Source organism: Staurois parvus, unplaced genomic scaffold (assembly GCF_062004578.1).
Source record: "Staurois parvus isolate SC_StPar_1 unplaced genomic scaffold, SC_StPar_1.0 ptg000018l, whole genome shotgun sequence".
Lineage (NCBI taxonomy): Eukaryota > Metazoa > Chordata > Amphibia > Anura > Ranidae > Staurois > Staurois parvus.
This window is the reverse complement of record NW_028317814.1, coordinates 11,713,285-11,785,373: the sequence shown is the minus strand read 5'-3', so window position 1 is coordinate 11,785,373 and position 72,089 is coordinate 11,713,285. Positions and strand designations below refer to the sequence as shown.

Genomic DNA, 72,089 nt, shown 5'->3' with positions numbered 1-72,089 from the left:
TATTCTGAAAAAAGATCAAACACTGAGTAATGTGTTACCGACGCAACCCCAGTTTGTTTATAGAAAAAGTGCTAATCTTAGAACCCTACTAGTTAAGGGGGTTATTTCACCCCCTAAAAAAAATACAAGGATGTTTGATCTACAGGGGTTTTATCCTTGTAAAAAATGCAAAATGTGTAGAGTGACAGGTATTAAGCAGAGAAAAATCTTGAGTTGCAAATCGGTTCACACAGGAGAAGAATTCAATATAAAAAAATGTATTACATGTAACACAAAGTATGTAACGTATGTGTTAGAATGTCCTTGTCCATTACAATATGTAGGAAGAACTAAAAGGAATTTAGGTACCAGATTAAAAGAACATGTGGTTAATATAATAAAAGGAAAAAAGGACCATAATGTATCACGACATTTTAAGGAATTTCATAACTCTGACCCTAGGGGAATAAAGTTTTGTGGTATAGATACGGTGGACTCCCATTGGAGGGGAAGTAATAGGGTAAAAGGCATTTCACAAAATGAGACCTATTGGATTTTTAAATTAAACACTTTGAAGCCTAATGGTTTAAATATCGAATTGGATTTGAACTGTTTTATTTCGGATTTTTAATTTTAATATATATTTTAATAATATTTTAGATTTAATATTTTAGATTCATTTGGTATTATATTTATCTTATAGGAAATTATTATATAAAAAATTCTTTAAGTACTGAGAGGAGTTTGTATGGATTCACGAATAACATGTGGATATATGAAGGTAATATAATATAAGATTATAATTTTATAATTTTTTAATTATGATGGTAATATAATGAATGATTTTATATTTATTTTAGAGTATTATTATAGATTTAAAAAATTATTAAGTGTTAAGATATGTGTCTGGATGTATGGGTAAAGATGGTAGAGGTATATACATTTTGATGATGTATTCAAATATTGGTAGTATAATCACATTGGGATTTGATAGAAAATATGAGAGATGTAAGGTATTTTAATCAGTATAGGGGTTGTTCTATTTATTGGCCAGTAGAGGGAGTATTGTGTATCCGTTAGGGGGATGTTATATATGGATATGTATATACACATAGGGAGATATATACACTGAATTTTAATGATATTTATAGGAATGTTCTAGACTGGAAGGTAGGGAGAATATATGAGTAAGGAGTATATATATGTATATCGGTATAGTATGTTAAGATGGAGTTATTTGTATGCTGATATTTTAAATTTTATTTTATTTTATTTTATATATGGGACATTGTATAGTATGCTTTGTATTGTGGATGATAATACAGAGGTACAGGATTTGGATGAGAACGATAAACGGCTATGAGATGAAGTAAGGTGCAATGTGGACAGGTATGGGCGGCGTTTTCCAGCTTCCAAGATGGCGGTTTTGCAGTGCCTTCAGTGGAGGAAGGGCGGTATATAAGGAGTCGATGCACAGACGTCCTTACCCTTCTGAAAAAGTCATAGGAAGTGACAAAACGCGTCAGGACACGTGACGTCAGACGCATCGACGTTAACCGGAAGTGCGATCGCGGCCATCTTGGAAGTGGGAACATGTGGCCAGTGTTCCCTAACTTGCCTACACTTGTATTCCTGTGAGGAGGAGCTGCTTCATCCAAATTTATATGTAAGTTGCTACAATAAAGGATGTTATCTTTGGATTCACTGTTGTAATGGCTGATTTTGTTATGAGGAAAATGGAAGATAAACCCTGAGACTGGATGTGACCCTAATAACAAGAAGTCAACCCGGATTTGTGTTATGCCCTGTCATTTTTCTTATAGGGTAATTATCCATCAGTACACGAGTTGGAGAGTGTTGGTTTGGGTTTAAAGGTGTTCACTGAGGAATATAGAGTGTGGTGATACACTCCTGCATTATTATATGTTGTTTTTTCACAGTTTGTGCAATAGACACGTTGTGAGGGTTTTTACTTATATATTTTGGTACACAAAGGAATATTTGTTTGTGTGTAGAGATTAGTACACGGAGTGAACACATATATATATATATACATATATATATATATATATATATATTTTTTTTTTTTTTTTTTTTGCATGTTGCACATTGAGTGGCACGTGTGTATTTATTATTTGAGGTATGACACTATGTTAAGTTTTTGTTTTTTGAGGTATATTGCCATCAGGATTTGCGTGTATTGAGAAAAAGACTTGTTGGAAAAGAAAAGAAAGAAAAAAGACGATTTTGGACAATTGTTTACACCTGTGTGGGTTTATTTGTTTTGGACATTTGTTGGTTCAATTTTTGATTGTGATGTTTGATTGTTAGATAAAGAGAAAAGTTTATAATTTTTATTTGTTTAGCCTTCAAGGGTGGAGGTGGATCACTTTTCTGGGATATTACACGGGATTTTGTGCTGTGTATTTTAATATATGGTCTATGGAATTAAGCCCCATTCTCATCCCTGCACATTACACAGGTAAGCCAGAGATTTTGTCACATGACTTCATGGGAAAAAAAGGAAAATAGGTATTTAAAATGTGATTTATGCTCAAATGTATGAAGACCAATGGGAGGCAATGGGGAAGCAGCATTTAAAGGTGTTGTATGGTATAGCCTAAACTTGTACTGTAAATAAACCGCCACCTTCCATTTTGTCCCAAACATGTACAGGCACCATATTTATCTATATGTTTTACCAGAAGAATCCAATTTCCTTTTAGCTTTCAGATAACTGCCCTGTCAGGAGGTTAGAAATCAGGAAACAATTCAGCTGTTGAAAAAGAACATTAATTACCAAAAATCTTTCAGATAACTGCTCTGTCACAGGAGGATAGAAATCAGGAAACAATTCAGCTGTTGAAAAAGAACATTAATTACCAAAAATATTTTTCTTTCCTATTTCAAGGTATGGCAGGAGTCACAAATGCACCCTGACAAGTGTAAGAAAGCCAGTGATGAGCCAAAGACATACTGTAGGTAAGGCTGGCCACACAATATACATTTTTTGTTCAGCCAGGGGGTTGAACAAAATAAAAAAGTGCCAATTTCCCCATCCACACATTTGAGGTAGATGGGGGGAATCCCTTCCACTGTGCTTTTGTGTTCTGCCGGCAGGGAGCCTTCCCCGACATTCGAATACAATGATCAGTGTTGTTGGCTATACAATGATCAGTGTTGTTGGCTATTATTAATTGTTGGGGAAAAACCCAACAAGCTGGTTGTACACCAGTTGATTGACTTGCGTACAGCCAGCTAGCCCATACATGGTTCAAAATTTGCCTAGTCCCTGACTAATTTCAATCCTTGTATCACCAGCTTAAGGGGTGAGAAAGGTAAAGTGTGAGGACTGATAATGCTAAAGTCTGTCCTACTGTGATCAATGTATAAATATTATGTGACAGTCTCTGCATGTGGGGGCTTTAATGTAGGCAAGTCTGTACAATATTGAATAGGGGATTTATTTTCCAGCGTGCCAGAAGAAAGATAATCTAAAGCTTTATTTATTTGTTACTTTATTAATTTACTCATTCACTGTAAGGAATAGAGATTGCCATTTAAAAAAGACTGGATTATCAAAAATGTCCTTTTATTTGGGTATGGAGGAGCATGTGACTTGCTTTATGTGACAATGGTACTTGGTGATTGGCCCAGTGTTGTCACATGGGTGATGGTAACATGAACCCCTTGCTTTGCTCTGCACAGGTTCACTTTCAGCCAATTTGTTACAGTACTTGTAGGAACCCTGCTGTTTTTTCCAGGATTCCTCACAGGACCTCTTGCCGGGTCTTCCAGGATCCCTCTTGATAAGTCCAGGAATCCTATGAACACTAGCTCCAGGGTTACCAGTAAAGATGCCGAGCATGTCCTCTGACCAAAAGAGTATTTGAGCACCAGCCCTTGGAATGGCTAGTTCTGTGGCTTATCACCAGCTACCTTAGAGCTAAAAGTGCTAAAATACCTGCCAGTTGCCTGTTTGTTGCTGAACTTTTTTTTTCCGTACTTACCAAACTAGTATGCCAAATCACTTCCAATAATGCATTTATAATGGACCTTCTACCTTTGTGGCAAAGCCCGCTTATTCTTATTGTACCCCCTCCCCAAAACACTTTCGGGGAATTGGATAATATACTTACCTTTCTCTGTCTTCCTCCTGCAGCGCCTACTTAAGTGTGACCTCATCCTGCTTCCAGTCAAGAAGATGACCCTGCACCGTGCTGTGCTCAACATTCCCCAAGTTCTTGTCGACAGGAGGATGATGTCACCCCTGCACTGTGGAAGTTAGGGAAAGGTGAGATCTCTAGCTCCCTCCAGAGGTACTTTTATGCAATGGGTAGGGGAGGGGGCAACTTGAATAAGTGGTCGTTGCCACTGAGGTAGAAGGTTCACTATATCAGACCAGGGAGCAAGTAAAGAAGTTCATAGTTGAGGATAACATACACTTTAACATGAACTCTCTGATAATCACTAATCCAAACCCTTTTCCACAGGTTGGGATTTGATGACTGCTCCAATGAAGCTGCTCTGTATGCCGGTTTCCAGACTGACCCTCTCACTGGTACAGGAGTAGCATCCACATGATCCAGATGGAACATGTCTGAGATACCTGGCAATATTCCAGGGCTGATGATCAGAGGACTGGGACATTGGCCGTCATGGGTTAATGTGAGTGTTACTGGGGGAGTTAAGAGCTCTTACTGTGGAAAGTGGAGCTCTGTTTTTGTTACATGGCTAGAGCAGGGGCGGACTGATCATTCGAGCACTCGGGCACTGCCAGAGGGCCCGGGGTCAGAAGGGGGCCCCATAAAATGCCCCTGGTACCTTTTATAGGCTTTTTTGGGTGTGTTTTGAGTGTGGGCAAGGACACAGGGGCCCCATGATCCCCAATTGCCTGAGGGCCCCATGAGTTGTCAGTCCGTCCCTGGGCTAGAGTTGCCATTTTTCCTTTGTTATATTGGAAATCAGACAACTAAACCAGCACTGACCAACACAGACACCCTTTTCTTCCAGTGTTCTAAATTGGACATCTTGAGAATTACATTTACAACTGTAATGAATGGGTTAATGCTAACGTGTTAGTGCTGTCTGCATCAAAGCTGATATAAAAGATACAAAATAATGCAACAAGGTGTGAATAAATCAATAATTGCATTTTATGATGCAATTTAATGTAGGTACTTGCATTTGATTTAGTATCAGCTTCTTGTAATCCTTTATACAAAAACTAGGGACCATCAGGGCTGGGACCCAGCGAGGTGTGCTGCATGAAAATGTGTTGGAAAGGAGCATGGTGACAGGTAAACTCCCAGGATGTTGCTAAGTGAGGCCAAGTTATTACTGTTCACCTTCACCATCACAGTGATGAGCTCTCAAACTGTGAGCTCAGAGATACTGCATCGGGGGGGAGAGCGCAGGTGAAGGGGGTGTGAATCGGAGAAAGAGCTCACTTCTGTGAAAGTGAAGGTGAACAGTAATAGCTGAGCCATGCTTAGCAACATCCTGGACAGCTTCAGGCCAGGCTTCTTAAGGTATGTAAATGGCCTATCCCTATAGCAAGGGCATTATTCAGTTTTGGTCAAAGCTGCTTTTTCTTATCTGCAGACATCCCTTATCTGTATAGGCTTTTTTTTCATAAAGGTGAACTGTTCCTTTAAATATGAGCTGCATCTTCTTCTTCAAAATTTAGAAAATCTGTACACGTTTATGCTCGCACAACTCTTTAATTCCCTCCAATATTTACACAATTTTGAACCCTTTTTTTATGAAATCCAATTTAAAAAACATTTATAAATAGATCCCATAGTGTCAATACGGTAAAAATATTGATTATTTGAAATGATATTAGGTGATTTTGCGATATTTGAGGTTTTCCAAAAAAATGTGATGCCTGTCAGTTTTCCAGGTTTTGTTAGTAAAAAAAGTTATTTGGTAATTGTAGTGATTTATTGTTTTTTCATGATATGCTGTGCTGTTTTTGAGGTTTTTATTTCTTTTGTTTGTTCTTTAGTTATGTTCATGGGGCCTTTCATTAGTGAAGGGTGCTCAAAGTGGAGTCTACACTTGTAATTGAACATTTGCTCTTGAAGCTGCTTTTTTGTTTGCAGCATATTACTGCATTATTGAAATAAAAAAAAAAAAAAAGAAGTGCAAGAACAGTGTACAAGTAAACTACCACCCAATAAATCACTTACTTTTCACTGCGCTTCAAAACCCCCATAGAAAAAATAAAAGTCAGGCATACATTAGTTCTTTATCCCCCTGAATAAAATGGTTTTGCTGCTGGCCAATTTACACTGTTGTAACCTGTGCAGTATCTTAACCCCTTGACGCCGACGTCACACAAATATGCGACCTCACGGAACTGCGCTTTTTTCTGTGGGGCTGCATATTTGCGTACCTGTCTTTGTGCTGGGAGCGCGCCACACTGCATACTCCCAGCACAAAGACCGCGGTGTCACTGAGAGCACCGGGTCCCGTTCTAACGATCGGGACCTGGGAATCCCGATTTCGGGTCACAAGATCGCTGTGATAGCCTCTAATTGGCTATCACAGTGATCAGTCGCTGTGCAGCCCGGCCTCCTTGTTTTATACATTGATACATTGTATCTCTCTAACTCCTGGCATAGAGAGAAAAAAATTTGTAAAAAAAAAAGATAAATAAATATTCAAAAATAAAATAACAAATAAAAAAAAAATACCTAGATCAAGGTTTGATCTAGTTCAGTGCCAGGGTTATTGTATGGGTCAAGGACAGGGCCAAAGTTCAAGGTCAAAAGTCAGGATTTAAAAAAAAAATTGGTATCAGTGTCAGTGTTTTTTAGGTAAAAAAAAAAAGACAAAAACAAAATGCACACTATTGTTTCTGGGCTGTAGTACGGGTACAAACAACGCTGCGATCGTCAAGAGCTGGAAAAGTTATTTTGGGTTGTTTTTTGGTGGTAGGTTATGGTAGTAACAAGAAACACACAGCTAAAAAATATTTTTACTATTTTGGGCCAGTTTTCCTTTGATAACAAAAAAAAATCAGGAGATATCCATTACCATTTACCACCAAATGAAAGCCCAATTTGTCCTGAAAAAAATGTGGTATAATTCACCTGGATGTACAAAGTAGCTGTGATGATATGTACGGTTTTACTAACACATGTCATTGTTGCAAAATTGTGCTTAGGCATTTAGATTTGTTTTACCCTTAAGCGAGAAGGGGTTAAAACAGTTGTAAAGGTTTGCTTTTTTTTATTAACATACATGTTAGAGTTACCTGCTGTGTGCAGTGGATTTGCATAGAACAGCCCTGCACCCCCCCTTCTGTGGTCCCCCACTAGCACTGTAGGCTCCTCCTCCCTTCTGAGTGCCCCCATAGGAAACTGCTTCCTATGAGGGCACAAATGCATGCATGATCCAAAACTTGGCTGTGCGTGTTTATTGAACAGCGCAAAGCATACTCGTCCCCACCCACCCACTTCTGCATCTTAGGTCTTTGGTGAGAGAGAGCAGCACTGCTCTTATTGTACACAGTCCTGGTTCGAAGTCTGGCTCAGGTAAGTATCAAAGATAGAAAAAACCTTTAAACGTTACAACCCCTTTAATACTTATAATAATGCCCCAGCCCTTGTCTTTGGGTCTAGCCTTGCTATTCCTAATATTCCTGCTACTTGTCAATTTTACACTTCTGTGTCATCTGCTGTAAATAATTCTTGTTATAGAAAGCATGCCTGTGGTTTTTTTAATACATTTTGGCCGATTTGCACTCCATTAAAAATATTCTGCTGCTGGCCAATTTTAATCTGATCATCTGCAGTCTCTTGTTTCCTTATGAAACTTGATGGAACATTGTCCTGTCGTTGGCCAATTTCTATCAGCTAGAACAGGGACAGCCACAGAGAACTACTGGCCAATTCTATCTGCCGGTCCAAGTGGGCCTTATTGCCGTTTGATGTAAAAGCATGTATCACTGTAAAGCTACTTAAAGTTTTTTTTTTAACTTAAAGGTAAACTTCAGCAATTTAGTCACTTTTTAAAATGTGCTAGCTTATATGGGATAAGGCCAACAAAGTGCATGACACTTCACAGACTTTCCTTTAATTCTGGTGCTCCAATGCTGCACCTTCAGTTCCTGCAGATTCAGATTCATATGCAGCCTCTCTGTCAACCCCTCCGCTCTGCTGGAGCGCTATGTATTATGTGAACCCATTCAGAAAATACAAAGCCTCCTGTGAATGGACAGAAGAGCAGAGGGATGAGCAGAGAGCTATATGAGAAAGCAGGATTACTCCTGGATCTGGTAGACCCCTGATGCATTCTGTGCTTGCAGTACCTGTAGATGGAAAGGACAAAGTCCCTGAATTGAAGTTTGCCAAGCTGCTGCCTCTGGGATTCTGAGGCCCTGAGCCCAAAAGTGCTCAGAGCTAAGCGCTTCCAGGTTTCAATCTAAGCGGAAGAGATTAGCCAGCACTCTTTCCATGTGGAACTCACCTGCAGGGATGCCAGGCACACAAAAAAGCTTCATGACTACATGTCGGTAGGAGTGATCAGGTAGCTTTACATCTACATGTAAAGATATAAAAATCATCTGTATTTTCTATGTTTAGCCAATCAGATTCTGTTGGCTGTAAAGCCACAAAATCACTTCTATCTGCTGGCCCATATTTACCCTGCACTTGTGTGCACTTGGGATGAGTTTTAGCAACAGTGGAGATGTTTGGAAGTGGGGCTGTGTACATATGACATTGGTCACAAGACAGTTAAACAGTAAAACAAATATAAAAAAAGAAAACAAATCAACTAATATGCATTTTTATAACTTTATTGAGATGTTATGCTCTTGAAACAGTCTGATTAATTTGTGCTCCATCAGCTTTAAAAGAAGGTAAGTGAGATGTGTCCCATTAGAAAGAAAGAATAAAAATATTTCTATCTTCTATTGGATGATTTTCCCTATAAGATATGAATAAAGTTTTAGTAAAAGTAAAACAACTTCAAAATATAAAGTTTCATCTAAGCTAAATATCTCCCCTAAAAATGTTTGAGCCTATGCTGCCCCCAAATACACACAGGAATGTCATTGCACCCATTAGGGGCACCTATGTATGAAAACTAAAAATTCTGAATGAACCCTCTACACACTGCTAAACACCCTTTCTAGCAAACGTTGCATAAAAATAGGGATTTTTAGTTCACATAGATTGCAATACATGTTTAGGCTGGTCCACTGCATCACCATAACCCCTCTCTGGCCAGTCTCTTCTCTACTCAAAATGCAAAATACTTGCTTATAGAAAACTTTAGTTGATATTGTGCCAATATGGGGCAAATAGACACAAGATGTAGAAGAGCTATAGGTTGAAGTCTGGTCACTGACCTGCACTATGCAATATAAATTAAATATACCTGTGCTCAAATCCCAACAGCTATACATTTACATGCAGCGGGCAAAATAACTATTGAACACGTCACCATTTTTTTAGGTAAATGTATTTCTAAAGTTGCAATTGACATGAACTTTTCACCACATGTCGATAAAAACCCATGCAATCAATACATACAAAGAGACCAAAACAAATATGTTCAGGAGATAAGGTATGTGTAATAAAATGGAATGACACAGGGAAGAAGTATTGAACACATGGAGAAGGGGACATGCACAAAGGCATGGAAAGTCAAGACACCAACTGACATCTTTCAGTAATTAGAAAGCAATCCTGTCCATTGTCAGTGCAAATGAATATCAGCTGGTTCAGTCTCAACTGATGGCCTATAAAAAGGTGTCTCATTACCAAGGTGTCACACAAGAAACATCTCATGATGAGTAAAATCAATGAGCTCTCTCAAGACCTTTGCAACTTTACAGTTGCAAAACATACTAATGGCAGTGGTTACAGAAGGATTTTTAAACTTCTGAATGTTTCTGTGAGCACTGTTGGGGCCATAATCCAGAAGTAGAACATCATTTCACCATAAACTAGCCACAGCCAGGTGGTGCTCACAAGATTTCTGATAGAAGAGTGAAAAGTATTTTCAAAAAGGTTGTCCAAGAGCCAAAGACCACTTGTGGAGAGCTTCAGACAGAAAGAGACATTTAAAGTTTGCTGCACAACATTTAGACAAGCCTGTGAAATACTGGGAGAATATAGTCTGGTCAGATGAGACCAAATTTGAACTCTTTGGATGCCATAATACACACCATGTTTGGAGGTCAAATGGCACTGCACGTCACTCCAAAAACACTATACCGACAGTGAAATTTGGAGGCGGGAACATCATGGTGTGGGGCTGTTTTTCAGCATACGGTACTGGCAAACTTCATGTCATTGAAGGAAGGATGAATGGAAAAATGTATCAAGACATTCCTGATAAGAATCTGCTGCCATCTACCAGGATCATGAAGATGAAACGAGGGTGGACATTTCAGCAAGACATTGTTCCCAAACACAAAGCCAAGGAAACTCTCATTTGGTTTCAAAGAAAGAAGATAAAGCTGCTAGAATGGCCCAGTCAATCACCTGACTTGAATCCAATAGAAAATCTATGGAAAGAACTAAAGACCAGATTTCCTAGAAGGGGCCCACGGAACCTTCAAGGTATGAAGACTGTGTGGAAGAGTGGGCCAAAATCACATCTGAGGAGTACATGTGACTAGTTTCTTCATACAAGAGGTGTCTTGAAGCTGTCATTACAAAGTAAGGATTTTGAACAAAGAATTAAACTTCAGTTAATGTGTTCAATACTTTTTCCCTGTGTCATTTCATTTTATTACACATAACTTAATCTCTGAGAGAGAGAGATACACACACACACACACACACACACATTAGGTGTCTAAGGACTATATGTTACCAGTAAAAATACTAAATGAACCCTCTGCATGGTGCTATAGCCCCCTTCTAGTAATCTTTGCATGAACACAGCAATTTTTAGTTCACATGCATTGCAATACATGTTTAAGCTGGCCAACTGCGTCAAAGTAATCCCTCTCTGGCCAGCCCTACTCTACTCTAACTCTAGTCTACTCTAACTCTAGTCTACTCAAACTAATTTTTTTTTTTTTTATATATATATGTATATGTATTTTATATATATATATTTGTTTATATTTGTATATGTTTTATAGTTTTTAATTTTATTACCATACTCCTAATCTTCTCTACTGTAGTTTACTCTAGTTTACATTAGTAGTAGTGGTAGTAGTAGTAGTTTACATTATTGTACTCCAACTCTACTCCACCTCTTCTCTAATTCCTGCTACTCTTCTCCTACTCTAGTCCTCTCCTGCTCCTTCTCTACTCCTCCTCCACTTTTTACATTTTTACTAGTTTACATTAGTAGTAGTAGTAGTAGTTTACATTAGTGTACTCCAACTCTACTCCACCTCTTCTCTAATTCCTGCTACTCTTCTCCTACTCTACTCCTCTCCTGCTCCTTCTCTACTCCTCCTCCACTTTTTACATTTTTACTAGTTTACATTAGTAGTAGTAGTAGTTTACATTTGTGTACTCCAACTCTACTCCAATTCCTGCTACTCTTCTACTCTACTCCTCTCCTGCTCCTTCTCTACTCCTCCTCCACTTTACTCCTCCCATATCCTGCTTCTACTCTACTCCTCTTCCTATGCTACTCCTCTCCTTCTCCTCCTCTTTCTCTACTGTACTGTATCTCTAGCCTGCTGCTGTACTCAATACTTACCTCCTCATATTTGGTATATGATTTGTTGCATAGTGAATATGAAAAATCAGTTGTTAGAAATTGGATGGTCCAACCAAAATTATGCCTATGTGGGTTTGGGTGGTTTTGGTGGTGGACGCTTGCGTTTCCTGGGAAATCGGGTAAATTTTTGATTTTCCAGGCATTGAATAAAATGTGGTCTTAGGAGCTTTATATTGTACTTACACTCTGGATTACCTCCAGGAGTCAAAAGCTCAACCATATTTGCAGCTGAATACATGACACAACTGGGATCATTTGCTGGCTGCTGCTGCACTTTTAATAATGTAATGTGTTTTAGTCGGTCTTTCAGAAGAACTCTATAGCATTGTTCAGTCTGTTTAAAGGCAGCTGATGTATAATCGATCACCAGTTGACTGTCGGCCATCACCACCCGATTACCATTATAGGCCGTTACAAAAACATGTCCTGGCAGTAGGTGTAACTGAATGGTTGGTTTTAACACTGGTATTACAATTGAGCCAACCATTCTTATGTGCATGTTCTGTGTGTGTTGAAATTGATTTTTCATTATTTTGACTACAGCCTGGACAACAGCAAAGCTGACAGACTGATCATTTTCAATGTTAGCCTTGTCCTGCATGCGGAGTCCCAATTGTGGGATCCAGGCTGCAGTAGGGTCAAGTTTTAAAACCTTCGCCTGTGGCTCGCTGTCTTTACATGGTGGCCTCTTTCTTTTCCTCTTTCCACGATCCTGCTGGCGTTCCAACGTAGGTGGGTCCTCTGTAGAGCGGCTTGTTGAAGCTGAAGAAGATAAATCATCTAACATATTATTATATGCCGTGCTACTTTGCTATATATTTATATACAGTATATATATGTGTTTTTGCGTTTTTTGCACACGTTTAAAAAATCATTTAGGGCCTAAAGATGACACAAAACTCCAAAACATTATATATATTTTCTGAAATCAGAGACCTTAGAGCAGGGGTCCTCAAACTTTTTAAACAGGTGGCCAGTTCACTGACCTTCACACTGTTGGGGGGTCGGACTATAGTTTGAAAAAATATGAACAAATTCCTTTGCACACCGCACATATCTTATTTGTAGTGCAAAAAAAACAGGAAAAAACAATACAATATTAAAAATGCACTGCACACGGTAACGCACTGGACACCGCAATGCACTGTAACTCACTGGACACCAAAATGCACTGTACACTGTAATTCACTGGACACCAAAATGCACTGCACACTGTAATGCACTGTACACTGTAATTCACTGTACACCACAATACACTGTACACTGTAACGCACTAGACACCAACATGCACTGTACACTGTAACGCACTGGACACCAACATGCACTGTACACTGTAACGCACTGGACACCAACATGCACTGTACACTGTAACCCACTTGACACCGCAATGCACTGTACACTGTAATGCACTGGACCTGGTGCATTGTATGCTCTCCTCCTCCTCTCCTGTTGCTCCTCTGGCTGCAGAGAAATCAGCCTTAAGTCAGGGGGTGATTCTTCACCAGGCTGCCGCATGCTTGGTCCTCACAGCCGAGAACCCAGCAAGCAGCCTAGCTATTTGCTGGCGCCATATTTTTTTTTTTTTTTTTGGGTCAGGTAGATTACTTTGGCGAGCCGTATCTGGCCCACAGGCCATAGTTTGAGGACCCATTGCCCTAGAGAATAAAATAGTGGTAGTTCCAGTTTTTTTTATGTCACACGATATTATCGCAAAGGTCTATGAAATGCAAAATTTCAGTAAAAAATACACTTAAGTTAATTTTAGGGCACAAAAAGCAAAAAATTATCTATTTTTTTAGTAAAATATAAAAGACGAGGTTGCATCGAGTAAATAGATATCCAACATGTCGAACCTTAAATTTGCGCACACTTGTGTAATGGTAACAAACTTTAGTAACCCTATATTTTCTATAGGTGACACTTTTAAAGCCCCTTATAGGTCATCAGTTTAGCGTTACAGAGGATATCTCGTGCTAGAATTATTGCTCTCATTCTGGCGTGTGTTGCGATATGTAACGTGTATCGCAATCATCGCTTTCATGCGTAGACGCCCCTGCGCACGCTTTTATGTTTGTACGTGCGTACATATGTGGGGGTGGGGAGTCCTTGAAAAATTTGTTGGGGTTATATATTTGGATGTAACTTTTAATTTTTTAAAAATTAAACTTTTTTTTTTTTTTTACTTAACTTTTTTTTTCATCACACATGGGACAAAAAGTGATGATTTTTGGTGACAGATTCTCTTTTTTTAAAAACATACAGAGTCTAAAAGACCCTGCATGTCCCTCCTGTGCTCCACTGAATTTAATGCTGTGCATATCGCAACGCATTACATTTTATTCCAGCCTTGATGTCCGGTAATCTGCCGACGGGGACCCGGAAGTGACGTCACATCACTTCCAGGTCAGGACAAGAAGGGGAAGGGAACAGATGTGTTCGCTCTCCTCCCTCTGCTATACACGTTGGCAGTCACTGAAATGGTCCTGAGCCCGCAGATGGGCAAGCGGAGCCGGGGCAGAGGCTGGCAACATAGTAGGCTGTGTGGAAGCAATCGGGCGGCAGCGTTGCCACCTGAATGCTTCCACCTGACAGGTGAGCCCTGCTGCTTGCCCGCAGCAGGGCTACAGGTAACAAAAAACTACCTGACCGACGCCCGGAACTACATGTCCTCGGCGTCGGCCCATATGAATTGCACATCCCTGAGAGAGATATACAGTCATATATATAAAAGCAAAGTGAAAACCATAGATATATGTAAACCTTAACTTATAGCAGATATTCAAAGCCCAGTTCTATCCACATAAAAACACTTGTGATTGGTGCTGCTTCTCCTTTAAAATGCTCACTCATCAGACTGTATGGACCCCTTAATAATAATCAGGTCTGAATGCATGTTGGATGTAATCTCCACACTCTCCTGCTGTTATACTCCACCTTGCTCTTCTCCAACCTTGGAAGGTAAAAATATCTGTACCGCCAGTTAGCTCCTTTCCTTTAACCATCAGACTCCCAGAGTCGGTCACCAAACTGTCACTTCATAAAGCTCATGTGATGACACAGACCAGAAAGAACCCTCATCATTTTCCATCTGTATTATTTTTAACACACATATAAAAACATAAGCATATGTATTGACGTTGCCCTGTGCCTGATCCTGCACCCGGAATGACAAGCCTGCATAAGCTGTAAGGGAACCCCGCTGCTCCACTACTCACCTGGAGCCAGAGTGTGTCACAACTTAAGCAGAGGTGAGGTCACCAACTGAAGTCACAACCAGGGGCGGACTGACCCTTTGGAAACTCGGGCACTGCCCAAGGGCCCGGGGTCAGTAGGGGGCCCCATGAGATGCCCCTGGTACCTTTTTCATAGACTTTTCTGAGTTTGGGCAAGGACACAGGGGCCCCATGATCTCCTATTGCCCGGGGGACCCATGAGTTGTCAGTCCGCCCCTGGTCACAACCTACACATTTTGCAACATCCGAACGTCATCAAGCAGAGGTACGGCTGCGACATCCTCCACTCGCTAAGAACTATTTTACAATGAACCATCTGCATGTAAGTTAGCCAGCTGGGCCATGATATATTATTATAAGCAATTATTTTTTTACAAATATCATGTGGAAGAGCAGGATTACAATTAAGAACCAATAAGATCAACCAATTTGTACCCAGTAATAATAAAAATCCATAAACCGTTATCTAAGAAAATTGCCATTTAGTGATGTTGTAATACATAACCATCATCATCAAAAATGCATATACAATCTAATGTCATCTAGTGGCCATTTATGAAAAATAGTAAAATGAAAATAAAAATGAAAAAATGTGTGCTCCCCATTTATAAAATCGCTATCAACACCTATCTAGCTTAGTTTGAATGATAAAATCTCAGAAGTATGAAATATCTCCTCCTTGATACTGGAGATAAAACAATTGAGATCTTTCTCTATCTTCAAATCCTGTGGGCTCAGGGCTTCCAATTTGTAAATCCCCTGGGTTTTCTTTCTAGAATTATTCCCCAGTTGTGTTTTCTTCACTATTTTTGTTTGCATATTAGGGTCACCTACACACATATATACAGTGGGGATCGAAAGTTTGGGCACCCCAGCTAAAAATTTGTATTAATGTGCATAAAGAAGCCAAGGAAAGATGGAAAAATCTCCTAAAGACATCAAATTACAGATTAGACATTCTTATAATATGTCAACAAAAGTTAGATTTTATTTCCATCATTTACACTTTCAAAATAACAGAAAACAAAAAAATGGCGTCTGCAAAAGTTTGGGCACCCTGCAGATTTTATAGCATGCACTGCCCCCTTTGCAAAGCTGGGACCTGCCAGTGTCATGGATTGTTCTCAATCATCGTCTGGGAAGACCAGGTGATGTCAATCTCAAAGGTTTTAAATGCCCAGACTCATCTGACCTTGCCCCAACAATCAGCACCATGGGTTCTTCTAAGCAGTTGTCTAGAAAACTGAAACTGAAAATAGTTGACGCTCACAAAGCTGGAGAAGGCTATAAGAAGATAGCAAAGCGTTTTCAGATGTCAATATCCTCTGTTCGGAATGTAATTAAGAAATGGCAGTCATCAGGAACAGTGGAAGTTAAAGCAACATCTGGAAGACCAAGAAAAATATCAGACAGAACAGCTTGCAGGATTGTGAGAAAAACAATTCAAAACCCACGTTTGACTGCACGATCCCTCCAGAAAGATCTGGCAGACACTGGAGCTGTGGTACACTATTCCACTATAAAGAGATACTTGTACAAATATGGTCTTCATGGAAGAGTCATCAGAAGAAAACCTCTTCTACGTCCTCACCACAAAAATCATCGTTTGAACTTTGCAAATGAACATATAGACAAGCCTGATGCATTTTGGAAACAAGTTCTGTGGACCAATGAGGTTAAAATTGAACTTTTGGCCGGAATGAGCAAAGGTACGTTTGGAGAAGAAGGGGCACAGAATTTAATGAAAAGAACCTCTGTCCAACTGTTAAGCATGGGGTTGGATCAATCATGCTTTGGGGTTGTGTTGCAGCCAGTGGCACAGGGAACATCTCACGAGTAGAAGGAAAAATGGATTCAATAAAATTTCAGCAAATTGTGGATGGTAACTTGATGCCATCTGTGAAAAAGCTGAACTTAAAGAGAGGATGGCTTCTACAAATGGATAATGATCCTAAACACACCTCGAAATCCATGGGGGATTACATCAAGAGGCGTAAACTGAAGGTTTTGCCATGGCCTTCACAATCTCCTGACCTCAACATAATTGAAAATCTATGGATAGACCTTAAAAGAGCCGTACGTGACAGACAGCCCAGAAATCTCAAAGAACTGGAAGACTTTTGTAAGGAAGAATGGGCAAAGATACCTCAAACAAGAATTGAAAGACTCTTGGCTGGCTACAAAAAGCGTTTACAAGCTGTGATACTTGCCAAAGGGGGCAGTACAAGATATTAACTCTGCAGGGTGCCCAAACTTTTGCAGACGCCATTTTTTGGTTTTCTGTTATTTTGAAAGTGTAAATGATGGAAATAAGATCTAACTTTTGTTGACATTTATAAGAATGTATAATCTGTAATTTGATGCCTTTTGGAGATTTTTCCATCTTTCCTTGGCTTCTTTATGCACATTAATACAATTTTTTAGCTGGGGTGCCCAAACTTTCGATCCCCACTGTATATATATATATATATATATATATATACTGTATATGGCTTGTTCTTTATTCTAGGAAACTATATTCTAAAGTTGAGTGATAATTCACAGACTTATAGGTAGAGCTGCCTAGCGGGTACATCTGAAAGCAGCGGCTGGGTTCATTTGCTAGTAGCACACTAAAAAAATTAGAGCTTTCAAAAATAGACGTGTTAATAGTTTATGTAATTTCCATTTTGCTCATAAAAATAAACAGCAGAGAATCCCAAATCAAATCAATATTTGGTGTGACCACCCTGTGCCTTCAAAACAGCATGAATTCTTTAAATCTTCTAGGTACACTTGCACACAGTTTTGAAGGCACTTGACAGGTAAGTTGTTCCTAAACATCTTGGAAATAACAACAGATCTTTAGATGTAGGCTGCCTCAAATCCTTCTTTCTCCTTATGTAATCACATACAGACTGGATGATGTTGAAATCAGGGCTCTGTGGGGGCCAAGCCATTATTTTCTGGACTCCTTTTTCTTGTGTACACTGAAGATAGTTCTTAATGACATTGGCTGCATGTTTGAGTGTCGTTGTTCTGCTGCGGAATAAATTAGGGGCCAATCACACACCACAATGATGGTATGGCATGATGGATAAGTATCTGCCTGTATTTCTCAGCTTTGAGAACATCATTGATCCTGACCAAATCTCCAACTCCAAATCTTCAGCTCCATTTGCAGAAATACAGCCCCAAACTTGCAAGGAACCTCCACCATGCTTCTGTTACCTGCAGACACTCATTATTGTACTGCTCCCAAGCCCTTTGCAAACAAACTGCCTTCTACTACAACCAAATAGTTCAAATTTTGACTCATCGGCCCAGAACACCTGCTGCCATTTTTCTGCACCCCGGTTCCTATGTTTTCATGCATAAGATATGGAAACAAGGCCTAGGCGACTCAACTATGCATGAAAACTGGCGTGCAAAAAAATGACAGCAGATGCTGTGGTCCAATGAGTCAAAATATGAAATATTTGGCTGTGGCAAAAGGCAGGTAGTTTGCCAAAGGGCTGGAGTGCGGTACAATAATGAGTGTCTGCAGGCAATAATGAAGCATAGTGGAGATTCCATGCAAGTTTGGGGCTGCATTTCTGGAAGTGGAGTTGGAGATTTGCTTAAGATCAATGGAGTCCTCAATGCTGAGAGATACAGGCAGATAATTATCCATCATGCCATACCATCAGAGAGGCGTGTGATTGGCCCAAATGTATTCCTCAGCAGGAGAATGACCCCAAACATACAGCCAATGTCATTAAGAACTATCTCCAGTGTAAACAAGAACGAGAGTCTTGGTAGTGATGGTTTGGCCCCCATAGAGCCCTGATCTCAACATTATCATGTCTGTCTGTGACTACATGAAAAAACAGAAAGAGTTGCGGCAGCCTACAGCCATAGAAGATATTTGGTTAGTTCTCCAAGATGTTTGGAACAACCTACCTGCCGGGTTCCTTCAGAAACTGTATGCAGGTGTACCTGGAAGAATTTATGCTGTTTTGAAGGCAGAGGGTGGTCACACCAAATATTGATTTGATTTGGATTCCTCTTCTGTTCAATTACTTTCCATTTTGTTCATTAATAAAAATAAATGATTAACACTTCTATTTCTGAAAGCATTCCTTATTGACAGCAATATATATATAAAATCTGTCTAAAGTTCCTCAAAGTATAGGTGGAAGAACTACTCACCCCCCTGCCTCTAGGTCAGGCTGTTCTCCACCTCCTACCCACTCCTAGCACAACCCCTTGTCTGAGCCGCCCCCTCCTTCTAGCATTGCTCTACATCTGCCTGAGCTACATGCAAACAGCCTATAGAAGTAGATGCATGTCACAATCTGGATCATCTGCACGGCCCTGTGTGCACACAATCTGCATTTGGGGCTGCGCAGCTATCACATTTTGACATGTGGCTGTGTCATTGCAGCTGCTGCATCTGCATCCGCTTCTGTAGTTTGTTTCTGCATCCACCCTGAGCTGCATGCAGGCAAAGGCAGCCTGCACACAGGACGGGGTCCAATGCCCATCTGAATGAGGCTTTAATTGCGATATTTGGCATGGATGCGCTTCATATTGTTGCGCTCTACTACTCCGTGCCTGGTGGGTGACAGAGAAGTTGAGGGCTCATGCACATAGGCCCTCTGAGCCATATAGTGTAATACCAGGCATATCTTTGCCATAGGTCTTATGTATAGTTGGCTGCCAACAGCCTGTAGAAATCAATACCAGAATGATATACGCAGCAGCTGTATTCATATTTACACATCCCAGCAGTAATTCCATACAGGGACAAATACCTACAGGGATGCAGAGCATATGTCCCTATACACATCAATCACAAAACTCCAGTACCACGGGGGATGGGCATTAATAAATGGGAACTGCTGCTGTGTGTTGCACCTTGGCATTGATTTCTACTAGCTGAATGCAAGACCTGTTATTTGCTAGCACAGGAACATGCCCAGTTTTTATACAGTACAGCTCTCAGTTCCCATGTGCATGAGCCATTAGAACACATCTTTGCATGAACGATAACCCCCACTGACTACGGGAATTATAGGCCCCTTCTAGCAACAATAGTTACCCCAGCAGGAAGAATATATACCCCAATAACAACAGTAGATGTATGAGCAACAATAAATAGCAAGAATAGTTACCCCAGCAGGAAGAATATATACCCCAACAACAACAGTAGATGTATGAGCAACAATAGATAGCAGTAATAGTTACCCCAGCAGCAAGAATATATACCCCAACAACAACAGTAGATGTATGAGCAACAATAGATAGCAAGAATAGTTACCCCAGCAGCAAGAATATATACCCCAACAACAACAGTAGATGTATGAGCAACAATAGATAGCAAGAATAGTTACCCCAGCAGCAAGAATATATACCCCAACAACAACAGTAGATGTATGAGCAACAATAGATAGCAATAATAGTTACCCCAGCAGCAAGAATTTATACCCCAACAACAACAGTAGATGTATGAGCAACAATAGATAGCAATAATAGTTACCCCAGCAGCAAGAATATATACCCCAACAACAACAGTAGGTGTATGAGCAACAATAGATAGCAAGAATAGTTACCCCAGCAGCAACAATAATTAGCCAAGCATCAAGAAAAGATAGCCCAGCAGTAACAATAGATACCCCAGCAGCAATAATGTGCCTCTTAGCAGCAACAATAGATGCCTATACTGTTCCTCAGCAGCAACAATAGATCCACATTCTCTATGTAACATGAACAATTAGTTATGGGGAAACTGTGCACTCAGCCAGGAGGAGCGAGGACACTAGGAGTGGGCACAGGCAGCAAACCTACAGGCAGCAGATCTCTCTCAGTCCCTGCAGCCTGTTCCTGGCTCCCCTGTCAAGGCATATCCCCTACCCTATACAGGGAGAGGGCAGCTTCACATAGATCTCTGTTGGAGACTGTCAGAACTGCTGCAGCCGCCGGCCAGCACTATAGAGGCAGCGTTGGCAAATGCATCCGCCTGCTTACTCTGTGGCCGGCACAGCTGCAGAGAGCTGAGAAAGTCCCACTCGTTCCCCGCGTACATCAGTGGGGGTGTCAGACCCTAGTTCAGCCAGAAGGAAAGCCCTGTGTATATATCTATCTATCTCACACATGGACATGTTTTCTGTTCAGCATTAGGGACTCAAGCCTCCACATCACAAGGCCCCAATGATGAAGAGAACTGAATGACATGTCACTTGGGACACTTCAATAACATTCTAGCAAAATGTAAACAACCCCATCCACCAAAATGTGATCTAGTGAATGAATTCTACAAATTCTACATAATTAGGGGATTAAAAATGCATTGTATGACAAGTGTATTATAAGGAAAAATCTATTGTTGCTATTAGCAACCAGTCAGAATTCATTTCACAGCCTGGTGCAGCACTGACAGCTAGAGGCTGACTGGTTGCTAGGGGCAACAAGAGATTTCTGTCACAGCACACTTCTCCTACATCATCCCCAGACAGGGCTTTCAGTGATTGCTGCATAGGGATGATGGCAGGCTGTGCATAACACACAGCCCTGATACCCAAAGGGATGCTGGGACTTGTAGTCTGCACAGACTCCAGCCTCAGGCTCATCACTACATCCTATATCATGGCATATGGGAGGGGCCTGGAAACCACAGGGCAGGCCTACCACACCAAACCCCACCCACAGGGAGAATAACTAGTCCTCTAGAGGAGGGGTAGGCCTTGTAGGTGGGGCTAGCACTGTAATTGGGATTACTGGTGGGCCATTCAGATTCCTAGGGACACTGCTGGGGACAGGCCCATCAAAACAGAGAAACGGTAACCATAGCAACGGTTTAAAAAATTTATTTAATAACACTCACTTATTGTCTCTGGGCGTTCAGACGTCATCTCCGGTCTTCTCTGAAACGAAATCACTGTAAAATCGCTGTGGATGTGACTAGAAATTACCAAAGTCTCCCTGCTTCCCTCCTCTCCAATCTCTCAAAGCAGAGTGAGCTGTTAGTGTCAGAAGTGACAGGTGGAGGTCACCTGACCCTGACCGACCAATCACTGGAGACTTTCTTCATTTTCTTGCACTCCGGCTAAACTGCACGATTTGTGGCTCACAATGACTTTATATTCCTAATAAATTATATATTTTCCGAAAGCAGAGACTCTGGAGAACACATTGATGCTAGTTTCAAATTTTTATCTTACAGCATACTAGCACAGCGGTTTAATAAACCCCCTATTGTTAGTAAAAAAATGTATATAAGTTAGTTTTGATGTATACAAACACTAAAAAATTCTCATTGTTTGATGAAATATAAAAGATAAGGTTGAGCCAAGTACAAACCCAACATGTCAAGCCATAAAATTGAAATGGCAACAAACTTTGATACCCCAAATTATCCATAGGTGATGCTTTAAAGGGCTCTTTGCAGGTCATCAGTTTTGTCTTTTTAGATCTGTCCTAATAAAGAAATGGTTTTATCGGATGGCAGTCATTCCTCCATGCTTAGATCTAAGCTAGACTAGCACTTGATAGTCCTGGCAGACAAGGGTGGACCAGCCTGGAGCAGTAGTTTTGGTGTTCTTCAGTTCACAGTTAACCATGAATGATGGCCCTAGAATTGTTCTCTCATTCATATTTAATATGTGTGATACAATCAGTTTTTCTTTGGCACACTCTACATACGTGTTTACATTTGTATGTGCATGCACTTATGTAGACGGTGGGGGGCATTACCCCTTGGTGACCAAAGGTAAAACAAATGTTAATGCCTGAACACCATTTTGCAACTTTGGCAAGTGTTAGTACAACTGTACATATCGGTGCGACTACTTATTGTATCCAGGTCCATTATACCATGGTGTATTTCAGGACAAATGGGGCTTTCTTATAGTGGTAAATGGTAATGGATAGCTCCTGATTTTTATTTTTATTATCAAAGGGAAACTGATTCAAATTATTTAAAAAGAAAAGCAAAAACTTATTTTTAAAAATTTAGCTTTTGTATTTTTTGCTATTACCATGCTTTACCACCAAGAAACAACCCAAAATAATATCTCCTACTCCTGATGATCGCAGCGATACCACATATGTGTACATTATTTGTTTGTACCCGTAGTACAGCCCATAGACAACAGTGTGTATTTTGCTTTTTTTATCCTACCTAAACAGTACTAATTAATAATTTAAAAAAAAAATTTATTTTTTAAATCCTACTTAAAATATACTGTCCTTGACCTTTTACCTTTACCTTAACCCTAATGCTGACCCTGGCATTGATTTAGATCGTACCATGGTATAGCTAATTTTTTCTTTGTTTTCATTTTTTCTAATATATTTTCTTTACACACATTTGTTTATTTACTTCTTCCTCTCGTGCAAGAAGAGAAAGATACAATGTATCCTCCTCCCACCTAGAGTAGGAAACACATGATCCACAATAATATAAAAATCCTGGGCACATGCTACATACGTGTTTACTTTTAAATATGCGTGGGGGTGGCGGCTTAAAACAATTTTTTTAATTCATTTTTTTCACAGGAACAGGTGTCTCCACTACGCCATTTCATTTCACTTCTTGCTCTAGTGGAAATGCTAACATTCTGCATTTTGTCGCACTTTCTGTCCCAGTGGCAGTGGTCTGCAGGATGCATAGAGAGGGTGAAGGGTGAATCTCCCCAGATGGGGACACCAATAGAAAAAAAGAAAAAGACAAAAATCGAACCCTTCCCCCAGACTATTTCAGTTTCATTCAGTAACAATGGTTGCTAAAACCAATGAAATGCAAAAAAAAAAAAAAATCCTTGCCCAGAGTAGTACAATATTACTATGGTAACATTGTATTGCTTTGGGCACCATGTGTTGAAAATGGTAATAAAATAAAAAAGTAATAAAAAAACTGAAAAAAATAATTAAATTATTATTTATTTTTACATACTGTCACCAGGTCAGTGTCCCTAATCACCACCACACCACTTATATGATAATACTGGACTGGACTGGTGACAATATGTTAAAAAAAAAAAAATATATATATATATATTTATTTACAACTTCAAAAAACTTGCCGTGCCTCTTACTAAATAACTTTGGCTGTCTATTTTCCAAAAATGGGTCATTTGGGGGGTATTGGTACTGTCCTGGCATTTTTGGGCCTCAAGAATTGAGATTGGCCATCAGTACATTAGAATTGATTGATTGGTAGATATACAGTGGGGATCAAAAGTTTGGGCACCCCAGCTAAAAATTTGTATTAATGTGCATAAAGAAGCCAAGGAAAGATGGAAAAATCTCCAAAAGGCATCAAATTACAGATTAGACATTATTATAATATGTCAACAAAAGTTAGATTTTATTTCCATCATTTACACTTTCAAAATAACAGAAAACAAAAAAATGGCATCTGCAAAAGTTTGGGCACCCTGCAGAATTTATAGCATGCACTGCCCCCTTTGCAAATCTGAGACCTGCCATTGTCATGGATTGTTCTCAATCATCGTCTGGGAAGACCAGGTGATGTCAAGCTCAAAGGTTTTAAATGCCCAGACTCATCTGACCTTGCCCCAACAATCAGCACCATGGGTTCTTCTAAGCAGTTGTCTAGAAAACTGAAACTGAAAATCGTTGACGCTCACAAAGCTGGAGAAAGCTATAAGAAGATAGCAAAGCATTTTCAGATGTCAATATCCTCTGTTCGAAATGTAATTAAGAAATGGCAATCATCAGGAACAGTGGAAGTTAAAGCAACATCTGGAAGACCAAGAAAAATATCAGACAGAACAGCTCACAGGATTGTGAGAAAAACAATTCAAAACCCACGTTTGACTGCACAATCCCTCCAGAAAGATCTGGCAGACACTGGAGCTGTGGTACACTATTCCACTATAAAGAGATACTTGTACAAATATGGTCTTCATGGAAGAGTCATCAGAAGAAAACCTCTTCTACGTCCTCACCACAAAAATCATCGTTTGAACTTTGCAAATGAACATATAGACAAGCCTGATGCATTTTGGAAACAAGTTCTGTGGACCGATGAGGTTAAAATTGAACTTTTTGGCCGGAATGAGCAAAGGTACGTTTGGAGAAGAAGGGGCACAGAATTTAATGAAAAGAACCTCTGTCCAACTGTTAAGCATGGGGTTGGATCAATCATGCTTTGGGGTTGTGTTGCAGCCAGTGGCACAGGGAACATCTCACGAGTAGAAGGAAAAATGGATTCAATAAAATTTCAGCAAATTTTGGATGGTAACTTGATGCCATCTGTGAAAAAGCTGAAGTTAAAGAGAGGATGGCTTCTACAAATGGATAATGATCCTAAACACACCTCAAAATCCATGGGGGATTACATCAAGAGGCGTAAACGGAAGGTTTTGCCATGGCCTTCACAATCTCCTGACCTCAACATAATTGAAAATCTATGGATAGACCTTAAAAGAGCAGTGCGTGACAGACAGCCCAGAAATCTCAAAGAACTGGAAGACTTTTGTAAGGAAGAATGGGCAAAGATACCTCAAACAAGAATTGAAAGACTCTTGGCTGGCTACTGAAGGAATCAGCCTTTCAGCATTACCATACCGCCATTTTGTCTCTTAGCCTAAGCTCTGCCATTTTAAGATAAGTATCCATTTTAAAACTTAGTACTTAAAGATGAATTTGTGTTTTAAGACTGTTTTTTACTTTCGATAAGAGCCTAAGGTTCCTCTTTTCCCTTCAGGTATAACTTCCCTTTTTCTTTTAGCTAGCACAAGACTGAAAGTCTGCGGTTGGATATATCCTGTTGCAAGATTATTAATAATTATAGCCAATGTTAAATAGGGAAATTGTCTACTTTCTATACTGAACAAAAGGTCATGTTTGACGCACTTAATAATAATTTACATAAATGCCAAATGATTGGGCATGACTGACGTATGTAATATTCTGATTGGTTTATGCATATCTGACAATTGATTGGTTCTTCTATTTCCATGCATTGTTTTAAGTTTCATATATAGGTTTAAACACGGAAGAATAAATTCAGTTCCTTCTGAGATACCACCTTGTGTCTGTGTGCATTTCCTGTGTCTCAGAGGGGGCTCCAGGCCTGAGGACAGACACTGATCAAGGCCAGGGACTGACGGGGGTCAGTGGCTCGAGAGGAACGACAGTCAATTCCTTTCAATTGGGGGCTCGTGTCCGGGATGAGATAATCACCCTTCGGTAAGTAAGATTTTTTGTCATTCTGCCAAATAAGTCTCTTGCCGTTAAGGCTCTGATAAAAATTTCATGCCCTATTGTAGCACTGGACCTCACGTCATAAGACGCCAGTGGCCAGGCGCAGAGTGCTGTGGGAAGCACTCTGGAAAGACCGGAGCAGTTTTGGGAACTGCAAGTCTCTTAAGAGAAGGGACTGAAAAGAGTTTCTTTGAGAAGAAACCAGAAAAAGTCCGGGGTTGATCAGTTCTGTCCTGCAACTCTTTGCTTTTCTTCCTATCGCATAGAAGTATAAGATAATTTGTTTGTGTGACACAAGTGTCCAGGTGGTAAGTGTATGTACCAGCGGTTACTGAAGGTATTGTCAATTTCAGTGTGACATGCCCCATCCCTTCAGCTAAACCTTATTGGTTGATGATCTGGATGGGGTGATTGCGTGGCAACACTGAGTTGGGTGCCTATGTAAATGTCTTGTTCAAATTGTGTTGTAGGCTTATTGTTAGAAAAAGTGGGAGGTAGTCAGAGTCAGGATATTATTAGAAGTATTGTATATCCAGGTTATAATCTCCACTTTTGGTCAACCACTAGAGAAAGACCCAATCAATATCTTAAGTCCAGACATTTTTATAAAGTAAATTGTCATTTGGAAGTTGACCCCTGTCTTTTGGGACAGCCTATAGGACAGATTTGTAACACAGACCTTTGTAAGTGTAAAAAATGGGAAGTGGTCGAAGTAAGGATAAACTCCCCCCCCCAAATGTTGGTGAGATATGTAAAGATTATGTAGCCCGTATCTGTGGGACAGATTACTATCTAGTTAACCCCTGGGTGGATAAATTAGCAGACTGGAGTGAATTCATGGGAAGTGTTGACCCGTTTCCCCGTGATGGGAGTAATGATACTTTTCATATGGATATGATTAGGGGTCTCTGTCTGGGGGATAAACAGGCTTTTCCATGGTATGAGGGAGATCCTGCGTGGGATCAGAAATATATGGCCAGAGGAGGACAAAATTGGTTAGAATTTGCCCCTCTCTGGTTTCATAGACAAACTGGGAAACAAAATAAAGCCAAAGCTAGAAATGTAGATGCCACTAAAAGACATGCATTAGAGTCAGAAATAGACAGACCCACACACCCTCTCATGCCATTCCCTCCCCCATATGTCCCACCTGTCCCACAGCCCACAAAACTTTATCCATCTCTAAGAAGATATTGATTTTTTAGCCAGACATTATGCAGTCCAGCACCCCACTGCACCTCCAGCACCAACACTTCCACAGACCCCTCAAATACCTAGTGCTGTTTACATTTGTACCACACAGCCTAGTACAGTTCAAACTCCCGCGCACTCCCAGGGTGTGGTTCAAATTCCTACCACACAGGGAGTGACAGGGGGAATAGCTGTTTCTTCAACTACTGAAGCAGATGACTCACTTGTTGATGATTCCGCTAGTTCAGGCTCTCTGCTGTTCAGAGCAGCTAATAGTCTAGGTATAGTGGACATGCTAAGTCCATCACACACACGCCATAATACCCAATATGGTATTGATTCCAATACACAACAGATGCCCTTCATGACAATAGGAGACAATCTATTAAAGATCCATTGAGATAGAAGACATAAATAGGATTGTCAAACATTGTCCAAGACCCACTGTTTCTTCAACGGCTACTGTGAGCTATTTGAAGAAAGCATGTAAAGGTAGAAATTACACACAAGAGGATATGCGCCTTATCCTCGATGGAATATTGGGACAAACATCCCCTTGGAATTGGGGTAATGTTGGGACCATATCCATCTTAGAAGCAGGCAACATTACTGCCACAAATTATAAATTAAACACAGAAGATGATAGGGACAATATGTGGAGAGAGGTCTCAGAAGAAATGGAATGAGCTTTCCAATCTAGATCCTCCCTCCCTACCGCAGTAGCCTGCAAGCAAAAGTCAGGAGAAACTGTGTTAGATTTTTGGAAAAGATTTAATGAGACATGGACACAAGAGGCAGGATTGACATTGCAAGACACCATGCATAGTCTACTGATTCAGACTTTCCTGTCCAATCTAAAACCCAGTGTCATGTTAACTGTAAAACAGATGATTTCTGAATGGCCCACTTGTACCAGAGAACAATTTCAATTAAAATTGACTGAGAAAGATGCTGCCGGATGTCTAGAGATACCCAAGGCGGTGGCCACTCATTTTCAGGAAGATCCTTTTCCCCACACAAACCCGCCGTACAAGAGAAGGGGGGGTTTCAATAACCGAGGCAGAGGCCGGTTTAGGGGAAGAGGGAGGAATAATAGGGGACGGGACACGGGTTGTTTCAACTGTGGGGCTGAGGATCATTGGAGAAATCAATGTCCATATGAAACTCAGGACCACGCCCAGCATAGCCCCTCCCCAGGCCAACCACAAAGGGACCTCCCACAGCAGAATGTGAGGTTTCCTATCTCTTGGCAGACACAATCACAAAATAAATGAAGGTGCCCAGAAGGTGGTATCCCAGCATTCCCGCTTGTCTCTCATTCTTATAAGGAACAACCCCTTGTATCCTTACATATACAGGGCAAATTAATCCCATTTTTGTTGGACTCCGGGGCCACTCGTTCGAGTCTGAGTGAGGATTATTATAAGGGAGAGGTAATGAATGCTGAACCTTCCATGGGAATAAATGGGATACTGACCAAGACTTATAAAACACCGCCTCTTCCAATTTTTGACCCCATACAGGGAATCACTCTGCTAGATCACTCATTCAGAATCATACCCAATTGTACAGTTAATTTGTTAGGGAGAGACCTCCTGGGAGAGTTGAACATCAACTTGAAATCCACAAAGAGAGGTGGTATTGTGGCTCACTCTGCCAAAATGCCAATCATCCCTGCCATGACAATGATTACTAAAGAAGACCCCTCATTTCCTGCTGGAATAATTAATGACAAAGTTTGGGCAAAAAGTGCCTTGGATGTGGGATCCATTTCCTGCACTCCATATAAGGCCACACTGAAACCATGGGCTCAACCTGTGTTTCACAAACAATACCCTTTGTCAAAAGAAAAGGAGGAAGGAATAACGCCCATGGTGGAACACTTTCTCAAGGAAGGAGTTCTTGAAGAGGTGATTTCACCATACAACAGCCCAATAAATCCAGTTAAGAAGCCGGACGGCTCTTACAGATTTGTGCAGGACCTGAGGGCCATTAATGATCTTGTGATTCCCATTGCCCCAATAGTGCCTGATGTACCAACACTCATTTCCTCCATCCCAGCTGATGCTGAGTTTTTCACAGTGATTGATCTGACAAATGCATTTTTTTCAATCCCTGTTGCCAAGGAGACACGCCCAATTTTTGCGTTTCATTACAGGAGAAAGACCCTTGCTTGGTGTAAGTTACCGCAAGGGTATGTAGATTTGCCTGTGGTCTACTCTGTCGTCCTCCAGGCTACCTTAAAGCCATGGACTCCTCGCCATGGTTCAGTTTTGGTTCAATACGCAGATGATTTGCTTCTCTGTAGTGTTAATCGGGCAGCCAGCCAGGGGGATAGTGTAGATCTCATGAACTGGTTATATGAATGTGGTCATAAAGTGTCTAAGAAAAAGCTACAATGGTGTCAGAAAACTGTTGAATACCTTGGTTTTGTTCTCACAAAAGGTGAAAGGAAAGTCAGCCACAAAAGAGCTGCGGCTCTTATGGGTCTGCCCCTCCCATTGACCAAGAAAGACATGCTCACCTTTCTTGGTATGATTGGTTACTGCCGCCAATGGATACCTGACTGTTCCTACTATGACAACATTTTGAGACAAGCCACAGGTTCAGAAATGTCCGATCTTGTGAAATGGTCAGATGATATGTGCAATGCTTTTGTGTATCTGAAAAATGCTATGGTAATAGCCCCTGGTCTTGGTCTGCCCGCATATGATCAAATGTTTCATCTGTATGCTAGGGAAAATTGTAAAACTATGGCAGGGATCCTGGCCCAGGAGCATGGAGGAAAACTCCGCCCTGTTGCTTTTTTCTCAAAAATGGTTCCAGTACAGGTCCAAGGCATGCCTGTGTGTCTCAGAGCACTAGCATCATGCGCTATGGTGGTCCAAATGGCTACGTCACTCACTCTGGGACATGAGACCACCTTACATACCACCCACAATGTGTCTATTCTACTCAAGAATATACATACCCAACACATGTCAGCCCAGAGACTTAGTGGATATGAGGTTATACTGTTGTCAAACCCTAAGTTGAGAATAAAATATACCTCTCCCACTTCAGGTCCAGCTCCAATTTTGAATGCCTTATTAGGCTTAAAGGGAGAGCAGGATGAAGTTGTTCCACAGCATGATTGCCTGGAATTGATTCATCAGGACACCTCCCCAAGACAGGATATGTCTTCTGTGGCTCTTCCAGAGGCACAGAATGTTTTTGTAGATGGCTCTTGCTCGAGACCCACTAATACTGTTTACCATGCAGGATATGCGGTGGTGCAGTTGCCAGATAAAGTACTTGAAGCAAAACCCATCCCATACCAGTCAGCTCAGGCCGCTGAGCTGATAGCCCTTACAAGAGCATGTCAGCTTTTTGAGGGACAGGATGTAAATATTTACACAGATTCCAGATATGCGTTTGGCGTGTGCCACGATTTTGGAATAATTTGGGAAAAGAGAGGAAAATCCATCTCACATTCATCTCTGGTGAAGGCTTTACTCAAAGCCATACAACTGCCAAGATCCCTTGCTATCCTACACTGTAGGGCACACACAAATGAACAAACTGATATTGCAAAGGGAAATGCTCTAGCTGACAAAGTAGCAAAAGAGGCGGCCCTTACCCAGCCTGCCATGATCCAGATGCCAATGCTCACCCCTGAAATGCCACTGTTGGATCAAACATTGCAGGATTTACAGACATATGCTACCTCAGAAGATATTAAGCAGTGGAATGCAGCTGGTGTGACCAAAGATCCATAAACTGGACTTTGTGTCAGAGGGGAGACCATGCATTCCAAAGGCTAGTGCACCTCTGTTCATCTCACAGTATCATGGAGTAGGTCACAGGGGATGGCAGGTTACATGTGAACTGCTGGATAATGATTTTTTCATTCCTGGCCTTCCCTCTTTGGTAAAATCTTATGTGTCTAGATGCATTACATGCATAAGGAATAACCCAAACAATCCTCACAAGGCAAGACATGAACACCTGACATACCCATCAACACCTTTTACCCACCTACAAGTAGACTTTACACACATGCCAAAGGTAGGAAAAAGACAAGAATATCTTTTGGTAATTGTGGACATGTTTAGCCGCTGGGTAGAAAACTTTGTAACCACAAAAGAAGATGCCCAAACTGTAGTGAGGATCCTCACACTGGAAATTATTCCCAGGTGGGGATGTCCACTCCAGATTAATTCTGACAACGGTCCAGCATTTGTGGCCAAGGTATGTCAGGAATGTCCCACTCCCTGGGCCAGACAGCCACTCATGGTAGAAAGAGGGGATTTGGAATTGATTCAGGAGGAATATGTGAGAAAACGTATTGAAACTTTGGACAAGGTTGAAAGAAATGTTGCTCGCACCTTTCCTCTTTCTTCACAGGAACCAACTCACTCTTTCCAAGTCGGGGACCGTGTGGTGATACAAGCCCTCCATAGGAATCGGAAGCAAGAGTATCCCTTTGGGCCCCCTACTTCTGTGATCGCTGTCACCAGGACCGCTGTCCTGACTGAGGATTCCAAGGCCTGGATCCATGCCAGTCGTGTAAAAAGGGTGAACCAAGCCCCTAAGAAGCAAGACAAAGACACAGATAGAGAAGAAGAAAAAGGAAGTGAAGCCGGTGTAAAAGTCTTTGAAGAAGATGACCTTTCTGATGCTCTCACAGAACTCTGGGCAGACATTTTGCTTCCTCATACTAGCAACCCTGACTGTGTTCCTCCCAGTATGGACAATAACTAACTGTATTTATCACCCAGATGATTATGGAGTGATTAAGAGTATATGTAATACCCCCATCCAAGCTAATGACCCAGATAATGCAGAACCAGTGCACACACAAAACCATAGTACACAACATTCTAGTGTCAGAAAGAAACGAGGTCTAACCCGCACTAAGAGAAGGATGAGAAGAATGTCAATACAAGATAAGGGATGGGGGTTACAGGAAACACCAGTCTTGACTACTGAGGATGTAAATCAGACCATAGTGTTTACTCTGACTAAAAACCAGGTGTTTGACCCGACTAAAGTTACTTATGATATTGGACCTTATAATGTGTACATGTGTGGGAGGAATAAGCCCTGTGGTTACTGGGAGAATATATGGTGGACAACAGACCCTCATAAATGGGAGACCCAATCAGCTAGAATTCCCCTAGAGGACATAGGCACCTATCAAAGAATCTCTATAGCAAAAGGCCAAGGGAATATCATTTTCACAATAAGGAACCCACAGGTCAGAGATAGTGGGGAATATAGGTTGGGAATAACTGTGTCAGGAACAGACCCCTGGGCCAACCTCATATTACAGGTAAAACCCTCCCCAAGAGTCCATGTCAATACCATAGACAATTCATTCCCCAAAGTTAGGGATCGACTGGATAATGAGGTGACAGGAGTAGTGATGCAATCAGAAGACAGATTAAGCATTGAAACTGGTTACTCTGACAAAAATGAATGGATTGAATGGGTGAGATGGACCACTAAGAGCAAGGGACAGGGAGACTGTGTTTCATGTGCCAATCCCCGCCCCCTACTTGCCACAGTTCCTTTGTTAGAAGAAGAAACTAATATGTCCTGCCTAATTAGAATGTATAAAGATAACATCACTGAGAAGGAATGTTCTGATTTTGTTAAGAAGTTCCCTGTTACCGGATTACGAAATTTACCTTTGGCCTCTAAACCGGTACCAGGAAATTTCACCTGCTTTGAACATGATGATGCTAAGGGTAAAGATTTAGGTACATTTCCACCTAATTACTGTATTAAGACCAACCGCACCTCCGCAGAAGGCTACCGGAAGGAATGGTTTCAGGACCACCGGCAGCAACTGTCAGATGTGTGGTGGCTGTGTGGAGATATGAGACTCAGAGCCAGACTCCCCAGCAGATGGAAGGGAAGCTGCGCTCTGACCCATCTTCTCATGCCTTTCTTATGATCAAAGTAGAAGATGGGATAAGAAGCTTGCCCATCTTGGAAAAATCCAGATCTAGACGGTATAAAAGAAATGCACCCAGTGGTTCCTTTGACAATAGAGTTTACATAGATGCTATAGGTGTACCAAGAGGAGTCCCTGATGAATTTAAAGCTCAGGACCAGATTGCTGCAGGGTTTGCCTCTATTGCTATATGGGTACAGCCTAACAAAAATGTGGATTGGATTATTTACATTTATTATAATCAACAAAGGTTTGTTAACTATACTAGAGATGCTCTAAAGGGGGTCTCTGCCCAACTTGATGCAACATCCCTTACTGCTTGGCAAAACCGCATTGCTCTTGATATGTTATTAGCTGAGAAAGGAGGGGTATGTAAAATGTTTGGTTCCTACTGCTGTACTTTTATCCCCAATAACACCGCTCCTGATGGAAGCATTACTAGAGCCCTTCAAGGTCTCCAAATGTTGTCTGAAGAATTGGCTGAAAACTCAGGAGTAGAAAATCCACTAGCTGGTTTATTTGAAAATCGGTTTGGTAAATGGGGAACCCTGATGAAAACTATGCTGATTTCCATAGTAATGGCTGCTGCAGTATTAACTCTGTGTGGTTGCTATTGTATCCCCTGCATCCGAGGTTTAATGCAGAAACTTATTGACGCCACCATTACTAGAACCATGTGGAATCAGTATCTTGATAAAGGACCTACTAAGGGCCCCAGGTACCAACCTGTAAAAAAGGTGTAAGGTCACGTGCGTGACCTAAGAGGGGGTTTGAAGGAATCAGCCTCTCAGCATTACCATACCGCCATTTTGTCTCTTAGCCTAAGCTCTGCCATTTTAAGATAAGTATCCATTTTAAAACTTAGTCAGTACTTAAAGATGAATTTGTGTTTTAAGACTGTTTTTTACTTTCGATAAGAGCCTAAGGTTCCTCTTTTCCCTTCAGGTGTAACTTCCCTTTTTCTTTTAGCTAGCACAAGACTGAAAGTCTGCGGTTGGATATATCCTGTTGCAAGATTATTAATAATTATAGCCAATGTTAAATAGGGAAATTGTCTACTTTCTATACTGAGCAAAATTTCATGTTTGACGCACTTAATAATAATTTACATAAATGCCAAATGATTGGGCATGACTGACGTATGTAATATTCTGATTGGTTTATGCATATCTGACAATTGATTGGTTCTTCTATTTCCATGCATTGTTTTAAGTTTCATATATAAGTTTAAACACGGAAGAATAAATTCAGTTCCTTCTGAGATACCACCTTGTGTCTGTGTGCATTTCCTGTGTCTCAGAGGGGGCTCCGGGCCTGAGGACAGACACTGATCAAGGCCAGGGACTGACGGGGGTCAGTGGCTCGAGAGGAACGAGAGTCAATTCCTTTCAGCTACAAAAAGCGTTTACAAGCTGTGATACTTGCCAAAGGGGGCAGTACAAGATATTAACTCTGCAGGGTGCCCAAACTTTTGCAGATGCCATTTTTTTGTTTTCTGTTATTTTGAAAGTGTAAATGATGGAAATAAAATCTAACTTTTGTTGACATATTATAAGAATGTCTAATCTGTAATTTGATGCCTTTTGGAGATTTTTCCATCTTTCCTTGGCTTCTTTATGCACATTAATACAAATATTTAGCTGGGGTGCCCAAACTTTCGATCCCCACTGTATATACCATGGTTTGTGGACTCTATAACTTTCCTACAGACTAATAATATACAATAATTTGGGTTATTTTCATAACAGAAACAAAGAAAAATGCGTGGTTTTTTTTTCAAAAGTTTGTGTTTTTTTGTTTATTTAGCAAAAAAAAACTCAGTGGTGAATAAATACCACCATAAAAAGCACCTTACAGCATCTGTCTCCATCCTGGGGATAATGGGATCCTGCCGACATTGGGGATCCCTGTAGACCTGCTCCGCTGCCTGGAGCGGGGAATCGGGTTCTGTTTGACCCCCATCCGTAGAGCTGGAGGTTCACGGCCTACGTGGCTTCCGAGAGGGGCCACACTATATGCCACGGCTCATATATCCCCTCCCCTCGATGTGCTAGTGTCCTGCGATACCATGGGCAGAGTTGCTTCCCTCTGATGTGGGTTCAGTTTCCACCTAGTTTAAACTTATTCAGTAATATTCAAGAAAATATTTTTCCTAACAAATTCATTCAAGACCATATTGCAAAAATGAATACACCTCAATGAAAGTCTTAGACGCAAAGCTAAGTTTTAGACAATAAAATCCTAATTAACAAGAATTCAACTACAGGTGAGTCTAAATATTCATTAAACAGGTGTACAGCAGTTGATTATAAAAGGGCATTACTTAACAAAGAAAACCCCTCCCATTTCATGCTGTCAGCAATGGCACCACATGGAAGAGAAATGTCACAAGGCCTGAGAAAGAAAATAATTTCTTTACACAAGAAAGGTGAAGGCTACAAGAAGATCAGCAACACTTTACTTATCAGTCAGAATTCTGTATCAAAAGTGATACAAAAATTTAAAAAATATGGAACTGCAACCATCTCACAGAGACTTCCAGGCTGTCCACGGAAGTTGACACCTCGACAAGAGCGTCTTCTGATGAGAGGGGTTAAAGAAAATCTCCATGCAAGTTCATTGCAGTTGTCTAAAATAGAAAGCAAAAACTGGGGCAATTGTTTCCTATGACGCAATATGGCGTATACTGCAATGGCATGCATAGGAATGGCATGCATGGGTGTCATCCACATAGGAAACCTCTCCCATGCACAAAAAATCCTGCCTAGAATTTGCCAGGGAGCATACTCAAAAAGAAGACTACTGGGACTCTGTACTCTGGAGTGATGAGACCAAGATAAATGTTTTTGGAACTGATGGCTTCAAAACTGTACGGTGTTGCAAAGGTGAGGAGTACAAAGAAAAATGCATGGTGCCTACAGTGAAACATAGTGGTGGCAATGTCCTTCTGTGCTGCCGCATGAGTGCTGCTGGTGTCGGGGAGCTGAATTTAATTCATGGTATCATGAATTCACTGATGTACTGCTCTGTATTGAAAGAGAAGTTGTGCACTTTTCCAACATGACAATGATCCAAAACACACATCTAAGGCCACTGTTGCATTTCTGAAGAACAAGGTGAAAGTGATTCAGTGGCCAAGTATGTCTCCTGATCTGAACCCAATCGAACACCTATGGGGAAATCTTAAAAGACAAGTTGAGCATCACTTTCCATCCAGCATCCAGGCTCTAAGAGGTTGTTCTCGAAGAATGGAAAAATGTAGATGTTGCAATGTTGCCAACTTGTTCATTCCAAGCTTAGAAGACTTGGTGCTGTCCTTACAAATCATGGAGGTCATACAAAATACTAGATATAGTAGTTTTTGTTGTGGGGTGTATTCATTTTTGCATCAACTAATTGGAGTAAAACTGAAGATTTTGTAATCTACGTTATACTATTAACCTTACTTTCATGTAATGAGCAAAACAAATGTTACATAAAACTCAGTTTTGCCAACATTTTGGAAATTGTTCTTGTGTTGAGATGTTGAATAAAATCTTACTTTTCAAAAGGGGTGTACTCATTTATGCTGAGCACTGCATATATGGAATGCCTTTAAATTCTCAGTAGCACATAATGGTGTGATTTTATATAAAGTTTTATAACAGCCCAGTAAACATCAAATAGGAAAGTCCAACAGTTACTTATGGTGTCATTGAGTAAAAATGACAATTTTCAATTACGGAAGGTGTTGTGTAGTCTTTACTCAGTATGGTCTATAACTGAAAACAACCCTCAACAAAGAGCAGAGCCCACAACCCCAATTACCATGGCACTTTGTTGCCATTTTGGTTTGAAGGTCACGCTGCTGACAATAAACTGTACATGAATCCATGTTTCTAGGAAGTAGCAGAAGTCCATGGCCTTATCACACTGGTGTCCCTGTTTTGGCTCTCCTCACTTTAAGCTCCTTTTGGAGCTCATGATCAGATTCCCGTAATCTCCCAATGTCCAGCATGGGCTCTGTTAAAGGCTTTCCTTCTTTCTGCAACTGAGCCAGAGCAATAGCCCTCAGTAGTGGTGGGTATGGCACATAGCGGACAGGTTCTGGCTCCGGCAGAGGGATAAATTGCTTGAAGTTCTCTTCTTCATGCCGTGGTATAAGACGCCAGTCATGGTACATGACTTTGCTGATCTCCTGCTCTTCAGGCACGGTTTTACCTGGGTGAATGAAGAAGATGACCATCAATATAAGATCATCAAGTCACTCTACCTAAGATAGGCTCTGCTTATGATCCTGGATGAGAAATACGCTATATGGCTAAAGCTACAAGGACCCCACTCCAAATAATTGAGTGAATGTGTTTTAGTGAAGGGTACTGTTCATTCTACAATTCTCTAGCATACAAAGACATTTAGATTTGGATGTCAAGCCTACTACACACGGGCCAAATGTCGAGCGGTATTTTGGCATCTTCCAATTTTTATTGCATATTTGGCCCGATGTGGTAGCCGGTCTGTCAGAAGCCAGACGTTCGGTCGGCTTCTGTCAAAGAGGCATGATTGAAGAAGGTCTGCTGATCAGCTCCTGATCAGTGCTCTCAGCCAATGGCTGACAGTGTTGACCGAAGTGTTCTGTCCGGGATGGGGGGCATCCCTGTCAGAACCCAATAGCACAGCAGGGGAGCTCGCTGTACCAATATCGGATCATTAGTATACTATGACATACAAAGCCATCTACAACACTGCCCCAATTTACATATCTGATCTTATCTCTATCACCCAAACCGTACTCCTTGCTCCTCGCAAGACCTCCTACTCTCTAGCTCCCTTATCTCCTCCTCCCATGCTCATCTCCAAGACTTCTCCAAGGCATCACCCATTCTCTGGAACTCCCTACCCAAATCTATCAGACTATCACCTACTCTACTTACCTTTAGGCTATCATTAAAATCTCTCTCTTCAGGGAAGCCTATCCCGCCCTCTGCTAATACTGGAATCCTCTATGCTTCCAACCACTCCATCCCCCACAGTTTTACCTATTGTACCACTCACCCCTCCCTCTTAGATTGTAAGCTCCAAGGATCAGGGCCCTCAATTCCCTCTTGTATTGAACTGTATTGTTACTGTATTGTCTCCCACTATAATGTAAAGCGCTGAGCAAACCATTGGCGCTATAAAAATCCTATATAACAATAATAATTAGTACAGTGGCTCCTCCTGAGCTGTCCGTTTTTTTTCTCATTCAGTGTGTACCAGGCTTTAGTGCAAATAAAAAAAGTATCATGGACAATACTCGATTGTTCCTAAAGACATTCAGACAATTACAATCTGGTGGCAATTGTTCAATACGAATACCCTTAATTAACCTGAGATGTCCAACAAACTCATATGGGTTTGATGGTCAATAAATGTCCGCAAATCGTTAACCATATAGTGTACTTCACTCTCTTTCTTAACTACCTGCCGACCGCAGATAGCCGAATGACGGCTTCACTGCGGCCGGCCAGTTCTGAGTGGACGTCATATGACGTCCCCCCAGAACGCGCTCTCCTGCGCGCCCCAGGGGGCGCGCACCCGGCGATCTCCGTGATCGCTGTGTCCTACAGACACAGCTGATCACGTGATGTGGTAAAAGGCCAATCACAGCGCCTTTTACCACCTGATCAGCGGTGTCCAATGACACGCTGATCAGAGGGAAATGCAAGTGCCGGTTCTCGGCTGCACTTTCCTCACGCTGTCAGATCGTGAGGAAAGTACTGCCGAGAACCTGCAGTTGTCAGAGCGGGGATCGGCACCGATCATCAGGGCACTGATGATCAGTGCCCTGATGATCGGTGCCCAGCAGTGCCACCCGCAAGTTCCGCCCACCTGTGCCCAGCAGTGCGCCCACTAGCTCCGCCCACCTGTGCCCAGCAGATCACCCACCTGTGCCCAGCAGTGCATCCACCTGTGCCACTCTGCAGTGCCACCTACCTGTGCCCAGAAGTGCCACCTACATGTGCCCAACAGTGCCACCCACCTGTGCCCACCCACCTGTGCCCACCAGTGCCACCCACCTGTGCCCACCCACCAGTGCTGCCCACCAGTGCCACCCACCAGTGCAGCCCAGCAGTGCTGCCAGTCAGTGCCACCAGTCAGTGCCCAGGGGTTGTGCCAGTCAGTGCTGCCAGTCAGTGCCCAGCAGTGATGCCAGTCAGTGCCGTCTATCAGTACCCATCATCAGTGTCACCTATCAGTGCCACCTATCAGTGCTTCATATTAGTGCCGCCTATCCGTGACACCTCATTAGTGCTGTCTATCAGTGCCGCCTATCCGTGCCACCTCATTAGTACTGCCTATCAGTGCCCTTTAGTGCTGCCTATCAGTGCCCATCAGGGCCGCCTATCAGTGCCCATCAGTGCTGCCTCATTAACGCACATCAGTGAAGGAGAAAAAAATGCCTGTTTGAAAAATGTTATAATAGAAACAAAGAAACTTTTTTTTTTTCAAATTTTTTGCACTTTTTTATTTATAGCGCAAAAAGTAAAGCGCCCAGTGGCGATTAAATACCACCAAAAGAAAGCTCTATTTGTGAGAAAAAAATTATCAAAATTTCATATGGGTACAATGTTGCATGACCGTGCAATTGTCAATCAAAGTGCGGCAGCGCTGAAAGCTGAAAATTGGCCTGGTAAATAAGGGGGTATAAGTGCCTGGTAGGCAAGTGGTTAAACAGCTTAGTTCATCAATTACTTTTCTACACTGTTTACCAAACTATTCACTGCAAACTCTACAAAGAATTAAAAGGAAACAATAGGGGTTATCTACTTAAACTGGAGGGTGCAAAAGCTGGTGCAGCTCTGCATAGAAACCAATCAGCTTCCAGGTTTTGTCAAAGCTTAATTGAACAAGCTGAAGTTAGAAGCTGATTGGCTACCATGCACAGCTGCACCAGATCCTGAACGCTCCAGTTTTAGTAAATCTATTCCTATGTATATGTGTAAGAATGTATACTAGAATTTGGAAAATTAATATAATGAGTTAGTTTGGCCAATTATTTTTTTTTTTCACATTTCATAACCCCTCATTTGCTGTGGCTTCAGTTTGTGTTGCTTGCCTATGAGTAAAAGGTCGGATGTTGCAATCAAATTTTATGGCATACTCCCTTTCAGATGCTATCATTTGAAGGCTGCACTGGGTTCTAAGCAGTCCTGCCAGAAAGACTTGCTTTTTTTTTTTTTCTTCAATAAAGTCATCTGCAGACAACAGGATCTATGAAAACAGAATTATATAACAAAATGCATCCACAAGATTTCTCTACGTTGATATGTTCCCTCAAGACTAGCTGGACGGGATCATCAGAGAGCATGTACGCACGGTTTTAAGCAAACTCCCACACCCCTTCCTTTATAGAAAACAGTATTTTAGATGTCATCCAGACATTTTTACCACCAACCTTAATTATTAAACTAATTGTAAAGGATTGCTTTTTATTTTTTTTTAACCACTTCCTGTCCAGCTGTTGTATATAAACGGCCAGACGGTGGCAGTACAGGGTCGGGTAAACATTTATAAACAACCTCCCCGCCCCCTGCTTGTGCGCACTCCCTGGGAGCACTGTGATCTAGTGCCCGCTGTGTCCTCCGGACACAGTGGAACACCGATCGTCGTATGGGACCTCTGTGCAAGGTACCGATCATGTAATCACTGATTGGCCAATCAGTGATCACATGCAGAGTATTAAGCAAGATGTTACTTCTGACATCATTGCTTACTACGTGTGAAATCTGTGAATGATCACAGAGGTCACATGGTACAAAGCTATTCACAACAGCCTTGTACCATGTGACAAGCTGTGACCAATCACAGCTCACACAGTAGTTCTCAATGGCTACAAGAATGCAGCCAGAGAGAAGGAGCAATGATTGCTTTTATAGCCTTTATGGGTGTAAAAGCAATCAGTGTAAAAAAAAAAAAAAAAAAAAAAATCTTCATCACCCCCCACAAGTAGTAGTGTCACCATGGTGACACTGTACTGCTAGGGCGACAGTATGTTAAAATAATAATAATAATAATAAAAAAATAAAATAAAAATGTACAAACAAATGTTTAAAAATTATAATTTTGGTTATAAACTAATTTGGGTTATTTATTTATTTTTTTTACTAAAAAGATAAACGGAATAAATTTTGGCCAAGATTTACGATGAAATATTATTTGCCAAATATTAATTGTCATTCAAAGTGTGATAGCACTGAAAGCTGAAAATTGGCCTGGACAGGAAGGGGGTAAAAGTGTCCGGACTTGAAGTGGTTAAATAACAAACATGTTATACTTAACTGCTGTGTGCAATGGTTTTGCACAGAGCAGCCCCAATTCTCCTCTCCGTGAGTTCCCCTGCTGGCACTCCTGGCTCTTTGCCCCCACCGAGTGCCCTCATAGCAAGCATGCTTGCTTCCGAGCTGGCTCTGTGTGTCCATAGACGCACAGAGCGCGGCTCCTCCCTGGCTCTGATTGACAGCAGTGGGAACCAATGAGGAGGGAGAGAGCCAAGAGAACGGCTGCTCCTGTGCACACTGCTGGATTGAGATTGGGCTCAGGTGAGTACAAGGGGAAGCTACATGCAGAAGGTTTTTTTTACCTTAATACACATTAACTTTCCCTTAATAATTTCGTTGAACTAAAATATTAACATGGATTTCTATTAAACTTTTTACAGTATGTTTTTGGTCTGTTGCTTTTTTTTAAAATTTGTAATGACATTTAATGTACCAGGACCTACCGCGATATGTTAAATAACCCCAGGCTTGCCCATGGTCCATGTTCTGGAAGACACAAACACAAGTTAAAATATGTAAATTAAGATTAAAGAATGAGCACACTGTTAACAAAACCTAGCTAGTTTCATATATTATTTAGGAAAATCAAGCAAGTTGGCAAACATAACCTTTCAAATTTATCCATCCTCCTTCGGTCACCTTAGGTCTTCAGAGTTCTTCAGTGGTATTCTAGAATCCTGCAGCTATCTTCACTGGAGTACATCAAAGAAAACACCCCTTAAACCTCTTTATGTGTGCGTGCTCTTAGCTGACAGTCTTTCAATAACAACTCTAAATTATAATCTGTCCCTATCATAAGTATACACTGGAGGTTTAACTAAAGTTCTGCAAGATGTAGCTGGTACATCTATCATGAAATCAACAGCTCTCAGTTTGTGCTATCTAAACATACACTATATTGCCAAAAGTATTGGGACACCTGCCTTTACACACACATGAACTTTAATAGCATCTCAGTCTTAGTCCGTAGGGTTCAATATTGAGTTGGCCCCGCCCTTTGCAGCTATAACAGCTTCAACTCTTCTGGGAAGGCCGTCCACAAGGTTTAGGAGGGTGTCTATGGGAAGGTTTGATCATTCTTCCAGAAGCACATTTGTCAGGTCAGGCACGAATGTTGGATGAGAAGGCCTGGCTCACAGTCTCCGCTCTAGTTCATCCCAAAGGTGTTCTATGGGGTTGAGGTCAGGACTCTGTGCAGGCCAGTCAAGTTCCTCCACCCCAAACTCAATCATCCATGTCTTTATGGACCTTCTTTTGTGCACTGGTGCACAATCACGTTGGAACAAGAAGGGAACATACCCAAACTGTTCCCACAAAGTTGGGAGCATGAAATTGTCCAAAATATCTTGGTATGCTGATGCCTTAAGAGTTCCCTTCACTGGAACTAAGGAGCCAAGCCCAACCCCTGAAAAACAACCCCACACCGTAATCCCCCCTCCACCAAACTTTACACTTGGCACAATGCAGTCAGGCAAGTACCGTTTTACTGGCAACCGCCAAACCCAGACACGTCCACTGGATTACCAGACAGAGAAACATCTCCACTGCTCTAGAGTCCAGTGGTGGCATGCTTTACACTACTGCATTCAATGCTTTGGATTGTACTTGGTGATGTAATGCCCGGATGCAGCTGCTTGGCCATGGAAACCCATTCCATGAAGCTCTCTACACACTGTTGTTGTGCTAATCTAAAGGCCACACAAAGTATGGAGGCCTTTAGCTACTTACTCTGCAGACAGTTGGCGACATCTGTACACTGTGCGATTCAGCATTCGCTGACCCCACTCTGTCATTTTACGTGGCCTACCACTTTGTGGCTGAGTTGCTGTTCTTCCCAGTTTGTTATAATACCACTAACAGTTGACCATGGAATATTTAGTAGTAAGGAAATGTCACGGATGGACTTACTGCACAGGTGGCAACCTATCACAGGACCACACTTCAATACACTGAGCTCCTGAGAGTGACCCATTCTTTCACAAATGTTTGTAGAAGGAGTCTGCATGCCTAGGTGATGATTTTATACACCTGTGGCCATGAAAATGATTGGAACCCCTGAATCCAATGATTTAGAGGGGTGTCCCAATACTTTTGGCAATATAGTGTATATACTGGAGCAGGGTGGATAAAAATCAATGATTTTTTTTAAAAAAATCTAATTTGTTTTTATTTAAATCTGATTTTTTTTATTTAAAATCGGATTTTTTTGAATAAAATGCTTTTTGAGAAAAATATATTACCATCCAAAGGTTATTCCATCATGAAATAAAGATTAGTTTTTTAATTATGTAGAATAAGGCTGTATATGTTTAATTTTTTTTGGTAAATAAATTCCATGACTACATTCACAATGTCATGCTCTTCCAGAGGTTTTTGTAAGATTATTGGGCAGTTTCTCTGCCTACAAGATATTATCACAGATGCTTGGTTTACTTTTGCAGTTCTCAAAACTGAATTTTACTCAGCGGAGATCACATGCCTCTGCTTCACAGCAAAAATGTTTTAACATGAACAGAGTTAAGAAAAAGACCTTAATCCTAACTTCTACAAACCTATGAATACAGAATCAACCCCTTCACTGCTAAGTTTCAAGAAGTTCAGTGAATAGAATAGAAACAATATTTTTCTGATTGTTTGGAGTGGAATAGATCTGCACAAGAAGAAAGTGAAACTAAGTGTGAGGAGGAAGGGGCTGACAGTCTAAGTTTCTTAAAATATATATATTTTGTTTAGCCAAATTAGTTACCAAACATGGATGTTTGTTTAAGGAAATCACATATGCTGGAATGTTATTGTTTCAGTTGAATAAATCTATTTAAATTGTTATTATTAAGGTAATGATTATTTTTCTCCTTCCTAAGTACAACAGAAAAGTTGTCCAAATATGAATGATTAACCTATTAAACTGGGGATAAAAAAACTAATATGAAAAGTTGTTATTCTAAAAATCTTCATCTACTTGCATATTAAAGATATACCAGCAAGAATCAGTCTTTATGTAGAAAACTAGGATTTAAATCAAGCCTTACTGACTAGTGATTTAAATTGTGATTTAACTCAGTTTGATTTAAATCAAATCCACCCTGTACTGGAGTATTTGTTACATCTGAACCTATGTCACCATACAATAAATAATTTACTATAAGAATAGTGATATGTAGAACTGTAGGGAAAATGATGGCAATAGATCTAGGAAGGTTCTATGTATTATTAAAAGAGCAACCTCAATGACCCTTTACCATCCCTGTGTTCTATTTTTGTTCCCCTCCTATCTTGTTAGCAGGGTTACCTTCAAAATACATACTTACACATCCAGCTGATATAGTGTTGTCCTGGGTCAAACCACCGATCCACTGCAGCATTCCAGGTCTTGCTCCACCATCTCATTTACTTACAACATCAGGGGGGAACTATCTATTTTGGGTTCTTGTAGCTGGCCTCATGATGGCATGCATGTTTCACTTCATCAGGGGGCTGGCTGCAAGAACCAGAGCCTCAGCAAGCCCCCTGATGACGTGGCATTGTAAAGTACCCCAAGGCCTCCCTCCCTTGATGCACCAGGAGGGAAAAAAAATGAAATGAGGTTCCCATGGCATCACCACAGCCTTATATTACACATGACCCCACCTTGGCTTCTAGCCCACAAAAATGAACACAACATGCAGAAGACGTAAGAGGCAGGCAAGCAAGTGTGCTGTCTTGTCTACCATGTCCATGTGTGCAGTATCCTTAAGGGCTGATTCACACTAGAATGCTGCGCGGGTTTCGTGCACCGCATTCTGAATGCGCTGCCCTTGCGACCTGCAGTGGGTGTCAGTGCAATATTACTGACACAGTAAACACAGTGCATTGGCCCACACCACATTGCATGGTACAAAAGTACCATGCAATCCAGTTGTAGTGCGTTTACAAAAGTAGTGCATGCACTAATTTAGGTGCAGTGCAGTACAATTTCAGCCCATTTAAAATGAATAGGCTGAAATCGTACTGCACATAACTGCATATGAATCGTACAGGAACGTGCAGCGCATACCGGTGCGATTCCTAGTGTGAATCAGTCCTTAGAGTCTGATGAGCTTAAATACCATGGTGTGTATTCTGGCTAAGATTGTCAGCGCCACTTTCTACCCTCTCAATTTTGCAGGACGGCGGTCATGATCTTCTGAACTCTCCCTCACCTCAGCTCTGTAATCCACTTTGACCTTAGTAATATTCCAGTAGCAAGGCTCATCGAATTGCTCCAGCCAGGACTTCTTGGTCACCTCTATGTTCTTCCATGCAGGGTTTACAAACAAATGGGGCACATTGAGAACTGGCTATATATATATATATATATATATATATATATATAGTCTTTTGGCGCAAGCTACCATTTCAGATTAGTGTTTGGCAGCTTTTTTGGAGGACCAGAAGAGGGTATCTGCAAGGTTAGGCCTTGTGTTCTTACATGTAGAGTTTACAAGCAAATTTGACTCATTGAGAGTTGGCACTATATAAATTGTCTTTTGGTGCTTGCTAACATTACAGATCAACTTTTTGCATCATTGCAAATCACACATATATGTCTACATTGTGTTGTTGATTGATCTCTTATTGCGCAGGTCTTCTCCAAGATGCAGGGTCAGAAGGTATGCTGGAAGCTCTGAGTTCAGCTGGGTATACTTACTCCTTAGAGCCACACTCTGTGCCATGGAGCATTACCTGGAGAAGAGAGATGCCTGCTGACTGGACATGTGTAGTAAGTTGTGATTGGAACAGACAACACGTTTTTGTATTAGAGCCGCTTATATTTAAAGTGGAAGGATCAGTCAACTCCAAACTGATATTTTAGTTCTTTGTAGGTGCTGCTGAGATAAAATGCCTGTTAGTTCTTTATATCTCCTGGGGATTCTCTTATTGAGATCTTTGTTGAGCATCACAGGTTTTCACAACTGATGTGGCCATTATGAGATGTCCCATTCTCTCTATTGGGTTTTCATATTTATTTTAGACTGCGGAAAACATAGCCAGAGCAAAGGTGGCCAGGAACAGTCATGGATTATAGCAGGAAGATCTCCCTGTAAGAGCAATCAAGATCTAAGAAAGAAACCTGGGGCAGTCTCAGTCTGCCAGACGTCACCTGCAATAAAATATCCATCTGAGAGGGTTAGTCCTATTTGAGGAAATCTGTACTATTATTATTATGCAGGATTTATATAGCGCCAGCAGTTTGCACAAAGGATGACAGTACAGTTACAATACAAATTAATACAGGAGGGATCAGAGGGCCCTGCTCAGTAGAGCTTACAATCTAAGAGGGAGGGTCAATTGATACAAAAAGTAATAACTGCGGGGGATGGGCTGATAGAGAAAAATACATGTACCGTTGCTAGGAGGGGGCAGGATAAGCCTCTCTTAAGAGATGAGGTTTTTAGGGATTGTCTAAAAGTGGACAGGGTAGGAGATAGTCGGACACATTGGGGAAGGGAGTTTCAGAGGATGGGAGTACCTTTGGAAAAGTACTGAAGGCAAGAATAAGAGGAGGTAACAAAGGAGCTGGAGAGCAGGAGGTCTTGGGAGGAAGGAAAAGAACTGGAAGACTGGAATTTTGAGACTAGGTTAGTGATGTAGCTGGGGGCTGAGTTGTGGATGGCTTTAGAAGTTGTTGTAAGTACCTTGAATTTAATTAGTTGAGTAAGCGGAAGCCAGTGGAGGTATTGTCAGAGAGGGGTGGAGGACACTGAATGGAAGCCAGTAGAGGGATTGTCAGAGAGGGGTGGAGGACACTGAATGGAAGCCAGTGGAGGGATTGGCAGAGAGGGGTGGAGGACACTGAATGGAAGCCAGTGGAGGGATTGGCAGAGAGGGGTGGAGGACACTGAATGGAGGCCAGTGGAGGGATTGGCAGAGAGCGGTGGAGGACACTGAATGGAAGTCAGTGGAGGGATTGGCAGAGAGGGGTGGAGGACACTGAATGGAAGCCAGTGGAGGGATTGGCAGAGAGGGGTGGAGAACACTGAATGGAAGCCAGTGGAGGGATTGGCAGAGAGGGATGGAGAACACTGAATGGATGCCAGTGGAGGGATTGGCAGAGAGGGGTGGAGGACACTGAATGGAAGCCAGTGGAGGGATTGGCAGAGAGGGGTGGAGGACACTGAATGGAAGCCAGTGGAGGGATTGGCAGAGAGGGGTGGAGGACACTGAATGGAGGCCAGTAGAGGGATTGGCAGAGAGGGGTGGAGGACACTGAATGGAGGCCAGTGGAGGGATTGGCAGAGAGGGGTGGCAGACACTGAACAATTGGTAAGAGCAAATAGGAGCTGTCAGTACTAAAGTCTCTTTTGGAAATTCTAGTTGCTGGACTATTATGCTAACCCAAAGGCTTTCAGTACTTTGAGTCAATAACTCAGATTAGATGAGCCGTTCTGATTTTTCTCTGGGTTCATTAGCTAAATTCTTGCCCTAGGTTGGAAGTAGAGATGAGCGAATCGAACCAGGCGAAGTGGAATTCGTTTCGAATTTCAGGAAAAATTCGATTCGTGCCGAATCCGAATATTAGCCAACTTCGGATGCACGAATCGAATTTTTCCCGATCAGCCGGCAAAAAGTGTCCCTGCAGAGAGCTCCACTATTTCTGACAGTTCTCTGACAGTTCCTTCACATTTACAGCGGTTGAAACATTGTATCTATTTGTTTCCATTTAGGATACAGATGTTTTTATTCGGAAACAGATACAATGTTTCAACCGCTGTAAATGTGAAGGAACTGTCAGAGAACTGTCAGAAATAGCGGAGCTCTCTGCAGATACACTTTTTGCTGTACTGGAATACTTCTTCTTTTCATTCTTCTTTTCATTCTTCTCATTCTTCTTTTCATTCTTCTTTTCATTCTTCTTCTCATTCTTCTTTTCATTCTTCTTCTTTTCATTCTTCTCATTCTTCTTTTCATTCTTCTTTTCATTCTTCTTCTTCTTCTTCTTCTTTTCATTCTTCTTCTTTTCATTCTTCTTCTTCTTCTTTTCATTCTTCTCATTCTTCTTTTCATTCTTCTTTTCATTCTTCTTCTTCTTCTTTTCATTCTTCTTCTTCTTCTTCTTTTCATTCTTCTTCTTCTTCTTTTCATTCTTCTTCTTTTCATTCTTCTTCTTCTTCTTTTCATTCTTCTTCTTCTTCTTCTTTTCATTCTTCTTCTTCTTCTTTTCATTCTTCTTTTCATTCTTCTTCTTCTTCTTTTCATTCTTCTCATTCTTCTTTTCATTCTTCTTTTCATTCTTCTTCTTCTTCTTCTTTTCATTCTTCTTCTTTTCATTCTTCTTCTTCTTCTTCTTCGTTGTGCCCCGTGACTGCCCAAATGAGTGAAGTGTGCGGTGATTCTAAGATCGACGGCACTCATCTGCATGTCATACTGACTGACAGTATTATTTCTCTTCCCCAGCAGACTCCAAGGGCATTTAAATTAAAGGTACAGTGTTCTGCACTAATATAAAGGCTCTCTGAAGCCTAGAAACCCTTTTAATAAGTTAAATTCGCAGCGAATAAATTCGCATTGAATCAAATTTCTCCCGCAAATTCGGCGAATCAGCCGAATTGAATTTTTGAATAATTCGCTCATCTCTAGTTGGAAGCTCTGAATTTATTGATGCCAAAAATAGCCAAACAACAAACATTTTCAGGGGAAGGTCAGTAATGAAGGCATCCAGGCTGTGTCAGTACTGGTTTCCTTTATGTTATTATGTTAAAAAGAGAATAATACATTCTAATAATTCATATTTTATGAGAAAAGGTTTCCATTGTATTCTTTTTATGGCACCACCTTTGTGCACAAACAGCAAGCCACTGCACACAATGTAATTCTCACACACTGTTTTCTGTAATTCCTTTTACCTATATGCAGAATACATTTTTTAAACCTGAATGCCAAATGCTAAGCATGTATATAATGTCATCATGTAATCTGGTAAGTATTCAGTAAACTATAATCAATGTATCATAAAACTAGCATACAGTGTTAAAGTGGAATTTCACACAAAAGAGGGAGTTCTTCTTTTTTGCCGCCAACTCACCCCCCAACATGTTTGGTCATACGTTGTTACGTTACGGTCATACTGGGGGGGGGGGGGTCGAGCGGGTATCTAGTTTTGACAGGTATCTGCTCCCACTTCCACTTGGATCGCTTAGGCAATCCGAGTGAAACTTCACCCAGGCGATCCAAGAGAAACTTCACCCCCACCCCCCTCTTAACCCGCAACATTTTGGGACACATCACAAGTCCCAGAAAGCTGCAAGACCATTCACAAAGTGCAGCTCAACTTGTGCATGCGCAGTAGGTAGCTGGCTGTGAAGCTGTTAGGGCTCACTGCGCACTTCAATTAATAAACATGCTTGCACCGGGCTGCCAAAGACCAGTGAGTAACCAGCCCAGGTGAGGGCGGCACTTGATCCATGGATATCTAAATATCCTTATAATGAAAGTCAGTAGCTACGGTATTTGTAGCTGCTGACTTTTAATTTTTTTGGGGGACTTTGAAAATCCTCTGACTTGATATCAGCCTGCACAGGGGGCACTAAGACTGAGAGAGGTATTCTGAGCTTATCATGGCTAACACTGGGAGCAGCCTCCAAGGGTGGGAATCAGAGGGATGAGATCATCAGTATTGGGCAGGGTGGATAAAAATCAATGCTTTTTTTAAAAAATCTGATTTTTTTATTTAAATCGGATTTTTTTTTAATAAAATTTTTTTTGAGGAAAATATATTACCATCCAAAGGTTATTCCATCATGAAATAAAGATTAGTTTTTTAATTATGTAGAATAAGGCTGTATATGTTTAATTTTTTGGGTAAATAAATTCCATGAATCCATTCACAATGTCTTGCTCTTCCAGAGGTTTTTGTAAGATTATTGGGCAGTTTCTCTGCCTACAAGATATTATCACAGATGCTTGGTTTATTTTTGCAGTTCTCAAAACTGAATTTGACTCAGCGGAGATCACATGCCTCTTCTTCACAGCAAAAATGTTTTAACATGAACAGAGTTAAGAAAAAGACCTTCATCCTAACTTCTACAAACCTATGAATACAGAATCAACCCCTTCACTGCTAAGTTTCAAGAAGTTCAGTGAATAGAATAGAAACAATATTTTTCTGATTGTTTGGAGTGGAATAGATCTGCACAAGAAAAAAGTGAAACTAAGTGTGAGGAGGAAGGGGCTGACAGTCTAAGTTTCTTAAAATATATATATTTTGTTTAGCCAAATTAGTAAATAAACATGGATGTTTGTTTAAGCAAATAACATATGCTGGAATGTTATTGTTTCAGTTGAATAAATCTATTTAAATTGTTATTATTAAGGTAATGATTATTTTTCTCCTTCCTAAGTACAACAGAAAAGTTGTCCAAATATGAATGATTAACCTATTAAACTGGGGATAAAAAAACTAATATGAAAAGTTGTTATTCTAAAAATCTTCATCTACTTGCATATTAAAGTTATACCAGCAAGAATTAGTCTTTATGTAGAAAACTCTGATTTAAATCAAGCCTTACTGACTAGTGATTTAAATCGTAATTTAAATCAGTTTGATTTAAATCAAATCCACCCTGGTATTGGGGGATTAAGTAAGAAAATTGTTACTCTACCGGGACCAAAGAAGAGAATTTTTACCAAAACAACAGCAAAATTATACAACAAGAACACAAACAGTAACACTAGCACTGTAATAATAATATGTTATGAGGCAAAAAGAAGTATGTGTGTGTGTGTGTGTGTGTGTGTGTGGGGGGGGGGGGGGATAAGGAGTGCACATAAGACCTACTACAAATATTTACTCAGAATGGTGATATAATGCCAGCTATTGAGAGCTGCTATCTTGGGGTGTCCTCTCTTCCTCTTAGATTTGGTTCACACCTGCAGATGCAACCAAATGCAGGTGCATTTCCATGTGTGGCATGAATGGCAGCCTGTTCATTTCCATGGACTGCTCTACACACGAGAAACACAGAAATTAAGTTCCGAACTCTTTTCATTCAGCTAACACAAAAATATTTCTGGATTTTCCAATCGCTGTTTTTATATTCCAGGATGGTCTGGATCTATGTAAAGGGAAAGAAGAGCAAATGCTGATTCTGGTGGAGCCTAGAGAATTTCTCAAGAGTGTCTTCTATTACATTCAGGTAAAATTTGGAAAGGTGAAGAACATGCAGATTTATATATATTCTGTATCTGCCACCCCTCTCTGCCAATCCCTCCACTGGCTTCCCATTGCCCAACGGATAAAATTCAAAACATTAACAATAACATATAAAGCCATTTATAACTCTGCCCCAAATTACATCACCAATCTTGTCTCCAAATATCATCCAAACCGTACTCTCCGCTCCTTGCACGACCTTCTACTCTCTAGCTCCCTTGTCTCCTCCTCCCATGCTCATCTCCAGGACTTCTCCAGAGCTTCCCCCATGCTCTGGAACTCTCTACCCCAATTTATCAGAATATCGCCTACTCTGCTCACTTTTAGGTGATCTCTGAAAACCTATCTCTTCAGGAAAGCCTATCCTGCCCTCAGCTAATAATGGAATCTTCTACTCCTCCTACCAGTCCATCCCCCACAGTTACTAACTTTTGAACCACTAGCCCCTCCCTCTTAGATTGTAAGCTCCAAGGAGCAAGGCCCTCCTATCCCTCTTGTATTGTTGCTGTATTGTCTCCCGTTATATTGTAAAACGCTGAGCAAACTGTTGGCGCTATATAAATCCTGTATAATAATATACTAATAATAATATAGGGACCCATGGGGCATATAGCTCAATATCCATGTGCCATATGTACAATAATTGCATTTGCTGAGGTCAATTATAATAGATGTAAAAAAAGGTTTACAGTATGTGTCCTAGATTTTTTATTTTTTTGTGCTTAAAGTGTTACTAAACCCACAACAGTAAAATCAGTCTGTATATGCAGTAAATCATGCTTGTTATACTCACTGTGGAACCTAAGGGGTTAATCCTCTGCACTGTGTAAAAATTATGTTTGATCCAGACTTCTCTGATCCTCCCCTTCTACTGCTGTCCCCAATCCATCTGCTGATAGAACAGAGCCTTGGAGACAAGCTGCACATGCACAGTTTGGTGTGTATTGCTAGAGACCTTTTTTTATTTTCTTGGGAGAGTGCATATATCCAGCACAGGGTCAATAAGCACTGTCCAGACAGAGGTTTAGGGGTCATGCAGCCTCATAAGTCAGTCGGGAGAATGAAAACTCCTCCTACCATCTTTATCCAGTACTCTGCTGGACATTGATAGAAGTCTCAGGACTGCTCTACCCGCTGATAAAAGAAAAGGTACTTAGCAGTTTATATTTACTAAAATAATTATATTTCTATGTTCTATGTACTGTGGGAGGCCAGATATAGTTAATGCAGGGTCCAGGGTTTAGTAACACTTTAAAGTGGAGTTCTACTCACTTGTCAAAAAATAACTCATTAGCTACAAAAACTGCTGACTTTTAAAAAACAGCCATTTACCTGTCCCTCGGTCCTGTGGTGTGTCTCCCGCAGCCCGTTTCACCGGCCGTCCTGGATTCCAGGAGGCCAGCAGGCCGTCATGTATTCCAGGAGGCCGGCATCTTCAGTGTGGGCACCCAGCTGTGATAGCTTGCGGCTTCACAGCCGGGTACCCACTGCACATGCGCGAGTAGTGCTGCACTTCCTGAATGGTCCTGTAGTCTTCTGGGACCTGTCACGTGTCCCAAAAGACTACAGAGAGGGAGGGAGGACAACTTCTGTTTCCAATCGCCTAGGCAATCAGACCGGAAATGGGAGCAGGTACCTGTCAAATTTGGGCACCCAAAGGTGCCAGTCCTTAATGGGGAGCGGGGGAGCAGTCCTTAAAGCGGAACTTCACCTTTTGGGAGGAGCTCCGCCTTAAGGCTCAGTTTACATCTGTGCGTTTAACTGCGTTTTTATCAAGTTCCTGTGAGTTATGTGTGGATCAGTTTATTAATTTCAGTGGGCTTCCCTACATGTAGGAATCATGGTAAAGAAGCCCCTGACCCCTGTTAAAAATTATGCCGCATCAAAACGTACCCTGCATTTCAGTATGTGTGAAAACAGACGCATGGGAGTGCCATTAGGAGTTGATAAATACTACTACTACTAATAATAATAATTAATTAATTCAGAAATATTGGCACTGCCACGTGTCTGCCAAAGGACAGCCCTTTTGTTACCATTTAGTAACTTATATAAAGAGAAGTACAGACTCCTGTAGTGTTGGCTCTGAAGAAGAGGTTGTGTCCTCGAAACGCGTTAGCCAGTTGGTCATCCAGGGTTCCATCGTATGGACTCAGATGTTGTTTGGATCATACACCTTGTTCAGTTTGACATACCTGTGTTATTATGTCCATTGTGAGTATGATACCTATTTTTGTTTCTTTAATACATTATTTTAAACGATAATGCACTAGGTCGGTGCGCCCTTTTTCTGTTTCTCCATTTGTATCCAGTGTATTCGGACCACCCCGGTCTGTTGAGGGCAGCAAGCAGTGCATATTCCAGAAAATTCCAGAACATTCTTATTAGGTCTACTGAGTCCTTTCCTAGCGCAGGAGTAAAGTGTTTGTTGTACAGGATGTTTTGCGTCAGGAAAGCGCACAATTTTGTTCACAACCAACAGTAGTGTGAATCTTACCTTAGAGAGACTTGAAGTAGTAAAATGTTGCTAAATGTCTATGTATATTTCAGTTGTTTTCATTTTGGGAGATTATACGTGGAAGTAGTTTAATTACAAAGGAATATGTAAGAAAAGGCATGTACTGTAGATGGATATAGAAAAGATATGAAGTATACAGATAGAACAAAGGGGAAAACAAGGGAGTGATGCGAACTGAACCCACATTTTCTTCCACTCAGGCTTTAGATCACCTGAGCAGCCATTTTTTTTAATAACAACAAAAAGGTACTTTTTTTACTCAAAAGAATGTCATGGTAAAATGTTCCCATATTGATTCATGTGCTTTCTAATTTGTAATGATAGATCCGCTTTCATTGGTATTAAAAGCATGGCATGATCGGGGTGGAGGTTGTGTTTAATCCTTTCACTGGAAAAAACAAGCAAAGGCCTGCATCTGGCCCCCGGGACACAGTTTGGAGACCACTGCCTTAGTCTATAAGCTAATAGCCACTACGCTGATCATGAACTTATGGCAGAGTGGTACCTGAGACTCTCCTAATTCATGAAGGGCCACAATCAGCAGCTGCCGATCATAACCAGTGAAAACATTGCCAAAGTGGTCTGGGTATGTGAGGTGAAAAAATGGACATCGGGCCCAGCAGTGAAAAAGTTAATAACAGCCTTGTAAGATCTAAAGTAGCTGATCCCTCTCCATTCCTGGCTCCTGAAAACGCCATGACTCCGACCTCTGTGTTTGGAATAGATAGGAAGTGTTCTGGAAAGAAGATCAAGTTGGCTGTTTTGGGGCTACATGATTATAGAAGGTAAGTTGGATTACAGACTGCAACTTTCATTAACCACTTGCCTACCGGGCACTTATACCCCCTTCCTTACCAGGCCAATTTTCAGCTTTCAGCGCTGCCGCACTTTGATTGACAATTGCGCGGTCATGCAACATTGTACCCATATGAAATTTTGATCATTTTTTTCTCACAAATAGAGCTTTCTTTTGGTGGTATTTAATCGCCACTGGGCGCTTTACTTTTTGCGCTATAAATTAAAAAAAGTGCAAAAAATTTGAAAAAAAAAAAAAAGTTTATTTGTTTCTTTTATAAAATTTTTCAAACAGGTATTTTTTCTCCTTCACTGATTTGCGTTGATGAGGCGGCACTGATGGGCACTGATAGGCGGCACTGATGGGCACTGATAGGCAGCACTAAAGGGCACTGATAGGCAGTACTAATGAGGTGGCATGGATAGGCGGCACTGATAGACAGCACTAATTAGGGGTCACGGATAGGCGGCACTGATATGCAGCACTGATAGGCGGCACTGATAGGTGACACTGATGATGGGTACTGATAGACGGCACTGACTGGCATCACTTCTGGGCACTGACTGGCGGCACTGACTGGCACAACTCCTGGGCACTGACTGGTGGCACTGACTGGCAGCACTGGTGGGTGGCACTGGTGGGTGGCACTGGTGGACAGCACTGGTGGGTGGGCACATGTGGGTGGCACTGGTGGGCACAGGTGGGTGGCACTGGTGGGCACAGGTGGGTGGGCACAGGTGGGTGGCACTTCTGGGCACATGTAGGTGGCACTTCTGGGCACAGGTAGGTGGCACTGCAGAGTGGCACAGGTGGGGGCACTGCTGGGCACAGGTGGGGGCACTGCTGGGCACAGGTGGGGGCACTGCTGGGAATGGGTGGGCGGGGCTAGTGGGCGCACTGCTGACCGGAAATGCGGGGGTCACTGCTGGGCACCGATCATCAGGGCACTGATCATCAGTGCCCTGATGATCGGTGCCGATCCCCGCTGTGACAACTGCCGGTTCTCGGCAGTACTTTCCTCACGATCTGACAGCGTGAGGAAAGTGCAGCCGAGAACCGGCACTTGCATTTTCCTGTGATCAGCGTGTCATTGGACACCGCTGATCACGTGGTAAAAGGCCGGTGGGCTCGGCCTTTCACCACATCTCCTGATCAGCTGTGTCCATAGGACACAGCGATCACGGAGATCGCCGGGTGCGCGCCCCCTGGGGCGCGCAGGAGAGCGCGTTCTGGGAGGACGTCATATGACGTCCACTCAGAACTGGCCGGCCGCGGTGCAGCCGTCATTCGGCTATGCGCGGTCGGCTAGTGGTTAAAGAGGACCTTTCACTTTTGAAATAATACCATTAGTCTGATTCAAGTTAAACATTTTTATTTACATTTTTTTGTCCAAAAAACTTTCTGTTCAAAGCTACAGTGTTCAATAGTCAGTCTGATTTTAAGATGCAAGTCTGGTTTACAGATTGAAATTTAAAGCAGAACTCCATGTAAAATTTTACTTTCCCATGCAGTGGGGCTGTGCGCTGCATGGGAAAACTGCTCGTTTTGTCCAGGGGTTTAGTGGAAAAGCTATATATATCCCGTCCTCCGATCCTCCGGAAAACCACGCTCCCCCAAGTCCAGCGGTGGACTGTTCCTGCCATCCTCAGGCTCTGAGACGGTCTGTTGGCATGATGACGTCAGGAACAGTCCATTGACAAGACCGCTAGTATGCGGGGGGGGGGGAAGCGGCAAGGACCAGTGTTGCGCTCTGAGGATCATCTGATTCGGTAAGTATATTTTCACTCTTATGACCCCTAGACAAAAACGAGCAGATGGCCCGTGCAGTATGGGCACAGCACCACTGAATGGTTCAAAAAACATTTTGCCCCGATTTCTGCTTAAAGGTTAAGTGTTGAAGGTGAGGTTGCACACACATTAATAAAATCAAAAATGTGCATTTATTAAAAGAGAAGTATGGGCTATACAAAGAGAAAATCTTCTACTCACCTAGGTTGATGCAGCATCAATCTGATGCTGCATCTGTCCCCCACCGGCTATCCACTGAGAATTAAGTGATCAGACACTGCTGATCGCTCAGTTCTCCCCTCCACTCTGAGAAGGGAGCAGTGATTGTCAGTGACTGGCTCTCTGCTCTGCCCCTCCAGCACTCACTGGAGTGATAGGCGGGGGTGGGAGTGGCTGGCTCAGGATATCAGTGGATTGCTGAGAAGCTGAGTCAGTTGCCGGTCCAGGATTCTGGGTGGATTCCAACCATGTGGTTAGGATCTTTCGGAGCCTGGACTGGCTCTGTGAGGTCAGAAAATGGATCACAGGAGTGCAGAACAAGCTGCACACCTATGATCCATAGGAGACGATTGGCAATGCTTCTCTTTTAAATATATGCATTCAGTCCTGCAGAGCATTGCAAGTGTAATCAGTGCATAGTGGGTGTAGTTCACAGGCACCTGCATTATTTACCCCAAGTCCTCAGTTTTTTGCTAAAAACCGTGCACTAACAACACCAGACTTCTGGTTCCAAAAGCTAACGTAACAAAGAGGTGGGTTCTCTTTTTATAGTAAGTAAAGTGCAGCACTATAAATAAGTAAATAAATTATAATAATGTCCGTATAAATGAATATTCTTATGGTGACAATCCGTGTGTAGAGTACCCACTATGGCGGTACTTCAGTGCTTGTGCTTTTAAAAGTGGTGTAAGAATACGCACTCACCAGATGCGTAAATAAATTACGCATATAGATCAATGATCGGAGGTCCCCTTTAATGAAGTGGAGTCATTGATTTCCTAGAGCTCACCCCTGAATCAAGATCTACCTTATTACACAGAGGAGGGAGTTCCTGCTACACAGGTTGCTACACCCACTCATCCCTTAAAGGGGACCTCTGGTTTACTGGATCCATATACCACCCAGAAGTGCCTGACATACCACCCATACAGAGGGAGGATATCTCTATACATGGCTTAATCCGCTTCCTTAAAGGGGACCTCTGATGATTGATTTAAATGCGTAATTTCTTTACACATCTGGTGAGTGCGTATTCTTACCCCACTTTTAAAAACACAAGCACTGAAGTACCGCCATAGTGGGCACTCTACACACGGATTGTCACCATAAGAATATTCATTTTATACGGACATTATTATCATTTATTTAATTATTTATAGCGCTGCACTTTACTTACTGTTTTGACTGAAGTTTTATTTGGTTACCTTTAGTGCATAGCTGCTGACGTTGAAAGCACTCACTTTTTTATTTATTTATTTGGGGTTCTCTTTTTATGCTTGAAGACGGAAAACACTGAGATGGTATAAGTGAACTGACTGAGCTTTAATAGTAAATGTTTTTTTGACCACCAGATGTCAAAGACTGTCGCGTAAGATGGAGGGACACTCTCTAGAGCCAAGCCTTTGCTATGATGAACAGCCAGAAAGCCAAGTGACCAGGCGACATATAGATGAGGTTGGTAGCTAATCTACATTTAAATACCAGTCCTCGGTTAAAGACTTCTCCATACATCATCTTCTTTAGTATCATCTTCTAGGATTAGTTTTGGAAACTAAATTTTGAATACAATTTTTTGTTTTAAGCAAGAGCCTAAAATGAATTTTGTTTTGCTACATAGTTCTTTTACTTTGCTGCATTGTGTCCTAAAGGGGGGGGGGGACTATGTGGCCCAGTGAGCTTATGCAATACATTTTTGTCTTAAAGTGGAACTAAAGGCACACGTACTTACCTTAGTTCTAGTTCCAACAATCTGACACCCATAAAGTCCCTGCTCGGCGCTGTTCTCTTCTCCCTGGGTTCTTTTGGACCCTGGTTTTTGTTTGTTTTGATTGGCTGATGTGGGATGACATCACTCCCATACATGTGCAGGAGTGCAGTCATCCGGGCACGCTGGGAGTTTGCCAGTTTGTGCAGTTCAGTGTACATTCTACAGAGGACTGCAAATAGGCAGGAAAGTGTAACATTGCATTTTTTTTCTGCAATAAAAAGACTGCCTGTTCACAAATGTTTCTATTTTACATTTAGTTCCACTTTAAGTTTACATGTTCCAGACACCTCAGGTCCCATGCACACTAGACATTTAGCAACGAAGCATGAGATCCCAGCATCTTGATGCGGGCGGAAGGCAAAGGTTGCACCATCCAGCCTCACTGTCGGCAACTTGTAAAACTCTATGAGAGGCTGAAAGCTGCTGCGGCTGGACAGGCCTGGATGTTGCACTGAGTGTTCCTAATGTTTGTGGCAGTATCAGGGGTGGACTGACAACTCATGGGGCCCCCGGGCAATAGGGGATTATGGGGCCCCTGTGTCCTTGTCCAAACTCAAAAAAGCCTATGAAAAAGGTACCAGGGGCATCTCATGGGGCCCCCTACTGACCCCGGGCCCTCAGGCAGTGCCCGAGTTTCCAAATGGTCAGTCCGCCCCTGGGCAGTATGTGGCCAAGGATGAATGCTGGGAGTGCACACTGCATGTATTCTGGGTATTCGTTCCTGGGAACATACTGCCCTAAATGTTAGTACCACTCTGCGCACCATCCAGTCCCATCCATCCGCAGCAGCTTTCAGCCTCTCATAGATTTTTTCAGACTGTCAGCAGTGGGGCTGGATGGTGAACTTTTCATTTGCACCAAAATGCCAGGATTTCAGGCACGGGGGGCTAAACACCCAGTGAGCAATGAGGCTTTTATGTTGAAGCCATAATATATTTTTCAAACTAGCTTCTGGGGAGAATTTACTAAAGATTTGTCACTTTATTTAACCTTCCTGTGTAATTTACAGTAGAAACTGAGTTATTGTCAAAACTTTTTGCAAACTGACTGCCAAGTGGCAAGATCAGCCCTCTTTCTGATCAGTTTCAGAGCTGTAATAAGAATCTCAGACCTTCTCTGCATCAGTGGCCCCGGCTTAGGTGTTTTTTTTTCTTTTGTTTTTTTTTTTACTTTTTGTAGTCATGAATGTAAAATTATTTTGTAAGAAAAGGAGCGACCTTTGCATCTCTTTACAAGATCCTTTTAGATTGGGGCAGCACCTAAATATGGGCGTAACATGGTGCAAAAAGATGGAGTTGCCCTTTAACTCTGATTTTTCTCTAGTTTATTATCACTGTTAGGCATGCTGTCAAATCTAAATTTTAATGTGAAAGCATTATGTATATTCTAATAAAGTTTTCTCTGTGATGTCACCTTCTTTGATAACTGTTATCCTCCTCTGTGGAGGTAGGCACTTATCTTTCTACAGCTGTACCATGAGACCGAAGTCTTATTCTTGGATACATGGAGAGAACTGGGGCAACATGTGTGTGCTGTGACCAAGAGTATAGCTCAGCGCCCGTTCCGGTGAGTTCACAAAAAAGTGACTGGACAATGTAAATTCCTTGTGAGTGAAAGGTTATACAAGTGACATGAGCAGCCTTATAATCATTGCCCTGCTTTAATGGATTATTTAGATTTCTGTTTTTCAGCAAATCAGCATTTTCAGGTGGTATAAAGGAAAAAGAATTTACATTTAAAATGAATTGTCTATTTTGAATCCACTGAATGCCTACTAAATTATTTCCGTTTTAGGTGTACGCCAATAACCAAACTGCAACATCTTGAAATAACATACACTTAGAGCAGAGCTAAACCCTCTTGCCCTTTACAGCCAAGGAAGCTATTTTCTTAGCCTCTGTTTAATCATTTGACCTCTCGAAGGTTTTACCCCCTTCATGACCAGGGAATTTTTTTTATATTCACCACTGTGCTACTTTAACTGGCAATTGCTCAGTCATACAACACTGTACCCAAGTGAAATTTGAGTCTTCTTTTGGTGTTATTTTTTATTATATAAACAAAAAAAAACCCAAAAAAGTTTGGGGAAATAAAACACAATATTTTCTACTTTCTGTTATAAAAAATAAAGAAATGTAAAAAATCTAATTTCTTCATAAATTTAGGCCAAAATGCTGCTACATGTCTTTGGTAAAGGAAAAATCCCACTAAGTGTATAATAATTGGTTTGTTTGAAAGTTATAGCATCTAAAAACTATGGTGTATATATACTGGAATTTACGCAGCTTTAACGCTGTGCTGGTGATCAGTGACTTACAGTTGGACTGTGATAGTGTGGTGGGCAATCTAGTGCTAACAGACCGTCACTGGGAGGTAAATTAAATGACACTGACATCACTAATACAGTGATCAGATATAATACTTTACACTGTCCCTGTACTAATTACACTGGCTTGGAAAGGGTTCACATCAAGGGGCAGTCAAGGGGTTAACTGTGTGCCTAACAAGTGTTGTATGTGTAATATGTGCTGCTTTTACTAAGGCCCCTTTCAGACGGGGTGGACCAGTCAGCGGATCAACTGTCTTCTATGAGCGGTCGAATGGAAAACAACCGCCTGTGTGTTTCCATCCAACGGCCATCCCATCCGATCCGGTGGACAGAAGGGGAATGGATCCCCATCCATCTCTTTTCGACGGATCAAATCGGATTGGATGTCGTTGGGTGTAAACAGACACATGTCCATTTACACCCGCCGCTCCATAGAGGAGAATAGAGGTTTCAATGGGTCCACCTGAAAAACGGGCAGATGGACCCGATCAGAACGTCTATGTGAAAGGGGCCCAAGAGATCTGGCTGTTTTTTTTCCCTGCTTTTCAGGGAGAAGAAACAGACAGATCGCTGTTCTGTGTACAGAGTCCTGTGTGTTTGTAAACACAGGGCTGTGTGCTGTGAATGGATACAGCCAATCAGCAGGTGTCAGCCATAAATCATTGGATGAAACCTGCTGACAAAATTGCACAGTGTCCAGTCTCAGTGGGGGTCAGCAGTGGGCACACGCATGCATGCCCCAAATTTTTCTTTTCTTTGCAGCAAACATTGAGGTCAGATGACCTATAAGTGATGGTGCAGCAAGGTGGACCGTGGTAAACAACGTTCTCTCTCTGTCTGCAGGTTGCACTGGGAGGCTCAGAGCTACTCCTTCTGCACCTCAGCAGGCACCTGGCGAGGGTGGGGACCCAAAGGATCGCTCACTGGCTTACCATTGGCCTGGAAGAGACAGATTCAGCAGTTTAATAGAGTCAGTCCAGCAATGGCTGCAACTATAACAGAGGCCTATCCTTCTCCACAACTCCTTATGCAGGTCAGTGTCTTTGTGTAATGTGTTTTCTGCCCAGGATCCACATGCAATGGGGGAGATTTACTAAAGCTGGTGCAGCTGTGCATAGTAACCAATCAGCTTCAATCTTCAGCTTGTTCAGTTATCCTTTGACAATAAAACCTAGAAGCTGATTGGCTACCATGCACAACTGCACCAGATTCTGTGTGCACCAGTTTTAGCAAATCTCCCCCACTATTTTTCACACTAAAGGGAAAGCTTGAGCATCTGCAGATATTAGACAGAGGAGTGTATAGCCATAGGGATCATTGGTCACTCCTATCAAAACAATGGACCATCTTCTAAGGCAGGGTCTCCAAACTTTCCAAACAAAGGGCCAGTTTAACCTCTTGACACATGCAAATGTGCGGCCTCCCGGTGTCTGGGCCTAGACGCTGAGCGGCCGCACATTTGCGTTCTATTAAAAAAACATATGTGCTGAGAGCACACGCCTGCGCACTCCCAGCACACATGTCCAGTACTCATGGAAAGGTCCCAATCTCCTCTTTCGATCGCGACCTTTCCCGATCATGTGACAGTGTGTCACGGAGGTCACATGACGCTAAACCCTGCCCCGCCTCCCGACTTCTGAAACCCTTAAAGGGCCAGGAGGCGCCGGTGCCAAGGGGTAATGTCCTTTAGACTTTCTGGGGGCTGGATTAGGAGTAAAAAAAGTCCCTGATGTTAGTGGGGAAAAGTCATTGACGCCATCTTTGGTGTCATTGGGAGGAAATTTGCCTCATCATTGGTATCAGTGAGATAAATTCTGTCCCATCTTTGGTGTCATTGGGAGGAATTGTGCCTCATCGTTGGTGTCATTGAGATGAATTGTACCCCATCATTAATGTCATATGGCCCTATTGTTAGTGTCATTGGGAGAAATTGTGTCCCATCCTTGGTGTCATTGGCAGGAATAGTGCCCCATCATTGGTGTCAGTGAGGGTAATTATGCCCCATTGTTGGTATCATTGGATGAAATAGTTCCCCAAGGGCCAGATAAAAGCAAGTAAAGGGCCGCATCTGGTCCCCGGGCCACAGTTTGGAGACCACTGTTCTAAGGCATGCCGTAGAAAAGCACATATCTGAAATTGACTGGAAGTAAGACATTTACTTAGTTACATCAAGCTGATGTACAGTATATATAAAAATAGACCTTGTTTTTTAATTGCTTGTATAAGATGGTTTTGAAATTTTACAATCTTTCCCAAAGCCCCTCTCATCTACTATTCCCCACTGACAGGTAAGCTCAGTGGCCAATAGGGAGGCACAGGAGCCAGGAGAGGGGGAGGGGGTGTCAACCCTCACCATTACTCTTTTAAGGCAATATTTGCATATTCGAGCACCCCAGAATATGGGGATCTCTGGTGGATCTGGAAAATATTAAAAGGAAAGTGCTTCAAGTATTTCTTAGACTTTACCATACTAGTCTGGAAGGTATTAAAAGGTAAGTGCTTCAAGTATTTCTTAGACTTTACCATATTAGTCTGGAAGGTATTAAAAGGTAAGTGCTTCAAGTATTTCTTAGACTTTACCATACTAGTCTGGAAGGTATTAAAAGGTAAGTGCTTCAAGTATTTCTTAGACTTTACCATATTAGTCTGGAAGGTATTAAAAGGTACTGTAAGTGCTTCAAGTATTTCTTAGACTTTACCTTATTAGTCTGGAAGGTATTAAAAGGTAAGTGCTTCAAGTATTTCTTAGACTTTACCATATTAGTCTGGAAGGTATTAAAAGGTAAGTGCTTCAAGTATTTCTTAGACTTTACCATATTAGTCTGGAAGGTATTAAAAGGTAAGTGCTTCAAGTATTTCTTAGACTTTACCTTACTAGTTTAATAGAAACATACATTGATGCTGTTCTGTAATCATTATTACATCATATTAATGTATTTTTTTCAGTGTCAGCAGTGTAAGCACCATGTTTGGCTTGGTATCAGCCTGCATTCCCCTGTACAGCAGAGCTCAGAAAGGAGGAAGCACAATCAGCCAGGTGTTGCTGCAGTGCAAAAGGAGCATGCTGATAAAAGAGCAGTGATGAAGGGATGAGCGCAGTGTGCTGCTTCTCCTTTCATTGCCCTGACACAGGGTGGGGTGGAAAATAGATCTGTAAGTAAAAATGAATCCACAGCAGAGACAAATCAAGTCCCCTCCCCTTCCAGGCAGGGATGTGCTGTGAGGCAGAGCTGTGTAAATGGTAAGACCGGATGGACGGAAACACAAATCCTTTAGCAGGTAAATAAGCTCACATGTACGCATTTCATCTGTTCCGTATTAATTCTAGTAGTCGGTGTATAAAGCTGATGTTATTCAAAGAAAGTAAATTCTGTATCTTTTCTCTCTATCCAGGCATACGTGGCATGTAATACTGATAAAGAGAGACTATCTCTCCTCAGTAACCTGAGGGTACCACGTGCTGGAGGTGCCACAGACGATATGGAGTATCCAGATGAAGATGTCACACAGTCTAATGACCAAGACCAGACAAGAGAGAGGCGCATTGGTCCTGATTTGTCACGACGCATCTGGCTGTTCATGACCTCAACCAATCCAGAACTGGTATTGGACTTAAATTCCTAGTACATAATCACTGGTGCTTTTGTACTGTTATTTGGCAGTAAAGTATTTATAATAAAAATATGTTTCCAATCATTGCAGTAAGGAAAATGTGCCTGTGTGTTTTAATGACTGGCTCATTCGCACCCTATGGAAAGATCTATAGTCACTTTAGATCAGTGGTTGTCAACGTATGAGATAAAGGGGGCATCAAATGTGGCCCCTGACATCACCAAAGGACCGCACATACTGTTCAATATATATAATGCTTGAGTGGACTGTCGGAGACTTCAGACTTTAATAGATGAAAATGAGGGCTAGAGAGTGTAGACGTGCCACATTTTGGGCTGGGGGTGTGCTTTTGAAGACAATAGAAAACAGGGAACACGTTACATGAAACTAGTAAACATCAATTCTATTGCCCCAATCGATGTTTCCACTATAGACCACTAAGGTCTGAGGGCCACACATCATATATGAAAGGGCCACATGCCTACAGTCAATAAAGTGGTACTTTAGCTAAAATAATAAAAATGGGCAAACAGGCAGGAAGTTTAATGCAGAAAAGACATGCTTTGTCTCTTCTGCACTGAAGTTACTTACCTGCTGATGATTTTTAGGTGACAGGTTCTCAGTCTAAAAGATGTCTCCTCTGTACTTCACTGAGTGTACTGCAATGCAAATCGCACTGCAATACATTCCTTCCCGACTCTGCTAGCCAACGAAAGTGACAAGTGACCTGGAAAAGATGTCATACACATAGTTTTCTGGGTCACAGCAAGAAGGGGAGGAGAGTGGACGTGTGTCCACTCTCCTCCCTCCCCTCCACCACATAAAATACCCCTCAAAATAATTATGAGGCCAGTCCCATATACACTATATTGTCAAAAGTATTGTTCGGCCTGCCTTTACACGCACATGAACTTTAATGGCATCCCAGTCTTAGTCCATAGGGTTCAATATTTAGTTGGCCCCGACCTTTACAGCTTCAACTCTTCTGCTGTCCACGAGATTTAGGAGGGTGTCTATGGGAATGTTTGACCATTCTTCCAGAAGCACATTTGTGAGATCAGGCACTGATGTCGAACGAGAAGGCCTGGCTCACAGTCTCCGCTCTAATTCATCCCAAAGGTGTTCTACCGGGTTAAGGTCAGGACTCTGTGCAGGCCAGTCAATACCTTCCACCCCAAACTCACTCATCCATGTCTTTATGGACCTTGCTTTGTGCACTGGTGCGCAGTCATGTTGGAACAGGAAGGGGTCATCCACAAACTGTTCCCACAAAGTTGGGAGCAGGAAATTGTCCAAAATGTCTTGGTATGCTGACGCCTTAAGAGTTCCCTTCACTGGAATTAAGGGGCCAAGCCAAACCCGTGAAAAACAACCTCACACCATAATCCCCCCTCCACCAAACTTTACACTTGGCACAATGCAGTTTGCCAAATACCAGTCTCATGGCAACCGCCAAACCCATCGGATTGCCAGACAGAGAAGCGTGATTGGTCACTCCAGAGAACACATCTTCACTTCTCTAGAGTTCAGTGGCGGCATGCTTTACACCACTGTATCCGATGCTTTGCATTGCGCTTAGTGATGTAAAGCTTGGACGCAGCTGCTCAGCCATGGAAACCCATTCCATGAAGCTCTCTACACACTGTTGTTGAACTAATATGAAGGCAGCCTTTAGCTATTGACTCTGCAGACAGTTGGTGACTTTGCGCACTGTGCGCTTCAGCATGCACTGACCCCGCTCTGTGATTTTACATGGCTTAATTGCTGTTGTTACCACTTTGTTACAATACCACTAACAGTTGACCGTGGAATATTTAGTAGCAAGGAAATGTCACGGATGGACTTATTGCACGGGTGGCAACCTATCACGGTACCACACTTCAATTCACTGAGTTCCTGAGAGCGACCCATTCTTTCACAAATGTTTGTAGAAGCAGTCTGCATGCCTAGGTGCTTGATTTTATACACCTATGGCCATGGAAATTATTGGAACAGCTAAATCCAATGATTTGGAGGGGTGTCTCAATACTTTTGGCAATATAGTGTGTATGGAGGGAGGGGTGTAGAGGTGAACAGAGGAAGGGAGTGGCTGCAGAGGTGAGCAATGGAGGTGATATGGGGGGTGCAGTGGTGACCAGTGGATGGAGGGTGGTACAGAAATGACCAATAGAGGAAGGATGCAGAGGTGACCAGTGGATAGAAGAGGGGGGGGTTGCAGAGATGACCAACGTATGAAGGTAAGGGATGCAGAGATTGCTGGTGAATGGAGGTGGGGGTAGAGGTGACCAATGGATGGAAAAGGGGTGCAAAGGTAAGCAGAGAAGGAAGGAGGTACAGCAGTGACCAGCGGATGGAGAGGGTGCAGAGATGACCAGTGGATGGAGGGGGTGCAGAGGTGACCAGTAGATGATGGGAGGTGGGTAAAGAGGTGACCAGTGGATTAAGGAAAGAGGTGGAGAGGTAACCAGAGGATGGAGGTGGGGGAAGAATTGACCAGCAGGTGGAGGGGGTGCAGAGGTGATCAGTGGATGAAAGGAGGTCGGGGCAGTGTAGGATCGTCTTTAAATTTTAAGTCAATGTAGAACTCTCCATTTTTTTTCTGTGGTCAGCGTAATTGCTCCATTACATTGGTGGTTAATGTAAATGTTCCATTATATTGGTGGTCATTGTAATGCTCAGATTACATTGGTGGTCGGGGTAGAAAGCCCTCATACTGACCACCAATGTAAAGGGGGATCTGAAGATTTTACACTTTGAAAAAAAAACTAATTTGCTCATGTTCGCCAGGGCAATCTTCTTCCTACTGACCACCAAAGTCAGGGCATTCTTCTTCCACCAGACAATGATGCCAGATATTCAGCCTCCCACTAACCACAAGTATTTGTTTCTAACCACTGAAGCTAAGGCATTTTCCCCTACTGACCACTGCTGCTGAGGCTTCTTCCTTCCACTGATGCTGGGGTATTTGTTCTGCCATTGACCAGAAATGTAAGTACATTCTCCAGCACTGCTATGTACATTGCATAGTCCTGACCGCTATGCTCTATATACGGTTTAGAGCAGTGGTTCTCAACCTTCCTAATGCCGTGACCCTTTAATACAGTTCCTCATGTTGTGTTGACCCCCAACCATAAAATTATTTATCCAGTAATTATAATTCATGAGTGTCGTTTTACCTCCAATACTGCTGCTTTCAACACAGCAGCTGCTTTCTACACAGTAGCTGCTCTTTACACATCGGAAATATGTGTTTTCTGATGGTCTTAGGGGACCCCTGTGAAAGGGTCGTTTGACCCCCAAAGGGGGCGCGACCCACAGGTTGAGAACCACTGGTTTAGAGCGTCACATAGACCTGATATGCTATGTTATGTTTTACATACAGTAATTATGCATAAAGTGTTTATTTTCTCAAAAGTTGCTCATTGCTGTGTAGTTTGTAACTATTTTAAACCAATACTAAAGGATACTTTTTTTGCTTTAAAATAAAAAAAGATGTTATACTTCCCTGCTCTGTAGAAGGATATTCTGTGATATTGCACAGAGCGGCTCCTTAACTCCTCTTTTGGGGTCCCCTGCCAGTGCTGTCTGCTCCCCTTTCCTCTGGGTGCCCCTTCAGTAAGCCGTGTGCTAAGGGGGCACCCGTGCAGCAGCGGTTCCGAGCAAGGCTGTATGCATCCATAGACACACACAGCACTGGTAAGCCACATCTGTGCTCCCTCCTCAGAAGTTTGATGACAGCAGTAGGAGCCTTTGAACCCAGGAAGTGGAGGGGCAGTGCTGCAGCCAAGACAGCACGGGATTGGTGAGATGAGCCAGCTAGATGTTTAGGGGCAGGGGGGCTAGGACAGGTATTGCAGTACTTTTTTAACTTTAATGGTAAAAAAGGTTTTGCGTTTAGAAGCACTTTAATGAAATTCTTCTTCAAGGTAGGCTCAGACAAAGTGTTAGCTATCTGTCTATATTCTGTTTCATTTCAGTAAAATATTCCTTTAAGTTAAAGTGGAACTACACTGCATTTGAGCACCACAAACCAAGATCGCTATTTAATTCATTTTTAATATGCAAAGCAAACTCCCCCATCAAGCCATGTCTCCATGGTTTATTGTCCTTTTATAAATCACTTTGAAAAACAACTCCCTAGCGTTTCTGGCTGCTGCCATCTTGAGTAAGGGCAGATGATTCATGTAACATTCACTTCCTGGAATTTATCTGCCCTTAGCTCAGGAATACAGGCAGGAAGGTGTGCTTAGCTGAGAAAACCCCTCCTCCCCTCCCGAAGACTCCTGGGATGTATGACCTCATTTGCTGGCAGCAAAAAAATTAAAATAATCAATGTTGAGAAAGTGGAGTTCCACTTTAAGCAAGGTGGGTGGGGTGAGGGAAAGTAAGTAAACATGTCGCTTTTCATAAATTACACTACATGGCCCCCATCCTTTATTTTCCATACATGAGCATCCATTACCTGTGATTGTGCAAACCGGGACATCCTGGTATATGTTGGGCAGCACAGTGGCTAAAATGTTAGCACTTCCACCTGGCAGTACAGGGTCGTTGGTTCAAATCCAAACCACAGCACCACTTGCCTGGAGTTTGCATGTTCTCCCTGTGCCTGCTTGGGTTTCCTCCGGGTACTCCGGTTTCCTCCCACACTCCAAAGACATGCTGGTAGGTTAATTGGCTCCTGACTAAATTGTCCCTAGTATGTGTATGTATGAATGTGAGTTAGGGACCTTAGATTGTACGCCCCTTGAGGGTTAGCGACTGATGTGAATGTACAATATATATGTAAAGCGCTGTGTAAATTGATGGCACTATATAAATACCTGGAATAAATAAATATGTGGAGATTACATTATTATTATTATACAGGATTTATATAGCGCCAACAGTTTGCTCAGCGCTTTACAATATAACGGGAGACAATACAGCAACAATAAATAAAGAAAAATAGTGAAGCTCTTACATTACATAAAAATTAATATAAAATAAAAAGTGCCTTCAAAAATTATAATAAATATAATAATATGTGACAACTCTATATAATATACGCTAATATCTCCCTCTAGTGGAGGAAGAAAAATGGTGCAACCAAACTTATTAAATTGGTGAATTAACACACACTGTGAAAGATACTATTTTGCAGGGCATATAATCAAAAGGACTCCACAAATCAAATTAAGAGTGAATATACAAGTGAATAAAAACTCATATAATATATCAATTAACCACTAAAATATCGTGCCTAATTTACACACATTATATATACATCATAGGTGATAAAATGTCCATGCATGTGACTCTGTGCTTTTAAAACCACTCGTGTTCTCCACTTCTAGGTGTAAAATGAATCCTCCAAATGGCAGCAATGCCTGCTCACCTCCCCTCCTTGACCCTCACAGGGCCGCAGAGCTGTTTCCACCTCAGTGGTATATCCCTCCTGGAAAACTCCTTATTCCTTCTCCTCTCTTAGTTCTCCACTCCAAACTCTTGCACAGGCTCTACAGTCCATTGGTCCGCCACTCATGCTGGTAGGTTAATTGGTTCCTGTCTAAATTGGCCCTAGTGTGTGTATGTATGAATGTGAGTTAGGGACCTTAGATTGTACGCCCCTTGAGGGTTAGCGACTGATGTGAATGTACAATATATATGTAAAGTGCTGTGTAAATTGATGGTGCTGTATAAGTACCTGAAATAAATAAATATGTGGAGATTATATTATTATTATTATATAGCCAACAGTTTGCTCAGCGCTTTACAATATAACGGGAGACAATACAGCAACAATACAGTTCAATACAAGAGGGTTAGGGGGGCCCTGCTCCTTGGAGCTTACATTCTAAGATATCGTCTGAATCAAGGAGCACTACAAGCCCCAGCAGAGCCAGAATTTCCCACTAAGTGCTTTAGAGTCCAAGTCTAAGAGTCCGCTGAAGTCGGTGAGTGAGTGGGATCATTGGTGGGGAGCACAGCATGTGAATTTGCCACTAATTGTATGGAGAACAGCACACTGGCACTGATATTAATGTACTTTTGATATGATGGACTTTTTATAGTGATATTTGTTTACACGTTGTGTTGCACTTATGCGTTTGAATATCCAATAAGGCAACGCTTATCTACCCGTATTTGTACAAGTTTACTGCTGGCTGAAGGTCAGAAGTAAAGAATCACCAACCCAAGACAAGAATGCGGATCAGGTGCTGTCATTTTTTCTACCTCTCTGCTTATTTCAGGCCAGTGGCTCAGTATTGACACCATCTGGAGTCCTTGAGAAGTCACCTATTCCTGAGATTTCTTTCACTTTCATTTTGCTCTGTTTAGTATGGCGTCTGCTGCTATGAGAGAAGAACTGACTTGTGGTATCTGTCTGGAAATTTACATGGATCCCGTATCATTGAGATGTGGTCACTACTTCTGCCATGACTGCATAGTGAAGGCACTAGACACCCAGGAAGGGGGTAGATCTTATACCTGTCCTGAATGCAGAGGAAAGTACCCAAAGAGGACTTGTCTGAAGAAGAACAGGAAGCTACGTAATATAGTGGAATACTTCAGATCAATGCAGAGAGAACAGGAGAAAACCGGGGTATCATGTATGTATTCTATTTCATTTTCTGTTCCCGTGTTTGTATCCTTAAGTCTGTTGGTATGAGATCACATGGAAGTCTTTATTGTCTTTTGTGCTCAGGGAGTGTTTCTCCAGCTTTAGCAACCCCACAACCACTTTAAGCAGGGCTCTCATTCTGAACCCTGGTCTCAGATAAGTAGATTCTAGTATTGGAATCTTAGTCTTGTGTTCCAGTATAGAGGCTCCGAGGCAGAGGATGATGTGAATATAATGCGGAGTAAGTAGTAGAGTTTAGACTAGGATCCAAACACACCAGAGTTCATCCCTATTTAGCACTACCTTGCTGTGCAATAAAATTGTTAAATGTCCCCCACAATGTATGAAGAGGACATGCCAGGCTGGTGATTTAGGAGCTCACTGGCCAATTTAAATAGCTTCTTGTTGTTTCTTAGATTGTATTTCTGGCATACCACACCTTGTTCGCAACTCACCTGCATCTATCCATGAATTCTCTGTTTCCTGTCCACAACTTGTTCATCTCTACACAACCCTTCTCCATACACCCTCTGCTCCCTGACCACACGTAATCTACCAATGCCCAACACCTCTCCATGAACCCCTGCTACCAATTCTGTTCTGTATATATTTGTCATAAGGGTATTCTGCCTGTGTTTCCATTTTTGCCCTCCACTCTCCTTCTGTAATCTCAATCAGTGCTCTGCTACCTGTCCCCACCTCGCTCACCTCTTCTCAACATCTCCCTATGAACCCTCTCCAACT

At 41.8% G+C, this 72,089-nt stretch overlaps 3 protein-coding genes across 3 annotated transcripts in view; 2 read left to right on the top strand and 1 right to left on the bottom strand.

The window, feature by feature from the left end:
- Window positions 1-4,563, top strand: part of LOC149473071 (uncharacterized) — a 17,822-nt gene extending 13,259 nt beyond the window's left edge. Inside the window, 2 exon segments of the mRNA XM_089683625.1 lie at window positions 2,891-2,961; window positions 4,473-4,563. Coding sequence (XP_089539751.1) covers window positions 2,891-2,961; window positions 4,473-4,563 — 162 coding nt within the window.
- A 32,587-nt stretch (window positions 4,564-37,150) lies between these two features.
- Window positions 37,151-46,234, bottom strand: LOC149473070 (small ribosomal subunit protein mS34-like). Its single transcript, XM_089683613.1, has 4 exons — window positions 46,210-46,234; window positions 45,722-45,807; window positions 41,987-42,029; window positions 37,151-37,443 (listed from the first exon to the last, which is right to left on the bottom strand). Exons 1-4 carry the CDS (start codon window positions 46,232-46,234, stop codon window positions 37,151-37,153), a joined length of 447 nt encoding a protein of 148 aa, XP_089539739.1.
- An 8,598-nt stretch (window positions 46,235-54,832) lies between these two features.
- LOC149473069 (structure-specific endonuclease subunit EME2-like) lies at window positions 54,833-64,753 on the top strand. Its single transcript, XM_089683609.1, has 5 exons — window positions 54,833-55,014; window positions 58,385-58,487; window positions 60,251-60,366; window positions 61,973-62,162; window positions 64,523-64,753. The coding sequence occupies exons 1-5, from the start codon at window positions 54,833-54,835 to the stop codon at window positions 64,751-64,753; spliced, it is 822 nt and encodes a 273-aa protein (XP_089539735.1).
- Window positions 64,754-72,089: the final 7,336 nt, after the last annotated feature.

Bases quoted from the DNA above. Each gene is read 5' to 3' on its own strand.
- LOC149473070 (XM_089683613.1), bottom strand. From the start codon at position 46,234: ATGGCACAGAGTGTGGCTCTAAGGA. The intron at 45,808-46,209 runs GTAAGTATACCC...GGAAGAACATAG, and splicing joins ACAGAGTGTGGCTCTAAGGA to AGGTGACCAAGAAGTCCTGG. The intron at 37,444-41,986 runs GTAGGTCCTGGT...TCATTCACCCAG, and splicing joins GGGTTATTTAACATATCGCG to GTAAAACCGTGCCTGAAGAG.
- LOC149473069 (XM_089683609.1), top strand. From the start codon at position 54,833: ATGGACATCGGGCCCAGCAGTGAAAAAGTTAATAACAGCCTTGTAAGA. The intron at 58,488-60,250 runs GTTGGTAGCTAA...CTGTGGAGGTAG, and splicing joins CCAGGCGACATATAGATGAG to GCACTTATCTTTCTACAGCT. The intron at 62,163-64,522 runs GTCAGTGTCTTT...CTCTCTATCCAG, and splicing joins CTCCACAACTCCTTATGCAG to GCATACGTGGCATGTAATAC.